At 39.8% G+C, this 72089-nt stretch overlaps 1 protein-coding gene across 5 annotated transcripts; it reads right to left on the bottom strand.

Moving 5' to 3' along the window:
* Nucleotides 1-28793: 28793 nt before the first annotated feature.
* On the bottom strand, nucleotides 28794-62317 carry SLC35B3 (solute carrier family 35 member B3). Of its 5 annotated transcripts, none has more exons than XM_084620310.1 (10): nucleotides 62218-62317; nucleotides 52715-52996; nucleotides 50605-50726; nucleotides 48076-48230; nucleotides 46168-46275; nucleotides 40145-40242; nucleotides 35644-35736; nucleotides 35127-35238; nucleotides 30168-30237; nucleotides 28794-29429 (listed from the first exon to the last, which is right to left on the bottom strand). In XM_084620310.1, the coding sequence occupies exons 2-10, from the start codon at nucleotides 52913-52915 to the stop codon at nucleotides 29279-29281; spliced, it is 1110 nt and encodes a 369-aa protein (XP_084476436.1). In that variant the 5' UTR covers nucleotides 52916-52996; nucleotides 62218-62317; the 3' UTR covers nucleotides 28794-29278. The 5 variants fall into 5 exon arrangements, 4 of the variants coding, with proteins under 4 accessions (XP_084476436.1, XP_084476437.1, XP_084476438.1 ...); XM_084620311.1 differs by lacking the exon at nucleotides 62218-62317 and adding an exon at nucleotides 62121-62202; XM_084620312.1 differs by lacking the exon at nucleotides 62218-62317 and adding an exon at nucleotides 61907-62038.
* Between the last annotated feature and the right edge of the window lie 9772 nt (nucleotides 62318-72089).

The raw sequence follows: 72089 nt of genomic DNA, 5'->3' as shown, positions 1-72089 counted from the left end.
AGGGCTATTTGTTCTACTGAGATAACACGAAAGGGCCTTAAGACTGCCCTAAATGCCCCCTCCCCATACCACAGAGCATAGGGATTTGACTTGGGAGTGCTATACTTTGGCTTTCCTTGCAGGTGTTAATGGGCTACTGGGGGAAGAGGGCTGTCCCAAACCAGGGCATTTACAGAGCCTTAGGGCTGGCTGCTTTAATTGGCAACAGGGGCTGAAGCAGCCCCTGGCTGCCTTGCTTGCTTGGTTGAGCACAAAGCTGGCTTAACAGGGACTTTTTCTTCTCTCACCCCATCGCCCAGTGGAAGCTCTGGCACAATTGCGGATCGGGACCATTATGTGTGTGCAATAACTGTCATTAAGGAGAGGGAAAATAAGGGAATTACATGTGGAAATATTGGCTGGAAGTTCTTAGGGGCAGAAATTTGTCAATGGGTGTAGATTGTCATCGCTTCGGTCACTGTAGCTCGTATAATTTACACCAGCTAAGGATCAACCCCTTTGGCTTAAAAACAACCTTTTATAGAGAGTGTGGTGAGGTGTAAGCTTCACACAAGTGAACAAAGGGTTAACTGGAGTCTGAGTGCTGATTTAGCCCAATGGCCTGCACTGGGAGAGTGAATCAGGCTTGATTTGTTATCATGCTCAGCTGGGGAGAAACTGGGTGTTCTTCAGAAAGGAAGGAAGTGAAAGCTATAAGGTCAGAGAGACAGAGAGAGATCTCTTCCTCCCTCCCCCCTAGGGTCAAGCAAGTTGTGGGAGAGGGGCTACTAGTCCTTGTAGCAGGCCCTGAAAAAGGGGCTAGGCTCTAGGGAAGTAGCTTCATGGCTTGGTGTTCTGCAACAGAAACCCAAGGAGAACCCAGTGGGACTGAAAGGTAAAGCCTGGATGGGTGGAGGTTGTTTTGGTTGGATTTTTTGTCTGTTGGGGAGAAACCTGGGAATCGTCTACTCTGAGAGAGGAGTGGGGCTGCAGAGGAGCTCTGGTGGAGCAGAAGATGCTGTGTTGATAACTAGTTGTATTGGACACTGGTCACCCAGAAGGGGTGAGACTTCAAAGTGACCTGGCTGGAGGGCTAAGTTAAGAGATGCTGACCACTAGAGTACTGGAGTGCCTGTTAGTGGGGGACATCAGATGAGGAGAGCCTGTTATGTCATATGCAGCTATGAGAGAGTGCATCACCGGTGAGTCCGTTCTTCTGCAGATAGCACTTGATTTTGTTCAGATTCAAGCTAAAACAATGGGTAAGGGGAGACAGGATAGCTGCCTGCATGCGTAGGAAGGATGTAAATGTGAAAGTAGAAGAAGAATTTCTTGCAACCCAAAGGCCATAACTATTAAAAAAACTGAGCAAAGGAAAATGAACAAAATCCTAACACAGCAGTGTGTGGTGTAATCTCCTTAGGGAGAATGGTGGAACTGCCCCCCATCCCCTTCTTTCCAAAAGCTTAAGATATTGAAAAATCCTGAATAGGGTATGGACTGGATTTGATGCAACAGGCCACTTCCATCTCCAATTTGAATGATATATTGGTTCTGGTTGTCCTCCTTCCCCTTTTTCTCTAATAAGAAATAGAAGTGAAAGTGACAAAGCAGTGCAATACAGCATAGCAAAGATCTAGTAAAATGGGAACCTCAAAGGAGGCTTTTAAAGCCTTATTTAGGCTCCTGAACAGTGACCTGTCTTTCAAAAGTGCTGAGTAAAGTAGTTTCTATTCAGTTCTGTGGGAGCTGCTGTGTGGACAACACTCTTGAAAATCAGATCTCTTGTGTAGGTGCATAAATGTGGCAGTCTGTGGAATGTAAGATTGGACCTCAAAATAACTGGAAACAATATAAAAATTGGTTTGATAGGTAAAAATTGGTTTGATAGGTTACAGGCCTCTGCAAGTATAATATAAACTATATTTTCCTTTCAAAGCAAAAATAGTATATCACTGTAGAAATGTTCAGTCTCAGGCCAAGCTTCTCAAATGTTTAAACCTCTTCTTTACTGTCTTGGGCATTTAGTTGGGGAGAAATCCAATTATAGATAACAAGCAGGAAATGTATTGATCTGGATGCTCTCAAGAGCTGAGGCCTGATTATTTCTTACACTAGTGTGAAGCAAGATGAACTCCATTCAAATCAATGGAATGATGCCTGTATAAATTGGGAGAAGTGACAAGAAATTAGGCTGTTTTCTATCACCGCAAAAGATGCGGGTGACTAAGGCCTCGTCCACTCTTTGGCTTTGTCTAGTCTAGGGAAATTTTGGTGTGTTAACTACTGTTTGCCCCCCCCCCTTCCCCAGTACACTGGTAATACCCAATGTGTCCTAACACAAAATTGCTCCTACCAATGCACACAGGTGATCACATACACATTTTGGTTAGGCTTGCCTTTAAGCAAAGGTAACCACTATGTGATTCTCCACTACCTACTGGTGCACAGTCCACATGGACAAATCACTTGCTTAGTGATCCTAACAGTGCAAACAGTCCTCTCACAATGCACCACTCGCTACTTAGGTGGTCTTTCTGGTTTATTTTCTGAACTCTAGTGCTCAAGGGTCAAGCAGGCTGGGCGTCATTTACATTCTTCAGGTGTCTCATTCCTTTGCAAGAGGAAATCAGAATCCCAAGGAGATGCACTTTCTGGACCTGTGAAGCAATAGTTCTGTTGGTTTGCAACTGCAGAAGGTCTGCCTGTTTGTGTATAGTAAAGCTGAATCTTGAAAAATGTATCTGTATAACTAGCACATCAGTTATACTGTTCTTTAATATGATTAAAACAACAATTCACACTGTAAACTACTTCACTATGACTAATCCAAATCAATTATTAACTGGGAGAAAGAGACGCACGAGATCATCAAATGTATAATCTCTGCATTACAAAACACACAAAGGAGCACTTTAGCAGTTGATGCCATAATAATTCTAGCCTCATCAAAACAAGATACACCCTAATAAAGATCTTATTGAACACCCGGCAGCACCAAATGACTCCTAATTAATTAAATAATGGCAACAGTTCACTGCTCCATCTCCCATTCCCTCCATCACTTTGAATGTGTGTGCACAGAAAATTTCTAATTTGGGAGGTAGGTTGACAGCCCCTCCTAATAGCAGCATCAGGTACAAAAGCCTCGCATTGTGTAACCGCGGTGCCTACATTGCTGGAAGTCCCACTGTGTTCTCATGTTATGCTCACCTTAGCTCTCAGATACTAAACATGCAACCTGTCGTCCCTGCTGAACTCTGCTACTGCCACAGCACATGCCACTGCCTGGCTGCAGCTACCTCAGAAACCTTACTACGGCTTTTCAAAAGCTCCAGCAGAAACCTTGCTTGCCAAGCAAGAAATGAGAGCTGAGCATTCCTCCTGGCGTCCGTTTTCAGCAGCGGCCTTGGAAATTGCACTGGTACCTGGGCAAACTGGGGAATTTCCAGAGTGGATTGCCGGAGTTTGAGCTCCTCTTCTTAGGCTTACCCTGGTTCTCCTCAAAGGCCTTTCAGAATCTCCTAGAAGCCATTCCTCCAGAGAGCTGTTGGGAGCAGTGCTGATAATCAGAGGGAGTGTAATGGTGCTGCCCAGCACAACTGTTTAATGTGGGGCTAAACTGCAACCCAAGCAGGACTTGTTAGTGCGGGAACGGCTGCCCTACTGGTGCCTACACAGGTGCTGTCCCACCCATTCACTTACTAACACTTCAGTTCTCTAATATAGACACAGCCTGAAGCAGAAGGAAATGATAAAAGAGCATCAGCATAGTATTGAACTCATTTGCATCTGTCTCTGCCCATGTTTTCGGGCACCGAAGAACTGACTCACTGTATATGTAATAAAAAAGGCAGAGAGCTGAGTGCCTCGTAGGAGGTACTCATCAGTTCAGAGGACCGGAACCAACCTATTGATACCAACTGATGCCTAGCAAGAGTCTCGCCCCAATAATCTGACTTCCCTGCATGCCTTTTTATTTTAATAACTAATATAGTGTTAAAAGAAAAGGACTTGTGGCACCTTAGAGACTAACACATTTATTTAGTCTCTAAGGTGCCACACGTCCTCCTTTTCTTTTTGTGGATACATACTAACACAGCTGCTATTCTGAAACCTAATATAGTGTTAAATGCTTTGGCAAAGTGTTCTCTTAATAGGGTTCCCTGACTGACCTATTAAATACATGGCCTGCAGTGTGGTGTGGTTACACAGTTTGGATATTCTGTTAGAACATTGTGTAGCCAATACACATTGTCTTGTACAGAAATAAAGGGTTGTAAGAGTAAAGTAAGTGAGACTGGAGCCTTCAATACCTATATGTTAATGCTAAAGTAGCATGCTAAAATGTGATACTTTCATTCCATCTCTTGCCTCTATAGTAGGCTGACCCAAGTGCTGTCTTCATCTAAGTGGTGTGAAGTTTTGAAAGACTTGCTGGTTAATAGACATATTTTAAATATTTACTTTTTATAATTAAGTGTAAATAAATTAAATTGAAGGAGAAACTTCTCTAAGGCCCCCCTTTAATATCAGGTAATCGGCACATTCACCGCCTTTTTGATCAAGGGGACTGTAAGAAGGCATGGATAGCAGAGCAAATCACTGGGAGTGTTTTGAAGAGTAAGGTCTAAAACACAAATGACAGGGAAATAAAGGAAGTATTTTTTTTTAAGGAAGAGGGACTAATTCATAGGAATATTAAAAATTCTGCACTCAAACTACCTTCGTTCTTAGTGAAATATGATTTCCTAACTTAGGGTCTGACCCAAAGCCCACTGAAGTTAAGGAGAGGTTTCCCACTGACTTCACTGGGATCCGTAAGCACAACTTCCCTCTAATTGTGCTATTTTGAATAGAGTCAGGAATGTAATTTTTCTCTTCTCCTGTATACAACACAGACTCCTGGCTTTGATATGATGTCTGTCCTGTGGCCAGAATTTTCAGCAGGACCCAGCCCCCACTCTTATGGTCAGATTTTCAAAACTGCTCAGCTACTTTAGGGACTGAGGGCAGATCCTCAGTGGATGTACATTGTCATAGTTCTATTGCAAAACTACTTCAACCCACAACAGCTGAGGATCTGCCTCCAAATGTTTAGATGTGATCAGCACATGGAGAGTTGAGTTCTTTTGAAAATCTGCCCATTGGTACTATAAAGGGAGCTGCTGGGTGTTGGGAACTTTTGGAAGCCTGGCTTTATTTTGGTGCCTAAATGGGCACTGAGCACTAGGAAATTTGGTCCTGAACTTTTTTTTAAATGTAGCCCTGTGTCTGTATGTGAAATGTGTTCCATACAAATACTATTATAACATTTCCTCCTGTCTGGACAGACAGTACAGCCTAATATCTGAGTATCCATAATTCCTTAAATGGTGTTAATACATATATTTCACAATGATCTAATTCCATAATATATACATAACTCTTAATACCACTTGTGTACATATATCACACAAGAATATTAATGATCAGTGAGTTATATTTTTTCAAATGAAACATCACAAGGCATATTTATTGTAATAATCTTTGTACAAAGTATGCAGGGTGTGAATACAGGCATGCTTAGTATCACAACTATACTAATGGCCAGATTATAGTGCACCCATATTTGGTACCCTGAAGGGTGAATTTGTGTAAGCCAACTCCTTGATCTTATCTCTTGTAACAATCTTAATCTTACCTGAGTGATACATTTTATTATTGCATTTTTTAAAGTGCTGACCAAACCCTGTATTTCTCTAGAGCACGTAGGGGCCACTACTGTGAATTTGTCATTAACATGCTAAAGAGTTATGCTCCAAGAATAGTGTGACCTATTTGTCTGCATTTTAATAGAACTCTCATCTAGAAAGATTTGAAAGCGGTCTTCGTCAGACACAGGCCATGTTCATTAGAACAATGAAAGGGTTTCATTTGAAATAATAACAATATATACTTCTACAGTGCATTCCATTCAAGCAACTCAAAGCACTCTGCAAATTAATTGTGCCTCACTGCACTCCTGTGAAGTCAGTATTAGCCCCTATCTGTCTAACATCTTGTAGGACGTAGTGTCTAGATGCCTGAACGCGGAAACTGTGGTAGAGTGATTAGCCCTAAACCTCACTTTGAGTCAGTTGGAGAGCTGGGGAAGGAACCCAGGAGTCCTGATTCTCTCATCTTCCTGAACTACTACTAGAAAACATAGCTACACCTGCAACACAAATATACATAGACAGTACTGACGATTGGGAAAAGAATTGATTGATTAAATGTTCATATAGGGCACAATTTTAAAAATCTGATTTAAATGTGAATGCATAAATATCAATTTAAGTGGCCTTATTTTCAAAGATACTGAGCACATGGAACTAGAAATCAGGCCACTTGTATTTATGTGCCTAAATATGGATTTAGTTAGCACATAACTCTAAACATCCACTTTGAAAATGCTGATCTTTTGTCAGAGCAGAAGAAAAGTTGGACTGTTGGGTGTTACAGGCTTTTTGTCACTTACCAGTTTGAGACCTCTTCACACCAAGGCTATGGGGCAATATAAATAGGTCAGGAGTTTTCACAGGAGCACATGCAAGGATTGTACTTCTGAAAAGAAAAGGCCTGTGCCTACAGAAGGGAGCTTAAACACGCTAGTAGCTGTGGACCATAGCTGGCTGGCAACATATTTATCCGTGACATTTTCTACCCTTTCCATAGTGGACCCTATCTTCTGCTGATGTAAAATTGGTGTGGCTCCATTGAAGTCAAGGGCATATTGCACAGTTGCAATGAGGAGAACTTGCCCCTAAAATCCACACTGTAGCAGGCAATCATCTGCCTAATGTTGAGGAGGTGTTTTAGTAGGAGGGTGGCAGAAAACATTGGGACTGCTGCCGAGAATGAGTGCCAGCATCCCTCTGATGATCCTTTGCATGTATTTCCCATGTTCCCTAATGCCCTGCTACTTGGTTCCTGTGCCAGCTGACTCCTCTTAGGGGTTTAGTGCATAGCAGGTAAAACAAACATTCTTACCGTACCCATTGCAGAATTTAAATGTATAAAACTTCAATTACGCCCTCTTACCCGTTCTATTAAAGAAGCCATGCACTTGAGGGAAATAAATCCAAAAAGTCTCTGCTGGAAAGAATGGAAAAAGGTTTTTCTCCCTTTCTATTTGTAGTTCATCTAGGCAGGGTTATGAAAAAGCAATTGCCTTTCATCTTTGGGACCACAGTTAAAATACGCATCCAAAGAAAAACTGTGAGCTGTGCTCTCCCAGCTCACTCCATATTCTTGACAGCTTTTCATATCACATTAACAGCGTAAATGGGCTCAATTAAATTTATTAGGTCAGAACAGCACAGGGAAGTTTATCCAGCAGCTTTTTTTTTACTGTCTGGTTAAGTAGTAATTGGTAACTTTAAACCCTTTTGTCCGCCGTCTATATGAGTGGATTAGTGAGTGATACTGTGAATTATCTATACCTGTTCTCTAGAAACGGTTATATCTTGAGATAGGGAGACCCTGTGGTCCATCTATGCTTATTTGTGTATATGTTCTGCACTACTGAACTACGCAGAGCTACACAGAACATGGAGTAAGCAAGACACCTGCCTTGAGGAGGTTATAATCTGAGACATGAGAAACAACAAATCAGATGCATAGTTACCTTTTTATATGAATATTAGTACTGCTCAAGGTGGTGGATTAAGACTAACTAGCTTCAGGACAGTGTGTTTGAGGAGGAATTTGTGGGAAGGTGGGTGGGAGTCTATCTTGCCAGAGTATGGTGGATGATAGACAGACATAGCATTGAGGAAGAGGCAGAGACTGGAGTTACAAAAGGAGTGACTTTAGTAGTCAAATCCTTCTATGCTAATGTTGTCACATTAGGATCTATTAGAGGTCAAATAGAAGAGCTATCACCTTCTAGAATACATAACATTTTCTCATTGACAGGCCTCTCAGGAAGGTGCTGGTGTCCTCTCAGGGTTTCAATGTTTGTTCAAATTCACTGTGTTCTTTTGATCACTGACTTTATCTGGACTGTATTTTCTTAGGGCTTGTTTCCACTTACAGTCGATTGATGCTGCGGCAATTGAGCTACCGGGGTCGATTTAGCGGGTCTAGTGAAGACCCGCTAAATCGACCGCCGATTGGTCTTCTGCCGGTACTCCACTGGAACGAGAAGCATAAGGTAAGTAGATGGGGGAGTTTCTCCCGTCGACCCAGTGCAGTGTAGACACTGTAATAAGTCAACCTAAGGTACATCGACTCAGCTTCGTTATTCATGTAGCTGGAGTTGCGTAACTTAGGTCAATGTAACCCCATAGTGTAGACCTGCCCTTAGAGTGAGTGCCAGTAGTGGGCAGTGTATGATAAACAGATGAGCAAGTTTGATTGAAACTGAAAGAGCATAAAACAGCATATACAACTGCTACATACTCTAGACTTGTTAGTGTAGTCATTTAGAGCCCTCCTCTAAATAAATAATTTTGTCCTGTTTGCAACTTTGCCTTGAAATTTTTCCAGTTTCCTTCCTGAGGTTAATTTGACTTTTCAGCTGAATCACTCCATATTTTTTTCTGCCTTTTTTGTCCAACATAGAAAGTCTTATCACAGAAACGATTCCATACGGTACAGTCAAAGAAAGGTGGGTGGTATTTTTCTGAAATGTCTCCTGACTGAGCCTTATGTATTCTTCTACATCAGCTGTCATCATACTATGCTGAGATGTAACAGTTCAAATAAAAATCCAATATTTCTCAGTTGTAGACTTGATAACCTTTGAATTTGGGGTTGTCTGCCAACTAACAAGTAGGGTAGATATGGTTAAATAAGTGTGCTTATAAGAATGAGGATACTGCCACTTTTTTATGATGGAGTGCCCAGAAATATCACCTGTTGAAATAACCAGTGAGTGTCTTTTTTTAAAGAAACAAACAAATTGGCTTATTTTCCTCTGCTCCTTTTATGCTTGAGTCAACAGGTTAGATCCCATATGCATCTTTAAAAGTAAAACATAACAAAGTTTTCCAGGCTGTAGCGTTTGGAACACATAACATGTCTGGCAGGAGAATTAATGCAGATTTGTACAGCAGAAGGAACAGAAATAAGTTTAGAACAGCCAGGAGGTATGATGGAGAAAGGAAGTGTGAAAAAAGTAGAGGGAAAGAGGGAGCTGAGCATTATAAAATGGATTTTAAGTCAATATCTCTGGTTTTTCAGTTAATGTTGTCTCAGCCATATCAGTGTTTGGGGGAGGGGGTGGCACAATTTAGACACAGTGAGCAGTTGTCACCATCTGCTTTGTAACCTTGTGTGTCTCACAATGCTTTGCCATTGTAACTCACAACCAGCCTACCAATATACTTGGTTTACACATGCATTACAGCCATAATTCCAGCATGTATTCATAACTCTTAATACACATTTGCATCCATATATCATGCAAGAATATTAATGATCCGTGAGTTATTAGTTTTCAAATGATACCTCACAAGGCCTATTTTGTACAAAGACTATTACAATAGTGTGTAGGGTGTGAATACGGGGTACTTAGTGTCACCCTCAAATGTGTTTGGTACCTTGATCTGTATTGTTTGTGATCATAAGGTCACATGCTTGAATACAAACTCCAGATTGAGTGATCATGGTAATTTACTGCTTTGTCATGTGACTGCTTTAGGCTTTTGCAATCCAGGATATTTTTAAAGCCCATTTTCCCAATGAAGATCAGTTTCCCATTAGGATAAAGAGAGATTGTTTGTTTACTGTACATTCTTCAACCTAGTGGCAAAACTGTGAATAAACTTCAATGGGCAACCCCATGTCACTAAGAGCAGTAAATCGTGAGGTGCAACAATCCAATTTAAAAGTGATGAATCAGTTGAGTAAAAATTGTCATTAGCCCATGTCAACGCTTGTGAGATGCTTCTCAGGAGGTGAAAGGACATTTTGGTAACAGAATTAAGATACCTTATAAAGAAAGAGTTGGGAGTTAAAAATGGATCTCTGTTAGCAAGAAGGAATATCAGTAAAGTTCAGAAAGGTTAATATTGTTGCATCTAGTGTAAAACTGCTCCTTTATGTATTTATATTTTTCTGAAATATAAATACCTATTTACATTATTAAAAGAGGATGTAATTAAGTAGCAAGGTTCTTTTCTACTTCACAGGAAAAATCCTGCCAGTATTGTGGCAGTAGGCCCAGGGGGCTGCATAAGAGCACAGTAAGTGGAAGAGAGAGGGAGGAAACAGAGAATGTTTAACATTCAGAATTTGTCCACAGCCGATAATTTATTGGAACTCATCTGTAACAAGGCCTGGCACTGATTTATAAGTTGATTTGAAAAATAAATAAAAGTGATAGAAACCTGCATTCGGTTTTAATGATAGACTGTTGCAGCGTGAAAAGTAAGGATATGAAACATTGCAAGGAAATTAGATATTATGCCCTGAAGACAACAGCAGCTACCAGCCCATTAATTGTTAGATATTTATTATTAAAAATTTCTTTTCATGAGTGACTGCAGAATATTTGCTCTGTTAAAGTTGTTGAGTTCTGACATGAATGAAGTGTATGGAGCTAATTTTTCTGTCGCTCTGTGCGAGTATGTGTATTTGTGTGTGTGGCCGACAAGGCAACTGAACCGAATAGGTGATGAATGTTTACGGCACAAACACACAAGTGCTGCCTCTAAATTGACACAGAATAGGGCAAAGGAATGCTGGGAAGTTTGCTGCTGCTCTGTACTTTAACAATGGAGGGCTAGATTATAACCTGAAATAAAGGGTCTGCTCCTGCTCCCAGTGAAGTTGATGGCAAAACTTGGATAGACCTTCAGCTGGTGTAAATTGTCACAGCTCAATAACAATTTATACCAGCTGAGGATCTGTCTTGCACTTTGCCAGAAGTTAGTGTACTGCATGATCACTTCTGTGCAAAAAACACCATGGAGCAGGGTGTTCATAACAGCCTGGAAGAGGGAAAAGGAAGGTAGGTGTACGTTTAAAAACTGGTCCTGAGTGGCATGTTATCTCAGCAAACTAGATGCTGTATTTTTGTCACTCTTGGTAAAGTTATTTTTTTTAAATAAAATTTAGCACTAATGAAGGATCCACAAAAATGAGACCATCAAACGTTTCCCTCCTAATCTTTCTCATGCTGCTAATCTGCCACTAAAAATGACCCTTTAAAAATGCAATATGATTGGGGGAAAGATAGAGATCATGCACATTTATTGAGATGGGACTGATGCTTCCTTAAGGCACTGGTCCAGCAGTTCGGTGACTTATTCCAAATTTTACCACTGATCCGCTCTGGGATTTTGGGTAGGTTCATTTCATTTTTCCGTGCCTCTGTTTCCCCATTTGTAAAATGTGTACAAACACTTACATTGTTTTGTAAAGCATTTTGAGGTCTACAGATGAAAAGTACTGAGGGGGAGAGGGGTGTGTGTGTGTGTGTGTGTGTGAGAGAAATATTTGCTATTTGTATTGCACCTAGTGGCTACGGCCCCATTTTACTGGCACTGTAACAGAGATAGTCCCTACCCTACAGATCTTATGTTCTAACTAAAAGACTTTGATTATTTTCATTATTAATCCAGCAGTATTGTATTAGAAAGAGAGAAGTAAGATAAAGCAGGGCAGGAAATGTTTTCCTGTCCTGCTAGAATTTTTGAGATTGAAACACGTTCTGATATCAAATTTTGGGATGAAAATCTCCATGAATTGACTATGTGGGGGAAAAAAATCATATTGGGTCAATCAAAATGTTATGATGATTTCGAAAGGTTTCATTTCAGTTCTGACCCTTTTTTTAAAACTACAAATTCAAAGCTTTTAAAAATGTTGAAATGGGATGTTTTGAAAATTTCAAATTTTGTTCTCCCAATTTGAAAAAAAAATGATGGAAATCTGTCAAAACCGCAAACTATTTTGGTTTTGATGAATCGGCATTTTCTGATGGAAAAACGTTTCATTACAAATTTTTCGACCAGCTGTGTAAGAGAGACTAGGTCTATTTTAAGTCTGTTTGTTACTTAAACCATAAGCCAGGGGTAGTCAGTTACTTTTTGTCAAGGTCCAAAAATCTTGGTCAAGGTATAGTCAAGGTCCAGACTCCCAGAGAAATATTTTTCATACTGCAATGATGATGATCAAATAAAAAGATTTCATGGTCTGTTCAAAAACATCTGGTGGTTTGGATTTGGCCCGCGATCTGTCTATTCACTACCCCTGACATAGACTGTTTGGGGCAGTGACCACCTTTCCATCATGTGTACAGCACCCAGCACAATGGGGCCCCAATCATGTTTGGGACCTCTTAGCTGTATCAGAATAAAAACGTAAGTAATTATTTTTGCCTCCATTTTTTCCTACTGACTAACACACTGTAACTAACCCCATGTTTCTATTGCCATTTATCATGGCCCATTAGACCAGTTGTATTTTACTGGGGGATTTTCAAAGGCATGAGGGGAGATTAGGTGCACAGTTCTCCCACTGAAAGCCAATGCGAGTTGGGGGCCTAAACAGTCCTTTGTGTTTTGAAACTCTCCCCTTACATAATCAAACATAATTTACAGTTTGAAGCGAATGTCTGTATTCGTGTTATGTTTACAAGCCTTTTTAATGACAATGAAGTCTGTGAGGCCACGAACTTTGTTTTTCAAAATATGGATTTAAAAAGGGAACTTGGTTATGTTTTATGCAGCACAAGGAAGACAGGCAGCTATTAAAGAAGATTCACGGTTATAGGCACATATTAGTGTTGAGATTCTCTCTTGAAATGAGAAGTTGTAACATGAATTTGCATAATCCCACATTAAAATAAATTATTCCCTCCCTCAAGGCCCCACATCACAGCTAGAGCTAGGCAAATAATTAGTAACATTTTTTTGATCAATTTCACCTCTTTTTCTGTTTGTGAATTGTAAACAAATGCAACATAATTTTCTTAAATGTATTTACTCAAAATTATTTGCCCAAATATCTGAAGAATTCATGGTCTGAAGCTCATTTGCAAGTGGTTAGGTGCAAGTATTAGGTGGTCTAGATGTTTTGAGTGGGTGCATAGGTCATATGATACATTTTTGTTCCCTGACTGGATGAGTGGAACTTGTAGAATCAGCATTACTTTGAATATACGGGATTAGAACTCTGAAACTTGCTTTCTATAAAATATAAAATCCATTGTTTCCATGACCATTCTAACCCATAACTCATTCACGAGGGCATGGATTCTCAGCCTAGAGGTCATGACCGTTGGAGTAGTCACTACCCAAGCCAGAATTTATCCATGCATTTTTCTTTAAAAAGTAATTGCTCAGTTCTTGTCACAGCCACCCTTCTGCCTGCTGCGGAAGAGCGCATGGGACTCCACTCAGTACACGTGGCAGCTGGGGGACTGAAAGGCTGTGAAATGAATTGGGGTCTCTGGCATGGCCATTCAGAGCACTATTTCTGGGCCACCAGGGCAGCCCTGGAAGGTATTTTTAAATTACATTTTTCATTTTAAATCACCTAGACCCAGAGTGGTTATCAAGCTAATGAAATTCTCACATCCCTCTTTCTGCTGATGGGAATAAAGCATGCAGTACTGTGTCCTAAAACTATAGCATAAAAGAGCGAACTAAATGACACCACAATATAAGAGTAAAGAAGAAGAGGAAGGGCAGTCATGTTAAGGTGCCAGACTGGGTCTGGGGAGTTCAGGACCCAATTCCCAGCTCTGCCACAGATTTCCTGTGTGACCTTGGGCAACATTTTAGCTCTATGCCTCATCTGTAAAATACGGATAATATTTCCTTCTCTTCCACCCTTCATTTGTGTCTGTTTATTTACATTATAAGCATTTCTGGCTTTTACTGTGGGGTTGTATAGGGACTACCACATGGAGGCTGCTCGGCACTTCTGTAATAAGTATTGCAGTTGTTGCTGTTAAAGGATTTCCATGCAACTTAAAATTAAGGGTATATATTATCCCAATACTAAGCATTATAAACCTAGGAAATGCAGAATGTTTGCATTTGAATGAAATTAAAGTAAAACATGTAGTTAAGGCACCCAAACAACCTTACCTCTGCCCTGTAGTGATGTGTTGATTTGCTATACTGGTGAATCTGTCTTGAAAAGATAGCTATAACTACACAAATATGATGAAAGCATTTTAGTATTTAAGTCCCAGATTAGATTAAACTGATTTTTTTAAGGAGAGATTTTTTTTCATATTTTCCGTTCCTCCCTCATTCACTAGAGGGCAGAGTTAAGGTTATTGGAGTTTGTAGTGCTTTGTTTTGGGATACCTACAATATCCCTGTAACATTCTGTAACTCCTAAATTCCAAAATATCAAGCGTAATCTCAACCTTACTTCCATTTTAACTAGTTTTTTGCCTGGCAATTTCCTTAGGTATATTAAATTATTAAACGTTTCATAAACACTCAACAAGAAACCCAAAGAGAATGCTATCATGTAATATTTCTAACTATTTGAAGATCTACTCTATCAATCTTAAGTCATTTAAAAAAATTCTAACTTTTCAGGACAAATTCACAAGACCGCCAGTAGCACAGGCAAGACAGTGCACAGCAGCCAGTTAAATTGGGGTTACACCTGGTTTGCATTGCAAGAGCAATGCACATCAGGCAAAATGGGCTGAATTTGACTCTTTAATTTGCAGTTGACTTACTGGTACAGTGGGCTGTACTAGTCTGGTGCTATGTAAAGTGAGAGCCCAGTCCCGAAATCTCAATGTCTTTGTGCTTTTAAGGGCTTCCCCAGAGCTCCTGACTCAGTTCCCCTGGCAGTGCTGCACTGAACTAGAGGTGGCAGTGCCATGGGTTGTCTATCAAATACTGAAACCCACGCTGGTATGAAGCCACGGAACCTCTAAAGAAATAAACTAACGGGGTTCTTTATAAATTCTCAAAAAAAAAAATCAAATTGTATTAGAAAGTGCTGTAAAACTGGGGAGGATACACTGTCTTTTTCATACAAAGCAAAGATGCAGAATCCCTGCTTTAAATTCAAAACAGAATTCAACCTTACTTATGGAGAAGCGACCAGTGCCTCCACAATAACCTGTACCATTTTTGTTTTTCAATAATTTCCATGGGCCTCAATTTATATCCAAAATGTTTCTCTTTAAAAGTGATGGTTGATTCTGCTGCATAAAAAGATTGTTGTCTGCATATTAAACATATGAGCTGGTAATAGGACTCCTGTACTTCATCTACTAAGAGAAGTATTTTAATTATTTTACTTTTCTTTAGGACAGATGTTCTTCCTGGGCTGCATAATAATACCAGCTCTTTCCTTTCAACAGGAAATCACAAAGATAGGGGGTTGGGTGGTGTAACTTGTAATTCCTCCTTACGTTGAAAGGAAAATAGAAGTCTTAGAATACCAATCTTCAATGCAATGAAATGAACAGACTTGCATTGCATGCTACTTACCTGTGTCAATGGGTTTTATGTTAGTTTGGGAAGCATGCTATTTCTGATTAAATCTGCAAAGATTTGCCATCACTGAGCTCCTTGCAAATCTGCAAGCTACATTTGTATGTACATGCTAGAAGTGTATGGAAACATCAGATTGAATGGAATTTAATGGTCATGGGTGAAATCTGTGAGTAGGATGAGGGAGAAGTTCCACTCCTCACACTGACTTCAGTTCCCTCCCTTAATGGTTGACTGGTTCCCATGCTGTGGTCCCTCCCCATTGCTAATCAGAGTAGCATATACCAAGACAAACCAAAGCTGGCTGACTGCCTGTCCTCTGCAGAAAGACATGATTACATGTTATATAGGACTATTTGAAAATTTCCCATAAATACTTTTTTTTACATAAAGCAGGTTTTGACTAAACTAAAATTTTTGAGGAAAGTGCTTGTGCTTTTAAGAAATGTCAGTATTTTGTCAGAAAACAAATTTTTTTCACTTAGATGACCATTTTTCAGGTTTCAGTGTTTTGAAGAGAAGCTGAAATTTTCCATGGGGGAAAAAAACCATTTTCCAACCAGCTCTAATATTATCAAATCCTTTATCTGAGTTGTCATAAATATAAAGGTAAGGGTAAACACCTTTAAAATCCCTCCTGGGCAGAGGAAAAACCCTTTTACCTGTAAAGGGTTAAGAAGCTAGGATAACCTCACTGGCACCTGACCAAAATGACCAATGAGGAGACAAGATACTTTCAAAGCTGGAGGGGGGAGAAACAAAGGTTTTCTCTGTCTGTGTGATTCTTTTGCCAGGAACAGAAAAGGAATGGAGTCTTAGAATTTAGTAAGTAATCTAGCTAGATATGAGTGAGATTCTGTTTTGTTTAAATGTCTGATAAAATAAGCTGTGCTGGATGGAATGTATATTCCTGTTTTTGTGTCTTTTTGTACCTTAAGGTTTTGCCTAGAGGGATTCTCTGTTTTGAATCTGATTACCCTGTAAGGTATTTACCATCCTGATTTTACAGAGGTGTTTCTTTTACTTTTACTTCAATTAAAATTCTTCTTTTAAGAACCTGATTGTTTTTTCATTGTTCTTAAGATCCAAGGGTTTGGGTCTGTGTTCACCTATGCAAAGTGGTGAGGATTTTTATCAAGCCTTCCCCACGAAAGGGGGTGTAGGGTTTGAGAGGATTTTGGGGGGAAAAGAAGTTTCCAAGCAGGCTCTTTCCCCGTTATATATTTGTTAGACACTTGGTGGTGGCAGCAATAAAGTCCAAGGGCAAAAGGTAAAATAGTTTGTACCTTGGAGAAGTTTTAACCTAAGCTGGTAAAAATAAGCTGTGGGGACCTGCATGAAAAACCCCCTATCTCTACCCTAGAGTTCAGGGGAGGAAGGAACTTGACATGAGTACTGCATTCCTAGCACCGCAGGGTGCTGGAACAATTTTTATAGTGGAGGTGCTGAGAGCCACTGAACAAAACTGTAAACCCTGGATATGATAGAAACCACTTCAAAGCACCCCTAGTTCCAGCACCTATGTACCATGCTTACTACAGGGTATCAAAGCTATAGATACAAGTGTTCTCTGAAACAGAATTTAAAAAATGACATGGACTTGGGAAACAAAACCAGTTGACTTAGCTGAACCAATCACAACAGCATCAACTGTTCAGAACTATTAGTAATCAATCCATAGTTTAAAAACAATCTGTAAGAGGTGTAATTAAAATATTTCTGAATAAGAAATTCTAGTAAACCATAATTTGCCTTTGGATACCAGTACTCCGTGGGCAAACAGGCAAAATTCAGTTAAAATAATTTATCAAGTACTTGCTCAACTCTAGTTATTCCACATATTACAAAGAAAGCATCAGCAAGGGCATTATGTCTACACACAATTGATTCCTATTCATCTAGAGACGGAAAAATGTAGATGGGTTTAATATGTGAACCATAATGGAATCACATTCGCTAGAACTGGTCAGCGAGATGAATTGTATTGATCCATCATTAGGGTAATGTATATAAAAAGTTGCACATTGCTCTGACTAAGCAAGGGCGTATCTTATTTCTAGAATACTGGTTAATATGAGATGCAACTTGTCAGTATATTGGTCTTTTGATAGTTCAGTATTAATAGCTTGAAAAGAACCAGTGAGAACTTGCCTGTGTTAGCACAGGAGCTAGATTATACCACCCTTATACAAATAGCTCCTTACCCCTTGTGGAAAGATGCTTTTGTAGTTTTTAGACCGGACTAGTACTCAAGAGAGATGGATTCAATTCCTTGCTTTGCCTTAGACTTCCTAAAGCATCTTGGCCAAGTCACTTAATCTCAATGCTTTAGTTTTCCATCTGTATAATGGTATAACACTTCCCTATCTCACATGAATGTTCTGGGAATAATTCTATTAATAGTCCAGGTGGTGTCCAGCTAGTTAGTTACCCTAATTAGTTCTTTACCTGACAAGTGGGGTGGCTACTCATGCATTCCCAGAATACTGGGATCAGTGCACGAGGTCATGGCGGCAGGGTATGGGATGATCTTCAAAATGGCATTTCTCCATCCGATATCAGACAAAACCACACCTGTTTTTGTCTCGGTACTGAAAGGGGGACAAATCTTAGACAAGCAGGAGTCTCTGGATTAAAACTAGATGAATGGCCTGTCTACTGACAAGTGGTCTCTCTGGTCCAGATTGTAAAGGTATTTGCAGTGCTGACCACAGCATCGTCTAATGTGTAACTGATTTAGGATCCAAAATCTCTTTTTAGTTGCAGCCTCATCATATCAGAGGACAAAAATAAAGCTTTTTGCCTCAAATAACTTAGGTAATGGATGGACTGCCAGCCCTCCCTGCTGTGGCAATTTTGAGCAGATGTTATATACCACCCTATTTGCTGTTGTGATGAGGCTTTAGACATCTGCCATTATTTATTACAGAAGGCTGAGGAAATAACAGGTCACCACTCCAGCTGAAGTGAGAGATTAATAGAAGGGAGAAAATGGAGGAAGATAAGCAGAGAACACTTTATAAGTGCATCTCAACAATACACCAAGAAGAGGATAAAAGGCTAATAACTACAGATTTACTAAGAATCCTGGTCTGCACAAATCCCAATTAGTTTAAAAAAAATTGTGAATGAAAGTGGCAGTGATTAGATTTTTAAAGTGTGGCTTTAAAGCATTGCCAAAATGAACCGAGCATTGGAAGACGTGAGATTTGAGTTGAATCGGAGTGGGAAGGCTGAAGAAACTGACCCACTTCCTGCTGCTTCATGCAAAAGGGCAAAAACTCTTCCTTATTGCCCCACATACTCAAAGCATCAGTGATGAAATGCTGACTCATCCTTCTAATGTGTGCATGCCAAAGGCATAACGTTGTATCCTCCTGCAGTGAGGATAAGCTGAAAGAGGCCAAGAATCCACCACTTGCTGCCCTTAGCTTGGAAAGGGGATTGTACTGAACTAGCTATAGCTGTAGTAGCTATAGCTGTATAAACGTGACCCTAATCCTCTTATTTTTGTAATACTTCATGGTTCTTCTGTTACTACTTCCTCTCCTTCCCCTAAATATAGTCAAGGATTATTTGTATGCACCATCACAGCTTTCCCCAGGGAAGCCTGTGTGCCTAGAACAGAAGGATCCAACTCATTCAGGGCCAAATTCCATTTTTAACTGTGGGCCTCTGTCCATAGTGGAGCTCCCACTGATGTCAGTAGCAGAACCACAAAAATACATCAAGTGGGCTGGAAATTTGACACCATTGGCCTGGAATCTTCATTCTCCCACCAAAGCTCTAGGTACCTCTATATATGAATGTTAAATAAAGGGATCAGGCTTGTAAGCTTGACTGAAAAGTTTTTTTTAAAAAGGGATTTGGAGAAGTGCCTTTACAACTGTACTATTACTTATGGAGAAACTACATTCTTTCCAACATATGCAGCAAAAAAGGACTCTGGTACAAGATGTTCTGCTGTATCTTTCTGATACAAAACGGAGTGGCAGATGTGTATAATTTTAACCCATAGGTATAAAGAGCTAATGTTTTCTCTATTTACTAATAGCACTGCTATTTAGAAACAACATTTGTGCAGAGTACATTTTCCAAGTTATTAAAAAATCTGCAAAGAAACAGCTGATGTTAGGATTGTTTCTGCAGTGCAAGATTAACTCTCTCAGACTTTGTTAATCCAGCTCTGCTTTACCCATATGCCTGGAGAGCCAAAAGTACTAAGTAATAGCTATTCTCACCACAAGCAGGCATGTCTGATTTGTTAATTTGAGGTTGTTTTAATCCCAGGAAAAATGGAGTTTGATTATTGAGCTGGTATAGCTAGGACTCACTCATTTATTAAGGGTGTGGATTGTGGGACAGGAGGAGGACTGGGTATGATTCATAACAGGGATTAGCTGCCTTTGAAATCACCTATTCCCTAGGTATTTAGCTCTCAAAGGTGAGGATTTTTATCATGAATGGTGATGCAGCACAACAGCAAAGTTACACTTCCTCCCACGAAGAAGCATGAACACTTACATCCAAATTTTGCCCTTGATTACACCTGCACAATGGGGCTATACAGATGTGACTGAGGGCAGAATTTCTGTCTATCCAGGAGCTAATTTTGAATTGTGTATTAAGGCATCCAGAGCATTCCTCAACTATAACTTCCCATTTTCAAAATATGAAAAAATTTCTATGTAAAAATGATCCAGATTTGGTGTCTTACTAGGAGGTCGAAGGAGGAAAACACAGTGCCTTTTGATATATTTTTGGATTGTATATTTCTTGGAGCAAGAACTGGAGTCCTCTATGGACTCAATCAGGTGAGTAAAGGCTAGATTTTCAAAGGTAATTAGCACCTAAAGCTGCATAGTGAGGATTTATTTTTTCAGAAGAGCCTAACATGCTTATGTGCTTTTGAAAATCCTGCTAGTCCCTATCTGCATCTTTAGCTTTAATATAACTTACTTGTGTACCATCCATGTGCTGTACAAAAATATGGCTTAGTCCTGAAAGCTTCCTATGAGGCTCTAAGGGTCAGATTTCCTAGGTTATTTAGGGACCAAAAAGTTCTGTGCTTTCTCCTGTGACAGCCAGTATCCCACCCTCTTCTTTTTGTTTCCATAGTGTTAAAAGAAATAAAACCTGTATGTGTATGGGGGGGGGGGGGGAAGAAACTAAAAATTGAGGCAGTTATTCCATGTTGAACTCAAAAGTTGCATGTAATTTAGAAATCCTTTTAATATCTAGATCCAATAGGATTGAGCTAACGATGTCCAAATCTCTCCAAGGCCAATCTTTAAGTTGTCATAGGAATGGGGAGTCATGTATTAGTTCTAGTCCCAGTTCACCATAAAACAGGCAACTTTGGGCAAGTCACAACCTCTCTGCCTCCTCAGCAGTAAAATAAAGGTTTATTTCTGCCTCACCATGATACTGAGAGACTAAAAATGATGGTAAACCACTTGGGTAGTCAAGTAGAAGGAACTATATAAATATTAAAATTAACATATAGTATTAGGAAAATGAGTCTAAGTCTTTCATCTAACAAACTGAGCAATTACCTACACTATAAGAACCACTTCATTTAATTTCTGCCCCAACTAGTAAAGTTTGGCTTTATTTTTCCAGCTCCCCAGGCTGTACAAATATAAACATGGTCATGGCTAAGGAAAAAAAATGCCATGTCTAAATAAGGAATGGTCAAACACACAGCATGGTTTGTGCATGGGAGCAAAGGAAGAAGGAAACAAACAACACCGATCAGTGAGGCAGGCACTCATCTCTATGGGTACTCCTACCTTTCTGTCTCAGGCAAAATGGCAGAAGTGAGATTTTATGGAAAGACTGCATGAGACTAAGGACATGGATTGGTGAACAGGTTTGGGGAGGGCATTCAAGCATGAAGGAAAACATGAAATTACTTTATTTACACAAATTAGATGTCTTCAAGTCACCATGGCCTGATGAAATGCATCCTAGAATTCTCAAGCTGACTGAGGAGATATCAGAGCCATTCGCGATTATCTTTGAAAAGTCATGGAAGGCAGGAGAGATTAAAAGGGGCAAATATAGTGCCACTCTATAAAAAGGGAAATAAGGACAACTCAGGGAATTACAGACCAGTCACTTTAACTTCTGTATCCAGAAAGATAATGGAGCAAATAATTAAGCAATTAAGTTGCAAACATCTAGAAGATAAAAGGTGATAAATAATAGTCTCAAGGTCCCTTCCAGTCCTATGATTCTATGAAAGAGAGCATTGAAACACTTGTGAGAAAAGTGAATGAAAGGGACATCAAAGCTGTTGTCACTGACACAGACTAGACTTGGTGTCCTTACACATTTTCAAAGTTAGAGGCAGGGGCTGTGTGATTATGTAGGGTCTAAGACAAGTAGTAGTAGTTAAAACTTGGAGCCCAATGGCAGAGTGATTTAAGAGGACATGGCATCACTGAAGTGATGGGAGATGATGCAACAATCAGAGAAGTGTGTATCCCTAAATTTTACATTAAAACTAGCCACTGACTGTCACCACCTACTATGTTACCTAGACTAAATCTATGATGTCACAAAATGCTGAATGTGTGATATTTTGAAAGTTAATTTTTATAGGTTCATACACACACACACACAAACAAATGTTAGAATAATACCTTGGCAGAACTGACATAGGAAGATGACTAAAGAAACGAGTTAATGGTTATCAGTTACTTTAATACCTTTGGCATACGAAGGTGCCCAGGAAATGCAATAATGCAACTTCACAGGGGAAAGCCATAGCAGATGTAATCTCTTTTCAGAGAATTGGGCCCCAGTCCTGCAGTAGTGTCTGAGTGGACCTGTGTGCCTGGGCTGTGCGCAATCCTATCAGATCTGATTGCAGAACCCAGGCCACCTGAGGTTTAGAATTCACTTTCATCGCATTTTATCTAGATGTTTTTTAGGATTAGTCCACGCATCTCAGACCTCTTCAGGGAAGGAAGTTCTGTGGGGAGAAGGTGGGAAATAGTTTCACTCATTTAATGCTTAGATTGTCAGCTTTGTCAGATAGGGGCCATCTCTTTGTTCTGTTTGTACAGTGCTGAACCCAATGGGGTTCTGGACCTTGACTGAGGCGGGTAGGTGCTAATGCAATACAAATAATCAGCTTTACTGACCTGATATAAAATACCATTTTATGAATAGCATGCATATAGGAGGGAATGTTCCAAAAAATAAGCCTTAAATAAAGAACACTTGAAGGTGTGTACATTTCTCTTATCCACGTGCATTATAAAGCTCATTATAAAATAGTAATTCACTGAAGTGAATATTCTCTTAATGTCACTACACCATAGTATAAGTAGCATTCTGACTACAAGCCATGAAATTGAAACAGACCACGACTGGTGGCAAATTATAGGCTTTTCTCACTTTTGTGAAGTTTGCCCTTGCATAACTCAGTTATAATACAGAGGATTAGTGAGTATTAAAATTCACACCTATGAAAATACCAGCTCCCCGCCCCACAAAAACCCAACCCTTTAACTTGCTCTAGCAACTCTAAACCCACAACAAGATTAGTTTGAGAATGTATTGCAAATTCCAGAACATCTATAATCTAAAGCAAGCAATTATTTAAAAAACTATACATTTTCTAATGTGCAGTCCACTAGCTCAATCTTGTATGAAATAAAGAAAGTTATTCAGTTTAATTCCACTAACACTACAAACCATTACCAAATGGTGAAATTTCAGACAAAATGCTGATAACATTAGTCGCTGCAATCTGTATCTTTTAATTTCAGCCAGAAATTGTGATTGGACTGATTTAAAATATATGGATGTACCAAGGATACAATTAATACTTGTATAGTAATTTTCATTTGAAGACTCTACTGACCTTTGTTAAAATTTCTTTATTCACATTTTACAGATGGAAAAATTGAGGCACAGATACAGAATCCAGTAAATCAGTAACACTAACCACCAGATTATAATGAGGCAGAGAACATTGCAGTTAAGATTCCAATACCCTGGTTTCACTTGCTCAAAAATTCCTGAGAAATTCCTTTGGGACTCACCTCTTCCATTCTTGGTCTCCAGCCAAAGGTTAAACCTTTACATCAAAGGTTGCAACAAATCTGAGAGGAATCCATTCACCTGTTCTTGAATTAAGGAAGACTGAAAATTCTTTTTTTTTCAGAATTGGTAAAAAATTAAATACCTGGAAACTTCCCCCCCTCCCTTGCAAACTTGGCATGTGACTTGCCCTCATTGGGAAATAGCTGCTTAAGGAACAAGAGCTGTGATTGGTGAAAAAAATACATCTGAACTTATTTCAAATTATCTGATTGGCTCTTAATCACTATTCCATCAAATTTAAGATTGTCACCATCTTCAGGCTCCTCTCTGTCCCACCCTGCTTATCCCTTGTCAATTTTCATGTTGCCTTCTACTCTCTCCTCTCTGCCACTGTTTGAGTCTCATTCACTTGTTTGTCAGCCCCTCAGGGCTTGTCTACATAATCACTTAGTTTGAGGCAAGCTAGGCTGTAAATCAAATCAAAGCACACTAAGGAACCATTAGTGTGCAGCAGCAGGGTCCACACGGACACTTAGTGCCTGGAACATTTACATCACAGCTTGCCACAAACTAAGTGACTATGTAGACAAGCCCTCATACAGTCACCTCCATACCTTCTTTCATCCAGCCCCCTATGTATGGCATAACCAGTTAATGTTGTGAGTCCAGTAGCTGGGAGTTTAAGAGAAATCTTCTTACTATATGTTCCATTCTATGCATCTGATGAAGTGGGCTGTAGCTCTTAAAAGCTTATACTCAAATAAATTTGTTAGTCTCTCAGGTGCCACAAGTACTCCTGTTCTTTTTATCAAATATTGTGAGACTCTCAATAAAATTGAGAATTAGCAACGTGATACACTTGAATTCTTTGAGAGTGTTTACAAGCACGTAGACAAGGTTGATCCAGTTAATGTGGTGTAGACTTTCAGAAAGCCTTTGACAAGGTTGCACACCAAAGACTCTTATTAAACCTAAGCAGTCACGGGATAAGAGGGGAGGTCCTTTCGTGGATCAGTAACTGATTAAAAGGTAAGTGTAGGAATAAACTGTCAGTTTTCATAATGGAAAGAGGTAAATAGCGGAGTCCCTCAAGGATCTGTACAGGGACCTATGCTCTTCAACATATTCATAAATGATCTGAGAAAGGGGATGAACACAGGGCAAAGGTTGCAAATTATATAAAATTACTCAAGGTAGCTAAGTCTAAAGCCGACTGTGAAGAGTTACAATGGGACCTCAACCTAGGTGGACCAGCATGGCCTCCAAGATCACCCAATGGTACCTTGCCCCTAGAAGGTCTCTCACTGCATCAAAAAAAACAAAACAAAACAAAAAAAACCCACCCAGACAGAACTCATCCACAGAAGGACCAGCGTAGTTCCAGAAACTCCCATGCAAGACCACATCTCTAAAAGGGCCAGTACTGGTGCCTCCAAAACTGTCCTTCCTAAAAAGACCAGTGCTGCCCTAAAACCTGTAAGGGAAGACACTGTCGTCATACCAGAGATCCTGCCTCAAGATTGGTCAAAAGGAACTCTCAACACCGGGAGGAAATGAGGCAACAGGCTAATTCCACAGCAATTTTCCAGCATGAGCCTGCAGAGACTGAGCAGCCAGAGGAGCAACAGCCTTCAGCAAGAGCTGCCACACCATGGCAAGCCACTTGGATGGAGGAGTTGGCAAGGACAGCCTCCTTTGACTTAGACCTCCTTGTAGACGGACTCACTAAAGACCTGTCTGCAGAAATTGTATCTATGAGAAAGGGAACTCAAGAGAACACACCGACTGCTCACAGAACTCCTGTGTTGGGCCATATCATCATCATCAGAGAAGCCAGGAGAAGGAACATCAGTTGCTGCTACGATCAAGCAGCAGGATCCAGAAGCTCTACCGGTCAAACTGCCCTAAGGCTATGAGAGAGAAACTTGAGATGGGTCCTCATCCTGCTGCGCAATCCCATCCGAGAGACTATTCTCTTACTTCAAGGGTGTGTTTGAGCCTGTAGCTCAGAACGAAGTGCAGCGTCCAGGGTGCCTTCATCCTCTACCTCGGGTTGACTACGCAGGGGACCTGGAACAAGACTTTACATCATGGGAAGTAATGACCAGACTTACAAAGACCAAAAACACATACCTAGGAAAAGATGGCATTCAATATTACTTCCTGAAAAAATGAGACCGCGGTTGCCTGGTATTAAATGCCATTTTCAACAAATGCAAACCGTTCCGCTGTACTTCCAGCTCCTGGAAGAAGTTTATGATGGAGCTCATCTACAACAAAGGTGAGCAAGACAACCCCAGCAACTGGAGACTCATCTCTCTCTGTTCCACCATGTACAAACTGTACGCCAGCTGCCTCGCAGCTAGGATCACAGACTGGTCAGTGAATGAAGGAGCCATCAGCTCCATCCAGAAAGGCTTCATCTCAAGCGAAGGCTGTTATGAACACAATTTTGTCCTTCAAACTGCCATTCACATGGCCAGGAGGGCACGGGAGCAATGTGCCACAGCGTGGCTCAACCTGGCTAATGCTTTCGGATTGATGCCCCATCAGCACACTTTTGCCACACTGCGAGAGTTCGGGATGCCCTGAAAATTTTCACCAACCGGTCCGGGAACTTTATGATGGCTGCATCACCACCATTCGCTCCATGGAAGTAGAGACACCTGAAATTCCTATCTATAGTGGAGTGAAGCAAGGCTGTCCCCTCAGCCCCATCGTTTTCAACTTAGCCATGGAGCCGCTCATTAGAGCCATCTCCTGCGGTCTAGGTGGTTTCATTGAGTGAATATCCTGGCCTATGCAGACAATCCTGAGAGTCTCCAACAAATGCGCGATGTCATGGGCCAGGCTGCCAACTGGATGACACTCTGCTTCAATGCCAGGAAGTGTGCATTTCTGAATATTGATGGCAGTGGAAGGGACTTGGTCTAGACAACACAGTTTCAGATCTAAGGTGAACCCATGATCTTCCTCAAGGATGGGCAAGCATACCAACATCTCAGCATGCCCATGGGTTTCCGCATCCAGCAGACACCTAAGGATACCATTGCAGAGATCCTACGAGATGTAGAAAGGATGGACTCCTCCCTGCTACCACCATGGCAGAAGACCAATACCTTGAACACCTTCCTGATCCCCCGTATTTCATTCGTCTTAAGGGGATCTGCCATGGCGAAGCTACCTCTTAAAGCAGACAACACAGACAGCTAGTGAAGACGTGGATATTTCTTCCTCAGAGGACCAGAAATGAACTGGTGTACATCTTGCACAGGCAGGGTGGTCCCTCATACGGGTGATCTGTGACATTGCAATGATCACTCATGCCTTCTGACGTGCCCAGACGCCACAGTTAGGAACATCGTGGAAAGTTCTATGCAGGATGCCATCAAGAAGTGAATTGAAGGACCCTCTCCAAGCAAGATGTTGCTATCCTGAATGGCTCCCTGGAAGGCAAATTTGAAAGGGGGGGGAAAGACTTTTTGCTTCGTTCTGGATTCATGCCCACAATGCTACTGGAGAAGTGTATCGGCTGCCCCTGGATGTGGTGTGAGGAACACCACGAGCTGAGAATCCTGGTGCCACTGGCACAGATGAAGAACATGGAGCGCACAATGATCACTCCAAGAGCTAGAACCATGCTGGGGAGGACCTTGAAAGATTCCCTCCACTTGCAGTACATAGAAAATCTGAAATGGAAGCCAGACTACAGGAAGGCCTTTTGAGGTGACGTGCAAGTGGGACACGAGCAACCACTTTTTCTCCCTGGGGGCAGCTTCACCCGATTTGCTGATTGGTGGTTCATCCACAGGGTCTGGCTCAACTGCATTCCGCCGAATGGACTTCCGCCAAGGGAATTGGAACAAGCAATGCAGGAAGTGCAGCTATGCCAAAGAGACACTACCCCATGTCCGGTGTAGCGGCAAGCCCCATTCCAGAGCCTGGCAGCTGTGCCACAATGCCATCCAAGATTGCCTGGTCAGTCATCCCGCCACCTGTAGGGAAAGTCGCTGTGAATGTTGCCATCCCTTGAATGGACAGACAACTGTGACCGGACATCATCATCACCAACGAGGACTGGAAGAAGATCATGGTGGATGTCAGAGTTCCCTCTGAAAACAGGACTACTGCCTTCTGCGACACCCAATCTCGAAAGCTGGAAATATAGGCTCCTCTGGCCAACACCTTGGGAGCTAGGGGCTATGAGGTTCAAACTCACATGCTGATCATCGGAGCTCTGAGCGCATGGGACCCCAGCAAGGAGTCAGTGTTGAGAAACTGGAATTGGTCAACACTAAGCTCAGCTGACGGGGCAACTCATGATGTCGGATGCCATCAGGTGGTCAAGAGACATCTATCTAGAACATATCACCGGACATTGGTAATAACAGGAGGGATGAGTTGAAGCGCTGATAAGAAGCACAGTCAGGAAAGTAACTCGTACTTCCCTGGTGGACTGTATTTTCTAGTCCATGGTGAGAACTAATGTACAACAATGATTGCCATTTCATTATGTACTAATGCTTAGATCACAAACCCAAAAGATTTTGGAATAGTTCAATCTCTGCCCACTTTTTTTTTTTTTTCCATCCAATGTTTTCCCATCACAAATTGAGAGTAGCCAGTGCTGAGCAAGAGCATGCTTAACTGCTGAAAAGACTTTCCAGACAGCAAGGGGATGGCCAGCTCCTGGGAGAGGGGTGAGAGAGTATTCAGAAGTGAGCTGAATTATTGGTTTTATGGTGGGATCTTTTAACTCCACACTGCACCCAATTAAATACCTGCTATGAGAGAGAGTATGGGCAGATAAAATGGAGAGGGGTGTTGTTAGTTAAGTTTGTTGCTTGCCCCTTGAATCCATCCCTGTGTCTCTCATTTACCCACACTTCCTGATCAATATGACCCTGTGTGTGCACTCTGTCCATTGGAAGAGAAATCTCACTGTCATCTACTTATGTTTGGAGTTAAAGCTTTAATTTGAGGACAGTGAAGAGAAATGATGTTTAATATATTAACTTGTGTGCTGTTAGAGAATTTTCACTCACTGTTTTATACCAGTACAGTAACAGCAGACAACTCCTCTGATAGTGAGAAAGTACTGCAAGCAGACAGAGATCTTGGTACTCTTTTTTTCTACACTGGGATTAACAGTAATGTCTATGTGCACTCTTTAATAATTTTTAAAAGCTGAAGGGGGGGAATGGAAAAAAAATCACGATTCTTTCAATCTCAAATTTAAACCATTAATCAGATTTTGATTTCAATAGAAATGCCAATTATATTAACAAATGTAAAATGTTGAGAATCTCATCAAGAACTTAAACTGAATTTTTATTTAAAATGAAAAATCATGACATACCGTATTCTACCTCTTCCAACTTTAAAATTTCAATTTGGTCAATCCGTTGCTGATGAGCGTCCATTAAGTGTTAATACAGTATTACTTTTAAATAATCCCAGCCCAACAATAAAAACAAAGAACCACTAATCTCAAATCAGCCACATCTGATATGATAAAAATGCCCAAATTAATGTGCTACTGTCCCCCATTTGGAACACAGTATTTCAGCAGTCTGCCAGGCGTTGCTTTCCTTCATTGGCTTGATAATGCCTTCTGACAATGGTATATAACACCTATGATGAATTCAAGTGCTCTGAAGAGAAGGCTCACATAAAACTGTTCATTTCAGCCTTCAGCTCTTTTGGTTTTAATAATGTTCCCTTTGGAAAGTGAACCAGTTGAAGACTGTTCCAATAAAATAAGTCAGATTCAAGACATGGCATAAAACCATTGTCTACACAGTTTGTGACAACGTCCTTGTCTGTCTCTCTTCCACAGTTTTGTTGCAAAGACCTCGTAGTGAAGGCAGCTTGATTTTATCCATATTTTTACTGTAAACATTCAGAAATATACCCAGGACAACTAATAAACCTGACCACACGTACCTGAAGGGTGAAAAAGAGGAAAATAATTATAGTATTAACAGTTTATTTGTAATGTGCCAATGATGTACCTCACATTCTACAAGACAAAAATAAAGTCTCTGCCCCAAGAAGCTGACAATCTAAAAGATGGTCTCCAATAAGAGAAAAGCAAGTGGTAGGACCCAGTCAAGGTGTTAGCTTAAATCTTTAATTTTTATTATCCTTTCTCCTTCCTCTTAGGTAAGTAGGCTGGAGAAGGGAATTTATTTGACATAACCTGTCCGCATTTACTAAGCTATAATTAATTGTAATGGTTCTTACCTATATGAATAAAATACCTTCAATCCGCAATACATTCCCATGTTTATAGGAGCTATATTTTATGACTACTGCTCCTACATAGGGCTCTTTTCTCCATCATTATCTTGGATTGCCTGACTTCAGCACCTTTTTACATAAGATTTTCTTAAACTACCAAAAAAAACCCCCAGCCCCTCAAAAACCCATCACCTTCCACCCACCCCCAATATGTACAATGGATTTGTCTTCTAATGTTTTTGGGGAAAAATGAAATTATTCTCTGACATAATGAACAAACTAGCCAATATTTACAACCCATTTCTATTACAAATGTTTGAAAGTTGAAGAAAATCCTATTCAAACATTTTGATGGTTAACTGGTAATGTTATTCAATTTCAGTGATCAAGAACCTGATTTTATGAAATACACAAGCCATAAAAGGACAATTTGATACTTACTGGAATGTGAATGGCTTTGAAAAGAACAAAAAAGAAAGCACAATGGTCATTGCCTTTCTTCCTGTTGTTACTGCAGAAGAAAAACAATGGTTAACTATAATTTAGATCTAGTTATAATCCAACTAAAGCTGTTATTAGGAGGTATTAATAAACTAGGTAATTAAGGGCCTATCTATAGCAGGGATATTTATATTGGTGAGCTTCACTGGTGCAAACTGGTAGATGACTCGACCAGTGTCAAATAGGGGGTGTGTCTTCTCCTGGTTTGAAACTGGTGCAGCACATCCAAAGTGAGGTTTGCATCAATATAGCAAAACCAGTAAAGATATTCCTACTACAGAGACTCCCAAAGTAACCAGACTCATTTATCCCAATGCTCACTTTACTCACCAGATCACAGGTATCATGGGAATGTGATAAACCATCTTTGAAACCACTACCAGTTGGAAATTGTGAACTAGATTGTGTACATTTTTTAAAACAAAACTAAGAGTTTAAAAATGTTAAGGACTCGGATATACTGTAATACTTACTATTACAATCTTTCTTTTGGTCAGAATCTACCGGCATAGATCCTTGCTTTTGGTTTTATTTTGAAGGGGATAGGTATTTGCATCTTAACTGTTTTGAAACTATTTACATAACAGCAGGCCTCAGTGCAGAGAAATAACTCTGGTGAGGACACTGAACATGACAATGGATTTCAGAAGGCCACATTGTACTATTTCACTAATCTTTGCCTACCTGTGATCTTGTCACTAAAGAAGATCTGAATTGTAGTTTATGAGGACATAATCCTATTAACAGATTTAGGTAAAACTATAACCTGCTGGGTTACACCAAAATTAAACACAACTTCCATATATTGCATTGAAATATCATATGAATTATCTAGTCTACATGGCCATGTTCTGACTTCATAACTGTTTATATAGTAGTCAAATATGAAACTGCTCAACAACAACACTCATAGATGGTAAGGTGAATCTTAAACTTTTCCAGAAGTGTTCTCTTAAAACTAGGATTAAAATGGACAGAAGTATTCTCTTGTACCTTTGCTTTATCTTCACCTGATCTCAACTTTTTTTGGTAATTATCTTTACATTTTAAGAAGTTTATGCACATCAAATAATGATTTTCAATTACATGAAAAATGAAGGGAATAAAAAAAATTGAGTTTTAATTAGAAAAGAGTTTAGATGAATAATTAAAAAAATGGTTAAATTACATGAGTTTTTCTAAGTACTATTATTTCTGTTCTTTCACCAAATCAGTTATTAATTAAAATATTTATGTAACCACTTCCTTCTAAATTAAGTGATTTCTCTTTTCCCAATTAAGTCTAATTTCTCATTCTGCTAATAGAAATACAATTTTCATTAAACTCTTTTCCCCTTCTTGCCCAATAAGGGGAAAGATAGGGTAGTCAGGGGGCAGTAATGAATGGGATGCTCTTCCACGGCATGGTAAACTTTTCCCCATTGCTACAAGCAAAGTAGAAAGGAATAGAGTGCCAAGACTGTCAAGGTCAGGCACAAGAATTCCTGGGAAGGTTTTGCTATTCCAGCATTCTTTGACACAGTAAAATACACTTTTTAAAAACTGTTTTAAGGCATGAAACAACTTCTCTCATCCATGCTCATTTGAAATCAATGCATACAGTGAACTTGGTTAAAAAAGCAAAACTCAAACTATGAGAGTGGCAAACTTGATTAAAATCCTGTATAATAAATTAGACAATTAATATTTTAAGTCAAAACTGTCCATATTCTCCCTTCCACTACAGTAAATGAAGAACATTACCTTACACAAACCAGCTTTGGGGGCAGAGGGAAGGGAAGTAAGTTCCCTGGTATCCTCCTGCTCCCCCCCCACACCCCAATCCCTCGTGACTGATGTTTGTCGTTATAAAAAGGGGTAACTTGAGGTAGAAATAGCCTGACGTAACTGTTTTTGACACACAGCTATTACATCTATATAAACTACAGGGGGATCAGGCACACAATTTAGTCTTGTGAAATATATCCAAATGAAATCTTACGCTCTCAAACTCTAACAATTCCATTGTTTTAAACAGCTCTGGGTATGACTGTGTGTCATAGTTGATTATGACAAGGAGCGTTAATTTTACAAGGATTTTGGAAATAGGCATATAGAAAGAAAAAACCCAAATCTCTCCTGACTTTTTGTGTTGGAGACAACTTGATAAAGTCATTTCGAGACATCCTAATAAGGTCCTTTCTCCCCCTTCCGATTCAAAACCAGAGACAACTTTGATATGCAAGCAGCTTCTATGATTGCTGACTTGTAAGGTCACGATCGTACAGGATAATAATGTTCACTTAGAGATGTAATTTTGCTGTAGAGAGTTATACTACATTAAAGTAACACTATGTGCTAAAATATTATGACCAGCTCAATGATGAAGGCTGAGTGAACACAGATGTAAGCCACAGTAAATTAGTACAGATAACCCCTAAATCGTGGTTTGTCATACTTTCTATTCTGGTAATACATTTGATTTTAGAAACTATGTAAAGCTTAAACAAATTATTGATAAGTAAACATATTACTCCTGACAGTGGAATCATCCTCCATTAAGTATGTTAGGCAGACAAAACATTAATAGACCAAATCAGTGGTTTTCAATCTTTTTTTACATTTGCCGATGCCTAAAAAAATTTCAAATGGAGGTAAGGACCCCTTTGGAAATCTTTAGACATACTCTGTGGACCATAGGTTGAAAATCACTGGACTAAATTAATACTTCCCTGTTGGAAAAAGTACTGGTGTCCAGCGTTTCATGTAGGATCTGTTTAGCACTGATCATTTTTCATTATTTTAAACTGCAGTTCCTCTTCTCCGAGCAAGGGGAGGAAAAAAATTCATTGTTAGCACATTCCGTATGTCGGTTCCAACACTGAGTGAAGACTGAACTATTTTTAGTGTGCACATCACCCCGCTGAACTGCGAAGTTCATGCATAAGCAAGTAAGGTTCCTTGCTGCTGTGGCACTAAGGGCTTAGTAACTTCAACATTTATGTAGATGGCAAATCTTCTGAGTTGGCTCAAGATTTTCATGCTCACCACACAACTATCCCAGATGACTGACTACTCAGCATATGTAGCTGGGCATATTCTTGATATACTACTTGGGATGGAATCAGTGGTTTGGAGACTGAAATTTCTATCTAGGTCATGGATGTCTCATTGCCACAGATCGCCTTGATACTTGTCAATCTGGGTACTGACCTGCACATGGATACAGACTGCATGGGTGGTGCTGGCATATCCTCTCCTGCCAATGAGTGGAAGTCAAGTGTCCATGCCATCTGTAGACGATACTATCAATAGTACTGATCCTGAGACTAGTGATACTGTTGATGCTACATGTCATAAGATTTGCCTTTGTACCCAGACAGGACAAGGGGACCCTAGGGTGGCTTTTTTCCTTTCTTGTGGAACATTCCCAGAGAATGGTATTGGGTATCTTCTTTCCTTAGAACACTCTCTTGAGTCCCACAGGATTCCATCTTGTCACCTCTCTTGTTCTTTACATATATGTTGCTCTTAAAAGCATTAATAATTACTTAAGTACTTTCAGTATATTGATGACACAGCATAGTATAACTATGTCTTCTGACGTACCTAATGCAGTCATGTGCCATACTAAGCATCTGGCAGAAAATGGAGCATATATAAGGACTATCTGGAACAAGATCGGAGTAACACTGCAAGGTTGGGCAAAGCATCTGGAAGATTAAACAAAGAGTTTATCTGCATCTTTGATAGAAGGTGTTGTCTGATACCTCCCAGCACAGGTTGCATTCCAGATATACAGTAAGATTTCCATCTGCTATTAAGAAATCAAATAGCAACTTCCTTGGTTTGGAAGAGAGAGAGAGCTGGTGGCAGGGTATTCAGCTTTGGAATTCACACACTCCCTTGGTTTAAAATAGCTTTTATCTGTTGACCAGCAGGGCATGCTACAAAGCCCATCTGTTTACAAAGGCTTTTGTGATGGATGTAGTAAAATGGAACTGGTGAAGGTTGAAAGGTGAGTTGGTGTTGTGGGGAGGGAAGAGTATTCTGACTTTTTTGCTTCTACTTGACTGGTTGTTGTTTAAACTTCTGAATGAAGGAGATGGACTGTTGGACTTATATTTATAGATGGTATTTTTAATGGCTGTCAAGGATGCCTAGCGCACAGGACTGGCACTTATTTTGTGTATATATATATTACAAAAAAAAAGCTACAAATCCAAAACTAATATAAGTCAGATAGGATAAGATGCCCTGTATCTCTAAGTCCTGACATGTACAATTCAACATATTTTGTTATCCTAGGCAAATGAACAAGCAAGAGTGCAGGGGTTGAAAAGACAATTTGCTGCTCTTGATTTGTTTTTGCACCAAACCTGCAATGTACATTTACTATTGCCTTAACAGCATCTAACTATAAAAGTCTGAAGGTTCAAGGCCTTAAACAGAGTGCACTACATTAATCTATTGAGAATATATGTAGAAACGCTTCCTGGAATTTCTGAGGCTGTGATTTTATGTTTGGGAAGCATGATACTGCCTCTTGCACATCTGTGCCCCATTTTATTTTAACATTTTTTCCTCCCTGTCCCAAATAAGTCTTACCTTTTTGCTTATATTTTGGTGTGTATTTCTGATTCCACAGATCTGTCAAGTGTATTGTTTATGTATCTAGCAGGGCTCCTGGTGTTCATATATTTGTGCACAAAGCCCTTCTAGGTGAAGGCACTGGGTTAGAAAGAACCTTGGTTTCCAAATATACTGCAATAGAGAAGTCATGCTACATGAACTCAGGTAAATCAGCTCAGAGTAGAAGCAAGAGAAAGCAATAACAATTCTCACAAGCTTTGTCCTAAATGGGAAAATAGGAGTAGATTCTTTTTATATTAAAATACTAAATATGTAATTTGTTCATACCTGTTACAGCTAGAAGGGCACCGAAGATTTTAATCAACGCTAGAACAAAGGATATTCCAAAATATCCAGTCAGGGAAAAAAAGAATGCATAACCATAGGTCTGAACTGGATGCTGCAAAAACAACAAAAAACCAGTTAGGAAAATGCAAAACAAACTCTGAGGTGTTGCAAAATGAAATAAAACTATAGACTTTAATCAACTGCGTGAGCAATAATAAGATGTTCAACAATGCATTCATGCAAAGGTTCTTATTTCATTTTCATTAAATAATGGAAAAATAAAATTATGAACTCTGCTATGGGACTTTTTTTAATTCACCTACTCTATTGATCAAGGACTAAAAAAAGGATTAATTTGTAAGTTGGACAAGTTTACCTGTACTCCAGATCAGAAAATTATGTTAAGAGAACAGCAAGACTTGTCACACTATATTAACAATAATCTTTACCGTGAGGAGTCCTCTGTACACAGAACTATTTAATCTTTTTAAAATAAAAATATTTAATCTGTGTTTACCTTTGAACAAAATGTTACTGCAGGGCTTAATCCACTACTGCATGTCAATCCCAATAAAATGTACACAAAACCTATTGAATAGGAATACAGAACCTGGAACAGTTAAAATAAAAATATTAGCTAGTTCTACTAAACAATTAAAGTAGTAAATTAAATGCTGAGTTAATATACTCAATTTTAAATGTAGCACATAACATCCTCAAACAGTAGTATTCAAGTAACTATATGAAAAGTTAGAGTGAGTAATAGGATCATGATCTTCCATTTTACCATCACCCCACAGAAAATAAAATCTTTCTTATGCAGGAAGTCAGTTACTAATATCCTCAGGCCAGAACTAAAAGAGAAAGCAGTTACTTCGAATTCAGGATTTTGTTGTTTAAGTAAAACTTCAAACAATTATAAATACATGCAGTTGTTTTAACTATTTTTAATTTACAAAACTCCAAGTAAATACACTTATAAATTACACAGACAAAACTACATTGTTAACAAAGCCAAGCATTCATAAATTTGGAAATGCCTGAATTAAGGTTGCCTGTGCAACCTTAATTCAGTCCGCTTGAGCATGTGCATCATGACAGTCTTTAATTTACATGACCACATATTTTTTCCACAGAACCCCTGCCTCATTTAGTGAGAAGGATAGCCAGTGTAAATGGCTAGCTATTTAACATTTCATTTTATCTTCATCATTTGGTGTGTAACCCTGTGTATTTACTGCACATCATCCGAACACTGCACTAAATACAGAATTAATTTCCTCATGGGCTTTTCTACTATAATCTCATAGTATCTCGGTTATTTACTGCCATAAATGAGTTATCTTCACAATACCCCTGTGAGGTGAGATGGCATTTTCCCCCAATTGTCCAGATCAGGAAATGAGACACAGAGACTAGACCAAAATTATCAGAAGTGTCCACTAATTTTGTGAGATAGATTTCAGACATCAAGGTCTTGATTTTTTAGAGTACTTAATACTTTATGCATTTATAGCATAGCTCCTACTTCTGTTATAGTTGTGAGCGCTCAAGCACTCCTTCAGATCTGGCCCTACATGTCTCCTGCTGGGCATTGAGAAAACATGTAACACACAATTAGTGGCCATTGTGAATAGTTTGATTTAAGCAACTTGCCCAGCTTAGGAACCATTTGGTAGAACTGGCGGCGGGAGTGGGAGGTTAGTATCTCCACAATGTATCTCTTCAATAAACTCATGTACGTGTGTGAGGGCAGAGGCAACAGCAGGAACTGGAGGGGCTGAGGAGTAGGTAGGAACTGTTAGCACCCATCTTCTCAACCTGTAGCCTGCTCATTCACTGTCCTACCGTGCCCCCGCCCACCAGGTGACAGAAGCAGGGACAGAATCCAATTCTCCAGGGCAGCATTAATCTGTTTTGACCATGAGACAGTCCCTTCTCTTCCCACAATAATCCCCTGCCTCACTCACTAAACACTTACCAACTTTGTCAACAAATGAGGCAAAGGTCCTAAGGACAACAAATTCATACATTACACAATCTCGAACAATTCCCAAAGCATTGTCCAGTGTGTGCACAGAACAAGGCAGATGTCCTGTGAAAAAAACAATATGCAATCAAAAAGATTTTATTATAATGCATATGTACAAAGGGGTCAGGTAAACTTAATTCTTGCATTTCCTAATTTTTGAGTGCTTGACTTTGCAACCTTAATGTTCTTTTAACATCTTTACGGATGCCTCTTCCTGAATTCTTTAAAAACTTAAAAAATTAGAAAAACAAATTTCATCATCATGTACAACCATATTGACCATTCCGCCCCAGTAAGACATCACACAATACTCTACCACTGTAGTTAATGGAGTAACTGGTGTAAGTAGAAGGCTGTTATTTTGTATGTGGAATTGCCACTACAGGCATCTATAGACATATATTTTGCCAGTGGGTTTCACAGCTATTTGTTCGACAGCAAAGCAATGTGGAGACTATATGGAATAATAGCTTCTATTCCAGGCTTTGTAGGGGAGTGTTCTCTCGTAATTAGACCCTTCTGCCACTGTTCCTATGACAAAGTATTAGGGAATCTTAACTATAGGAATCATTATCTTCACTGAATACAATTTGAAAAAGCAAATGTAATTGAAGAAAAAATGTTGTGTTATAAAATATGTACTGAAATATACTATTGAAGTAAACTGATAATTAAAATTGTGACTTTGGCATTGTAATTATCAGTTTGAATAAAATCCAGCAATAGCAATATTTTTTAATTAGGTTAACTCCAAAAAATGTGTCCACTTACTCTGGCCTTGTTGTCTACTATGAAAATTGTATTAATTCCACTAAGGGAAGAAAGCCCACAGAGTTCTCAGAACCATATTTAACATTTTCATTTTGACTAACAGATTAAGGGATTGGCTATTAATGTGTATTTATTCCAACGAACATCAACTCTTTTTTTGAGCTCACGGGCATTGAAGTTACTTCACACTTTCACTTCATTAGTACTAGACATTTGTTGTTTTGATTAGCTGCAGGTTCTTTTACTTGGTAGAACTTGTTCATATCCCTGGTGGTTTTATTTTTCCCTTTCTGCTATGGTCTTCAACAAGACAGTAAGTGTATATAATGGTAAAATTACCAAAATTGTTTAATCTTTACCAATGTTTTGAATTGCGAATCATTCTTTCCTCAAATCTTGTTGGCACTTAGGAGGACAAGGATTTTAAAAAGAGCTGATTACTGCTTCAAAAAGTGATGAAGAGCTTCTGGGCTTCAGAAGAATTTCAAAATCCCATACTGCTCATTATTATAAAGGCACTTAATTTTCAAGCTCTGATTATTTTCTAAAGTAATTTCTAATGGGGTTAGTCATAGTGCCTCTGTTCTGTACTGAGGATAGATTACTAAACTCTGATGAGGTAAAGTTTTAATGGATGTGCCTCTATTGATATCTATATATAATGTAAATTTTATCAAAATTCAGAGGAGTTCTCCAATCATTTTAAACTTTTCAGCCACATCTGCTGGTTCTTTTATTCTAAGCTTTATGCATCACATTTTGTATCTTTTGGAACTAAATAACATTTGTCAAGTCAATCTGAAGATTTTGTCACTGCTCTTTAGAAAATTAACTATTTCAGAAGTTGTTTTTTTTTTTTTTAAATAAAAAGGGTGTCGGTACCGTTGTGGTTTCACTTTAACAGCAGTCAGTCACTCTTGATGTTTAGTCTGTTTTATTACACTGCTTATGGAAAAGGTAGTTTAACTCCAAGTTCTGGATTTTTTTTTTTTAAATCAGTTACAATGTTAAGTCCATTAGGATTCTATCAGTTTTTTCAGCAGTTCTGGACAATCTTGACTACAGCAGGTGTTAGAAACTGCATATGTATATATGCAATACAAATATTAAATGTTGGACTACTTTCCCATATTATCTGGGGCAATTATGCAGTAGTGTCAACTCACTGCCCAGTGTTTTTTGGGGTTTGATATCCCCTGTCTACTTGCTCTCCCCTATAAATGTAATTTGCCAATACAATTTCAGATTTCACTGTTATGCTACTAGTCCCACAGTTGTTTTTCTTAGTTACATCTACAGCACTATAATATGGATGGTTGCTAATGGCGCCAGATTTTTAGAAGTATTTAGGTGCTGAGTGGGATTTTTAAAAACATTGAAATCAATGGACAAAATACAAAATAATTCAAACTAAGGAAACATATTATATTTTTATTAAACCTGGAGTACATTAATTATATGGAACACCCTCCATTGATTTCAGTTATACAGGAAGGATGCATAAACAAAGATTATACAAAAATAGGAAGTATATCCTTTGTATAGACAGGAGAGATTATTGCAACTTCAAAACTTGTTTCATTTAATAATGTACACACATGTGTACCTTTTGACGGTAAAAAATGAGTAGAGCAGCACAAGCACTTTCTTTTTATATGCATGATAAATAGATTAAGTTTTGGTTTGCCATTACATGATCGGTATATCTTGACTTTATGTAGAATATCTCTTAAAAACATGAGAGAATTCCAACTCCATATGTATTGGTATAGTCTGTCAGTGATTCTCAACCGGGGTAAGTATCTCTGAGGGTACGCAGAGGTCTTCCGGGGGTACATCAACTCATCTAGATATCTGCCTAGTTTTACAACAGGCTACATAAAAAGCACTAAAGAAGTCAGTACAAACTAAAATTTCATATGACTAGTTTATACTGCTCTATATACTATACACTGAAAAGTGCAATATTTATATTCTAATTGATTTATACTATAATTATATGGTAAAATGAGGAAGTAAGCAATTTTTCAGTAATAGTGTCCTGAGATACCTTTGTATTTTTCTCACATTTTGTAAACAAGCACTTTTTAAGTAAGGTGACACTTGGGGGATAAACAAGACAAATCAGACTCCTGAAAGGGGTACTGTAGTCTGGGAAAGTTGAGAGCCACTGGTCTGTGTGACAGAACACTAGATTAAAGAGTCAGGTATTTACCATTTCTGAATTGGAACCATTGTGCAACTTCATAGCTTTTTCCTGCACGTTTCCTATAACAGCATCTGCACAGAGAGCAAGGGATATAAGGACCACACCTGCAAAGAAAAGGGGGAAAAACAGTATTAATTAATAAGACAAATGCCACTCTCCACTCGCCCTGTAGCGATAGGTGTAGTGTAAGATGCTAACTCAAACAATTTTCACTGTGCTTATACTGGTTTAGACCTTAAGTTCTAGAAGGCAGGAATTGTCTTATTTTACACAGATCAGCACCATAGTGCACCAAATCCTGATATAGGCATCTGGGCTCTCATGCACTACAAATAAGTAATAATGATTAAACTTTAAGATCAAATTAATGCTGAATATTATTTATATAAAATAGGTATGTCCTGTTGGAAAGAAAATAAAAAGCAAAAGCAGTATATTTAACAAACACAAAAAAGGAAAAACACAGAAATACTGACAAAACGACAAAACAACAAAAGCAAGAGGAATCACAGTGAAAAGTTTTCAGTTTTCTGAACTACTTTATTTGCCTAGATGCTGTTCAGGTACAAGATGAATGTACGCCTTTATGTATATGCTGCACTACTTGGCCACAATAAACTCACTGCATGGCAGGTAATGTTATCAGCTTAACAATAACAAAAATGAATAACTCTTTATCCATCACAAGTCAATTAATTTCTAAACTTTGATTCTTTCACTATTTTACCAACCAGTATCTCTGCCATTCCAAGAGTTAGGATTAATGCTGAATACTGTATGAAAACATGTTGGAATCCCAGCTTTGATAAAAGTATAACATTAAATTAATTAGCAGCACACAAGATGTCAAAAGTTAGTAATGTCCATTTTCTATTTTGTTTCTTATACCATGACCACCATAATTGAATGGTGAGAGCAAAAACAGGAAATAAGTAGGTTAATCAGCATGACATTACTTAAGATTTCATATTTCACTGGTAGAGATTTTGTTGGACTAGTACAAATACTTTAAGGAAGGAATAAATTTTTCCTATCAGAAAGAGAAATGATTGATCCTTGGGACTGTTTGAATTGGAGAACCTTTTAAGTCCCTAATTTCCTTAAATTTAGTTATAAAGTTGCCTCCATGCTACAATTTTGGGCCTATTCCATTTTCTAACCACCAGGAAGCAAGCAGAGGGGGAAGAATCTATAATCTATTCAATCAGGTATCTAGGGGCACTGTTACAACAATGGCATTGTATATGCCAAAAAAGACTTCATATTCTGCAGCAGAAGCCAGAACAGGAGTAATAAGCCTGTAGAAACACCTGATGCCTGAGTGAAATGCATTGATGGAAAAACAGGCCCTATGGGACTTCATTAGTGTGTTTATAACTTGTGGGGGTGAGGGTGTGTGTGTGGGGGGGTGAGGGTGTGTGTGTATTTTTTTTGTTTTTGTTTTTTTTAAATAAAAAGCACTCTTTTCTCCCTTAGTGAGAGGAGCACATAGTAGCTGCTCAAGGAAGTTTTGAGTCAGTTGTATTTCCTACATTTTTACATCACACCCATTATATGACTTTTAAACTATACTTTTTCACATACTGTATCAATCTGTAGCTTGAATCCATTACAATGCCAATATGGGTGTACCAGTATAAAATAAGATAATGCACATAAACCAGTTTAATCTCATAATTTGATAGTTTTATTTAAAGGCACAAAAATCCAATCCATACTACTGACAGAATCTGAAAAAAGTTTTCTTAAAAAACACCAAACCCAAAACAACACAAAGGGCCTGATTTTGATTTCACTTTACATCAATATAAATCAGCAATAACTCCACTGAAATCAATGATGGTAAACGGTAAGATCTGAACCTGGTCCAAAGGCTTAAGACCTAGCAGGGCAAACATAATTTGAATCAAATGGACCATTTCCTTTGTACTTCACAGATTCGGGGGGCCAGGGGAGATTTTGCACACACCATTTTAAAAAAAATTCTTTGCTATATTAAGATAGTGCAAAGTTTTAGTCCACACAAAGTTTCTAAACCACACACCTTGCATTTAAGAAAAAACACACTTGCTTCCAAAATGGGTTATTTAAAGTTAATGAATAACTAACAAAATTACCTTCAAATTCAAATGCTTTATAATGTATTTTAAAAGTCCACACTACAGGTGATTAGCAGAACACACTAAAGTTACTCAGCCAAACACCATTAATTAAGCTCTGGGCTAAACTGTGTCTCCCATTGCAGATGTAGGCTTGAGGGGATGCGTGTGCAGGAAATTTGTATCCCATATTCCTTCCATGCAGGGACCAACCATGATAAGGTTCCCATCACTGGAGAGTGGATAGATAGTACTGCCAGTAGAGTGGCCAGAGGAGGAAGAGTTTGTTGCACAGACGTATCATGATGTGCCGCTTCCATGCATCCTCCCAGCCAGTCACTCTAGATATTAGGCCTTTAAAAGGCATGATACTTCCAAGCGCTACTCAGTCAGACAATGCCAAAGCCATTACTGAGCCCTAAATATGAATTCTACTTTTAAAAAATATTTCCTTCCTTGGTACAAGACTGCACTGGGAAAAGTAAACGTCTGTTTCCTTTGCCAACATCTTTAGTACACGAATGGAACACTGCGTGAGGTATGTTTCATTAAGTCTATTTGCTGCTTTTGTACAGCAATGCTGATCCTGGACTCCACTGCTATTCAAGAGCCTTAAATCTAATTTACAAAATTCTGATGGCACAATACGGGCAAAATTGTTCATCCAGCTGATGCTTTAAATCCACTCAGGTTTTATGTTTGTAACATTCATATCAGACAGCAAAGATTACTTGTTCCGTTTAACCTCTCAGCATAGTTTTGCTTCCTTAGGCAAAACTGTGACATGTAAATAGATTTGCCCTTGACAATGTGCACGTTTAAAGAATTTTGATTAAATCATGAATGTAAAAAGAAAAGCTCCAGATCAAAATCATACTAGTTTGTGTGTAAATGCTTCTAAAAAATGCATTATTATAAACCACTATAAAGGAGGAAATGTGACATTATTTAGTGACTAGCAACTTGGTGAAGTGATAAGACAATGAATTCTTAGGAATTTGTCATTTTAAAGTTACACTGTAGAGTAAAAAGTTAACATTGTTTTGAGAAAAGAAAAAGAGTACTTGTGGCACCTGAGAGACTAACCAATTTATTTGAGCATAAGCTTTCGTGAGCTACAGCTCACTTCATGAAAGCTTATGCTCAAATAAATTGGTTAGTCTCTAAGGTGCCACAAGTACTCTTTCTTTTTGCGAATACAGACTAACACGGCTGTTACTCTGAAACCTGTCATTGTTTTGAATGCCTCAAGAAGCTTAAGTCTATAGTTCACTTTTCTTTTCACTCTGATCTGCATACACTTCAGATGTCAATATATATTCTGTTTCATAGAGGCACCATTACTATGCTTTTCTTCTGTTTGCTGTCCCTTTGCAGAGAAAAAAATTACATAAAATTATTAAAGGACAAGGTACATCAAACTACATAGTGAGAAAATTCTTAGGTTAATTCCACTGGCTTCAGTCGAGTTACTCTTGATTTATACTGGTGTAATGTCAGAAGTAAGCCCACTTTTTAGGAAATATACTAAGCTGCCTCCTACCGCCATCATTCAGCTAAAATAAAATAAAATATCCAGCTTCTAAACTGCAGAAGCCCCAATTCAGACTAGATTCTATGACCTGGACAGATACAGAATGGGAGGAAGGTGCAGAGAGGTAACTTGCTCAACTTACACAGCAGGTAAACAATAGAGCAGGAAAGAACTCCGACCCAGTCTTCTGAAAGAAGACTCTCTTTTGAGCCCCAGTCCTGTGCCCTAACCCTTCAAACCTGTCTTTCTTTATCCTTTTGTATCTTATGTGTCAAGATAGATCTTTGGTTGAAATGGGTCCTAAATGCCTTAAAAAGGAAAAAAGCAGTGCTGTTTGTTGTCCTATATAGATAATACTCAGACTACATACAGAAGATGTACTTGCATCAAATTACTGAAGGTGTTAGGACCAACATGGTCCTCAGTCCTTCAGTTTGTAGAAAGATATTTTCACACAAATTTAAAAATAAAAATCTGACATTTTAAAATCTGATTTTAAAGAACGTCATTTAAAAATAGCTTTTAACCATTAAAAACCTCAGTAAGAACGTATGCCTAGATGTGTTTTTCCTGGGATATACTTATTTGGTGGGTGCCAAAAAGAACATACCCACATGTTGTACTCCAAATACATGTCTCTTTGTTCAACTACACATCTAGTCTCTTGTTCCACTATGTACATGTATACAGTAGATCCTATAATTTAGATAGGTAGCAAGTCATTTTTTCCAGTTGTAATACCACTAAAGTGACAAGCATTATAAAGCCAACATAGCAAAACAATGACAAGACTAAATAAACATCTGAGTTTAGACATCACTACTATTTGAGCACCACTCAACACTAGATGGATAACATTTCTGAAAAGGAAAGGTTTCTTCCCTAAAAAAGGGCTCATTTTGTTTAAGGATCAATCAAAGCTAGAATGAATGAAGGTCCCACAATGAATTGACAAACAATTACTATGTCTCATCTGAATCTCTTGAAATAAAAACAGCTTCAATATGGACAGCTCTAAATTTCTACATTGTACATACATGTTACTATTACATTAACTCCAGTGCCTTATTATATAGCACATAATTCATGGTTACTGCATGAAACAACTTGAAATTGCACGATGTGGGCATTAAGTATGTGTAACACCAAACAATCTTGCACTAAAATTGTTTTAATGTCACTGGTAAATTAGTAAAATATGAAGCAGTGTGTTTACATAACCCTAAGAACATATGTGCAGTTCCACTGTGAGGTATGCTTTCCAGAGGTGTACTCTTTAGAAAGCATATACAGTTTTAAAGTAGCAGCATGTAGAGTAACAGAAAGGCTGACAGACTTGCTGGCCTCAAGGGATTTGAATGGTGATGGATATCAAAGTCTATAGTCCATTCCACTTTAAGATGGAATCTGAAGAGGCCCTACCTTTCTGTTGGAGTTTGCTAATGCTGATTTCAAAGTCTGAAGCCCTGTAATACACCAAGTGCAAACTGAGATGACTGCTTATTCAAATATATACATTCAAGATATTGTAGATGAAGCACTGAATTAAAGTTGACTGTTTCCAGTTAAAGAGCCTTTTTCAGTCACTTATAACTTTATTCAACTTTCAGGTGACATTTTTCCAGTTTGAGTGTCAGTGCAAAAATGGTTAAGCCATTTCTGAGTAAGAACGTAATGAAAATAAGTAAATTTGTCTTTATTTAAAAAAACTGGCTTTTTTGGACAGTTCTAGTACCTCTGGGGAAAGAGGCAGAAACTTGAAATTAGTCCCAAGGTTAGATCTGTTGTACTTTTTGGTGGGCCAGTGAAAGTTCCTTTTGATTTCACTAATTTATAAAAAATGAATGCATAGTGATCTTTTTCCTTTTTAATTTTAGATAGGAATTTATGAAGTATCACATCAGTTAAAATATCTTCTGCTATTTCTAACTTACATGAAGAAATTGTATGTCAAGAACACTAGTTCTCACTGAGGACTAATTCTATAGCAAATATGAGGTAAAGAAAAAAGTTAGTTACCAGCTGCAAGAAATAAGTCTGAAAAAGTTAAAACAAAAAACAAAAAACCACCACTTTTTATTCTATTTAAAGTATTTCAAATGGAATTTTATGAAACATCTCAAGATATATTTACTTTTGCACTGAGATCCACCAGAGATATTTCAGCTCCAAGGGTAATATCTGGGGAAGTTTTAAGTGCTTGAGAACTAAAGCTTAGAATGATAGTGTCTCTTTTATTATAACTGTAGTGCTGCTGGTAAAATGATATAACAAAATTTACCTTTTTACTATGACATTCCAAGGCAGTACCACCAAAGGCTCCCGCTTTTATGCAATGCTCATTCTAGGCAACATAAGAATGATTAAACCATAAAGTAAAATAAATGCTGCTTTACCTGTCAAGTTGAAATTTGGTGCGATTGTGCTGTCAGCTAAAGTAAACCATATTAGGCCAAGACTCATACACATTGCAGCAGACACGTCTGCAATATTATAACGTTTTCCTATACAAAAATACAAACAAAAAAATAAGGCCATGTAATAGTCTTAATTTTAACTCCCCTTTATTAAGGAGGGAATGGCAGACAAAGGAAAAAAAACTCCCATTCAGTACGCCACCAAAACATATGGACCTAATGTTCTCCCTCCCAATATTTGAGTAGAAGGCCCGGCTGCAACTCTCCACAATAGCAGTTCTCAAAAACTTTTTCATAGTACATACCACATCTCCACAGAGAAATCTTGTGAGCAATAGCTGTTACCATTCACAATGGTACAGGCCACATCTCCTCCCCTAAAGTGACTATACACCTCTTTGGCAACTACAGCAATTATTTACACGGAAAAGTAGATTTACATTAAAGATAACTAAAATACATCTGTAACATCACAGAGGAAACAAGGAGAGCCAGTACCATTTAGTCAGCCAGTTATCTGTAGAACATCAGTGAAGGCTCAGCAGACCAGTTTGGGAACTGTTGGTCTAGAACTTAGCAATGTAGCCAGCTGTATTTTGGGGGGTCCTGAGAATGTGATTTGAATAACATATTCCATTGCTTCCCAAGGAGTTGTGTGCACCATATAAGCGGCCAGAAATAACTGTTTAACACGTACATTTTAAACTATGTTCTCAGCTTTCAAGAACCTAGCACTATATAATCCAAAGGCACTATACAAATATTACCTACAGAGACCTGAAAGCTCCAAATTTAAATGACAAGAGGATTTAATTGTGAGACAGACCTGAGTTGTTAGTTGCACACACATTTACTTTTTAGTATAAATTTGCATATTTGATTTTCTTCTTTAAACTGGCTTCTTATTGCTTCAGTCTCAATACTGAAAAGTGTAATATTCCACTGTAACTACAAGACAGAACTACAGTAATAGGAATACTACATTCTGGGCTCAGTTCTGTAGTCCTTTGCCATGTGGAGAATCTTAGGGTACGTTTACACTGTGAGTGCCAGCAAATGTCAGGGCCTGGGTCGACAGATTCGGGTTCGCATAACAGCATTAAAAATAGCCATGCAGAAACTCTCCCCCGTTCTCCCAAGGCTTCAGAGCCTGAGCCACAACATCTACACAGTTCTTTCAGTGCCACAGTGTGAGCCCGAATCTGTTTGACTCAGGCTCACTGGCGCTTGCTGTACAGATGTACCCTTACTGACTTTGAGTAGCAACAAATCTACAGGTACAAGTGAGAATTTTTCATAATATATATTATAAGGATTATCAAAATATTGAAATATGCTATGTATTTTATTTACATGCTCAGAGTTATGAGCTTCAGTCAGATTCACCATCCCTCTTCTGGTATATCAAGCATTAAATACAATTTTAGAGGTAATCCTGTATTCTCTGAGCAACCCAAACCAGAGCTGGTTGGGAATTTCATTTTTTGGGAGGTCAAAATTGTTGATTTGTTGAAACCGAAACTTTCTGTGGGAAAAGTTCTCTTTTGACAAATTTCCCATTTCAAATGATTTTTTTAAATTTGTCAAAATATCCTATTTAGGCATTTTCAACATGAGAAGTTCTGGGTTTTTTGGGTTCAAAATTACATTGTTTAGAAACTTAAGTTAATTTATAGTAAAACCTTTTGTTTAAAAAGGTCAATACTGAAAAAAACAGTTTTGATACAAGCTACATTTTATGGGCAGTTTCTGCCCTGCCCCGCCTCTACCCAAACTGTTTCCTGGCCAGCTCTACCCAAAACTTCCATTAAGTCAATGGAATACAGGATTTGGCCCTTATGTGGTTATCTTCTAATAAGAACATTTAATAGTAAGAACAGTGCATACCTTGTATAAAGACTCCTCCTATCATAACGGGAATCAGTTTACAGCACTTAAAGATGACTTGAGTAGGATAATTCAGATATCCTAGGGAGGTATTTGATAAACCCATAGTCCCTACAGTTAGAAAGGCTATTATCATGTAGGTTTTCCCTGGGATTCTGCAAAATATAAATGTATGAATCTTGGTATTATAAGCATATTGTATTTTTAATAGGTGAGACTTTCATACTGGGAGAAGCTAGAAGAAAGTGTACACTAATAATAGAACTGGTTGAAAAAATGGGTCAAACTTTCACTAAAATTTCATCTCCAACAGTTTTTATAGTAATTGTTAATTTCAGTGAAATTTTCCATTTTCAACTGGGTCTAATGAATAATGCTTTAGTCTTTTATAGTGCCTTCTATTTAAGGATTACAAAGCATATCACAACTGTTACAGGACTTAACTCAACATTACCCATCAAGAATTATCCCTATTTCACAGAAAGGAAATAGTCACAAAGGAGTTAAGTGACTTATAAAAGAACACACCGGAAGCTGGGAACAATACCATATCTCCTGAATCTGTTTGTTCTTAACCACCTTTCTCTCATGACTGTATAACAGTTCTTCTTGCAGCCACCTCCATTTTTAGTTGTTTGTAACTTTTTGAAATCTGTTTGACTATGAATTTCTTTGTGAAGTTTAAACTAAACACTTTCCCATTTCTGTATGTGCAGAAAATGGGGGAAAAATACATATCCTCTGTTTACAAAGTAATTCTGGTGCCTTTTTATAACTCTGGAGAAATGGATGAAGACAAAGTTGAGATTTGGCCTTGAAATACCCTAACTGAGAAGTGCCTTTGAGTATCGTGGTGAATACTGCTTTTGATGTGGCGCGTTATCACCTGCTGACAATTACACTTTGCACATGTACATTTTAAACCATTATAGCACTAAGTTTGAAGTGAGCACCAAAGGCCATGCTGCACAAACACATGCAGCTAACTTTACTGAATTTTTTGTATGCAGCTACGGGGAGCAGTGAATAAAGAGTGGTCTTGCTGGAACCCTTGCCTTATTCACAATACATTCTGTACCATAGTTATAAGAATATTTCACCAGTTTTTACAGGTGGTTACTTTTTTGTCAAAGATATTGTCTCTTTAAAAATAAGCTTAACAAATTAACAGTTCTGTGTAACCTGATAAATCTGACTTCATTTTAGAAATAGATTTTCTATAATTTAGAATGTCAGCATGTAAAATATAATGCATGTTTAACTGAAAAGTATACCATGAACACAAATTTAATATATTGGATCTCAGCTGAGGATCACTATTGGTGGGAAAAATTGGGGAGGAAAATAACTCCTGTTTAATTTTAAAAGTCAAAAAGCGGACTGTTCTGAGATGTGAGAGAGAGTGTGTGTGTAAGTGAGAAATATATGGAGACTCTGGTTGTATACTACAGAACCCAAAGAATTCTGAAGGGGGAAAAAAGAGCAAAATTTGGAAGAGGATTTATTTTTAAATATTCTCTTTAAAAAAAAAGTTAGTAAATATTTTCCTAAACAACTATAAAGAAAATACAATTGTCCTAATAAAGAGTTATTGTGCCAAATTTGGATACTCAGTTCAGCCAGAAAAGTGTGAAACAGATTTCAGTCCTGCTTTAAGTGCAAATCTGAACATAACTAACTATGGAGTCACTATCAATACTTCCATAAATTATATTTAATAAATTATTGTAAGTGTGTGTAATGCACTTCTGAAAAAAATGAAATGAATCTGAAAAGTACAATAAAAAAAAAGGTAAGCTAAGTGAAAGGGACTAGCCTAAACAGCTGCATCTCCAACCAACTTCAAAATTCCCAAGATCCTGATCCCATAGAAACTTACGCATCTGCTTAGCTTTAAGCACTGTGTGTTCTCCCACTGACTTCAATAGGAATACTTACAGTTCTTTAAATTAAGCATGTGCATGTCCATACTTTCTTGCAGCATCAAGGCCTAAACCTGAAACACTAGCCTTCTGCTTACATAGTACAGTGCATACAATATAATACTAGTGTACTTGTTCTGCAACCTCTGAAATAAATGTATGTAGCACAATAATATAGTATATTAACGTGGACACTTAAATATGTAGCATCATATCCTGATAGTCATTAACATGGGAGTGTCAATTTAAAAGGTACCTAACAAAGCATCAAGAATACCTAAAACTTTTCAACTTGTGTGTGTATATATATAATTTTTTTAAGTCAACCACTGGTGCTAGCGTTCCATTTCACTATTACAACAGAAGTCAGGCATAATAAACAGGAACAAAGGACACAAGTATATGGTTGAAAACAAACAGTGATGTATATCTTCAATTGCAAATCCACTCATCAAATCATACTACATTTTATCTTATCACTATCCATACAAATCTACTCAATTATCTGTGAAATAACAGCAATATTCATACACAAATTATGGAAGTCAGATTTATCAAACTGATTGCCTCATGCTAGGTTAAATGTGTAAAAGGATATATCACTTACCGTCTCCTTTTATCCTGAATAAGCTGCAGTTCTATTAGTCCAAAAATGGAATAAAACCCAAATTGCACTAAAGTAAGGTACCAACCAAAGGGCTTAAAGCCCTCCACTGAAAATATCAGTTCCTATAAAAACAAAAAACACACACATACCAACTGTTAAATCAAAACTTAATTAGCAGACCTATTTTCTCAATGTGAAAATGCAATTCTCATGCTTTTAAGTTGCAAAGCAATAAGTAGAGAGTACACGCAGTATACATAACTTAGAAGTATTAGAGAGGCAGCATTTAAAGACTGAAAAAAGAAGGCCACATTTATTGCTGGTGTAATTCCTCTGAATTAAAGTGATTCATCAGTGATTGGCATTTGGCCCATAAACATTCATCTCAAATTAGAGAGGGCTTTGTGTCTGCTTTTAACTTGGTTTTCAATTAATTTTACTCATTTTACTTCATTTGACTGTTTCTAGACAGCACTCTCAAATGACCCATAAAAGATTAAGTACAAATTGTTAACATTAACTTATTTAAAAGACAAATTTACTGGTAATTCTAATTTCTTAGGAATCTACAGGCATTTAAAACAAGGGAGTCATTTGTTATGGAAAAACATACACACTGTCTAAAGAATTATGCAGATGTATCCATTTTAGCCAGAGCTGGCAGCAAGACTGATACCTTCCATTATAAGGCCCTGTTTTCAATTACTAATAACTTCGCCAAATTTAACTATTTGGGCTGCAACTTTCCATGTCAGGTGTTTCTTCAGACCATTTAAGTTTCAGCAGACGTTCTCCCATTATCTATGAGAATAAGGTTGGGAAAAATGTTTTGCCAATGTTTTAAAAAAAATAAAAAATTCTACTGTTATTTTGGTGAGAAGCTCTAGCACCTTCACACTTTGGAGCAGGAATTAAAAATATGCAGTCAGAGTTTAAAGCCAGGAGGAACCACTAGATCATCAGTCTGACCTAGAGTATATCACAGGCCATCTACACCATCCCCAGCACCCGCACACTAAATCCAACAACTGAAATGAGACCAAACTATTATAGCCTATAAAAGGCTAGACTACTATGTGCCACAGACAGAAAACAGGAGGGCAAAGGAGCACAAGTGCTTGAGAACCCCATAATGGCAGGGAAATTAAGTAAGCTATAGGAGATAATCCTGGCAAGTAACCCAAACCCCCACACTGCAAGGGACAGCAAGAGACCCCTAAAGTCACTGCCAATCTGACCTGGGGAAAAATTCCTTCCCAACCCCACATATGGCAACCAGTTAGACCCTGAGCATATGAACAAGAACCAGCCAGGCAAGCACTTGAGAGAGAATGGTTGGTGTCACCTCAGAGCCCAGTCTCAGCTTGCCCAATGTCCTATCTCCAGCTGTAGCCATTCCTGATGCTTCAGAGGAAGGAGATTTAAAAAACAAACAAAACCCCTCCTCCCAGGAGTCAGGTTGGCAGATGGAAGACAGGAGCAGAAAGGTATGTAACCACTAGAGAACATTCACCTACAGAAGCGGGAACAAAACCCAGGATACAGGAGTCCTAAAATTCCTCTGCCGTTTAGAAAACAGCTGTGAAGCCCACTAGCACACCATGCATCTCATCCCCCTCTAGTGAATGTGCAGAAAGGATAACAGCCTACTAATAGTTAGCTGAAGTGGCAGAAGTCCATACTGTAGACCTAAAGATTTCAACCCTGATGATGACACATGTGGTCATTATGGTCCCATACAATGTAACTTTTGTTTTTTCAGTTTGTTTTTGTAAAAACTTAGAAAAATCACATACAACTGTTAAGAAAATTAAAGATGCAAAGTCATGCACTCAAAAGATAAGTAAAGAAAATAATTAAGGTAGCACAAGCATCCTTAATTAGGTCCTCTTCTGTAGATGCATTATGATTATAGTTTTTAATTATATGGTCATGTACTATTTTTTCCCTAACTTCAGTGTTAGACTTTGATCTTAATGTTCTTTTAATGTAGTTTTTTTAAAAGGTATAGATTAGGACAGATTTTTAGACCAATCAAGCTACACATTGCTGAATATTGTTCAACAAAAGAAACAGAGGTACTAGCATAAAACATAAATACAGAATTTACCTGTAAATATCCATAGATTAGATAAAACATAAAAACTCCAGAAACACAAATAAAAAACTGAGTGGGTTTGTTAAATTTGCTGAGATTCATGCCAAGAACGATTATGTCATCTACTGATTTGATATGAGGTGACATGGCTTGCGATTTGGAAGGTACGCTGATCGAAATATATTTCCTTGAGGAGTTGAATTTCAGATCCATGTTTCCTAGTTTGCTGCATTCAGTGTCAATGGAATCTTCTCCTTTTTCTTCCTCTCTCTTTTTGTGTCCTTTGTTTGGAAGCTGAAAGAAATCAAAAAAGTGAGAGAGGCCACTTGAGTATGGAATTCCAAAATTAAAACAAAAAGAAAAGGAGTACTTATGGCACCTTAGAGGCTAACACATTTATTTGAGCATAAGTTTTCGTGAGCTACAGCTCACTTCATCGGATGCATTCAATTTCCACTGAATGCATCCAACGAAGTGAGCTGTAGCTCACGAAAGCTTATGCTCAAATAAATGTGTTAGCCTCTAAGGTGCCACAAGTACTCCTTTTCTTTTTGCGAATACAGACTAACATGGCTGCTACTCTGAAACCCAAAATTAAAACAGTATACAAATATGAAACTTAATGAAATTGCTTCAGACAAAAAATTGCACATGGAAACATTTTACAACTCAATTTCAAAACTTAATGGGAATTCCTAAAAATCACAATAGTGCAGTACATGTGTCTCCCCTATGATACTACTGCCTGCATAACAGATCTAATGCAAGAGGTAGAATCAATGATAACATTATGGCACTAGTGCTAAGAATTAGTGCATGAGTACTTTATACAGAGGCTTGGTCTACACTTACAAATGCTGTTGGCACACCCCTGACCAATGTAGCTATGCTGACACAGCTGTGCCTACACTGGGGATTATGTTGACGGAAGAATGCTTCCCTTGACCTAGCTACTGTCGTTTGGGGAGGTGGTGTTTCAGCACTGACAAAAAAACCCTTTTGTCACTGTAGGTTGTGTCTCCACTATGGGGCTTTGTTAGTATAGCCTTCATAGTTCAGACATACACAGAGATGGAAAATCTGATCTGGACAAATATTAAGCCTGACTTTTTATTAGTATATTTTACTTTTCTGAAACATATAAAAAGTTAAATACCCTTTAAAATCCTTCAAAAATAGTTTGCTTAAAGTGGGGATCAATCCTTCTACTGCAGGGGTGGACAAACTTTTCAGCCCAAGGGCCACATGTGGGTGGGGAAATTGCATGCACGACCATGAATGTAGGGCTGGGACAGGAAGCAGGGTGTGGGAGTGGGGTGCAGTGTGCAGGAAGGGGCTCAGGGCAAGGGGTTGGGGTTCAGGGTGTACAAGGGGTCTCAGGGCAGGAGGTTGGGGTGGGGTGCGGGAGGGGGTGGGGTGTGGCAGGGGGTTCGGTGCAGGAGGGGTTCGGGGTGTGGGCTCCAGCCTGGAGCCGCTTACCTGGAGTGGCTCCGGGGTGGCAGCGGCATGCAGCGGGGCTAAGACAGGCTCCCTGCCTGCCCTGACCCTGCGCTCCGCTGCTCCTGGAAGTGGCCCTGCAGCGCCGGGGGAGGACAGGGCAGAGGGTTCCCTGTGCTGCCCTCGCTTGCGGGTTCCTCCCCTGAAGCTCCCCTTGGCCACAGTTCCCCGTTCCCGGCCAATGGGAGCTGCGGGGGGTGGTGCTTGCAGGCAAGTGCAGCGCGTGGAGCCCTCTGCCCCTGCCTCCCACAGGGGCTGCAGGGACATGGTGCCAGCCGCTTCTAGTGGCGGCGCGGGGCCTTCGACTCCACGGGGTGGCAAGCCCCATGGGCCGGATCCAAAGCCCTGACGGGCCGGATCCGGCCCATGGGCTGTAGTTTGCCCACCCCTGTTCTACTGCCTACAGAAAGCAATGCTGCACAAATCTGTCACATCAGTGTCACAGTGCTATGGTTAAGCAGTCAGCACAGGGCCAAACCCAGCCCTCTTATACCAATGTTCACAGGCATGAAAACAGAATATGCTGTCATGGGATGATCCCATTACTGTGATCACACTGAAAGTACTGGTGCAGAGGTACTATGATTATGGCCAGCCTACTTTATTTGCATGGCAAGGTGCACCACACTCAATACATCCATTTCTATATGCAGAGCCTAACTGTGAAACTGGAAAGAATCTTCCCCTCTACCCTTTGCTTCCAACTCTCACTTTTGCTTGAGATTACCTGTTAATGTTCAGGAAAAAGGGTGTGCAGACTAGGAAAAAAAACCTTAGTGACTGTCCAGGAACAATCAAGGTCTCAAATATGGTCACATGACAAGAATATGGTGGTCCCAAAGTTTTATAACCACTATCAGTCACATGCATTCATCTCCAATTGTAGGATGAGGCATAACTGGATGAGTACAGCCAAAGAGAAGGAATTTAGCAGAATATGGGCGTGGGCAGGCAAATCATCCATTTCTTCACTTCAGTGAAATATGTGATAACTGATGTTTGAGGCTAATTTTGCATTTTTTGGTCTCAAGCTAACTCCACTGGTCAATTGCTGCTCCTAGTCAATTGCTGTACTTTTTAAGTGCAGGTCAACAGCTAGTTCAGCCCAGGGTCAGTAATTACATTTTTATTGATCTAAACTGGTGTTTTGGTTATTCCAGCCCAACGGTATTTTTTCTCACCAGAGTATCTACCAAAACTCATCTTCCCAGTGCTCCTTTATGGCAATCATTTATCCTGCTAAAGGAAACTGAATGAGACTCCCCCCAGGAGTCAGTCAATGCTGCTCATTTAACTACACAGACCAATAATTAAAGAGTTATGAGAGGTACTACCTTCACCAGAAGAGGAATAGTGTGCTATATAGTAGTACTCAGTCTAAACTTCATGCCCAGGCAGCAATTTAATGTGAAGGCATTTATAAACTAATATTCACTGCCACTGTCTTTGTTAGCCTCTTTTTGTCAATCTCTCTTGCTTCCCACTCCCTCCCCCATGACACCAGTACAGTATAACAAGCCTTGTGGATAAGGGGAAAGTGGTAGATGTTGTAGTCTAAGGCCTTTCTGCAGTAAGGAGCAGCGGCCATTAGCTAAAAGTAAGGAGTCATGTTCCCTCTAAATGACACCAAAACAATGTAATATCAGGTTGTTAAGAAAGAGTTCTAGCCCTAGGGAAGTATAGCAGAAACAGTGACCAGATAAACAGAAAGACATTACGATGTTTAAAGGAAAACTTTGCAAGATAACACTGTCTGGCAGAACCTCTTATCAGCAGTTTCAGTTGGGAAATCTATACTTCCCTTTTGTTTGACCTTTAATTGGTTCTGTCCTTTGTTTGTTGCATAACTGATTTAGCAAAATTTAAATTGACTCTAGTATGTAAAAGGTAGTGTATTAAGACTAGTGAAGAACATTATTTCGTAATACTTTAGTTTAAATGATAGGTCCTGTTTATCTATACCTCAACCAAAGTTTGACTATATAAACTGGGCTCCAAGAAGAAATTCTTTGGAACCTAATTCCAGGACACAGCCCAAGATCAAAGCTGCCAAAACTCAATACCCTGCACAACCATTCTGTGCAAGTTGGAGCCACAGACTATCCGATTCCGACTGACCAGCAGGAAGAGATCGCCTGCTTTATCAGGAGCGGTGACCATTGTATGCTTGGTGTGTGTGTTCTGTTGATCAAGTGCTAATAAATTCAAGTTAAGAATTTACTGTGTAAAGGCTCTTTTAGCTGAGAAAAGGTCCGGCCAACCTGAAGACGGTTATGCCCTGAGCCCACGGAAGGGTAGGAGTGGGTGCCCTAGATTGTGCGGGTAACAATGTGAGATATCTCAACTTTAGTATGGCTTATGATACTGTCTCATATGACCTTATAAACAAACTAGGGAAATATAGCCTAGATGAATCTATTATCAGGTGGGTACACAAATGCTTGGAAAACTATTCAGAGTAGTTATTAATGGTTCAGTCAAGCTGGAAGGGCATATTGAGTGGGGTCCTGCAGGGATCAGTCCTCTGTCTGGTTCTATGCAATATCTTCACAAATGATTTGGATTATAGCAGAGAGTACACGTATAAAATCTGCAGATGATACCAAGTGGTGAGGGGATGCAAGCACTTCAGGGGACAGGATTAGAATTCAAAATGATCTTGACAAACTGGAGAAATGGTCTGAAATATATAGGATGAAATTCAATAAGGACAAATGCAAAATACTACACTTAAGAAGGAATACTCATTTACAAAATGGGAAATGATTGCCTAGGAAGGAGCACTGCAGAAAAGGATCTTGGGGATTAAAGTGGATCACAAACTGAATGAGTCACCAATGTAATACCATTAAGCTAAAACAAACAAACAAACAACATTCTGGGATGCATTAGCAGGAATTCTGTAAGAAAGACATAAGCAGTAATTCTTCCACTCTACTCAGCATTGATAACTGGAGTATTGGGTCCAGTTCTGGGCAACACTCTTCAGGAAAGATGTGGATGAATTGGAGGAAGTCCAGAGGGGAGCAATAAGAATGATTCAAAGTCAAGAAAACGTGACCTACAAGAAAATATTGAAAAATTGGGTTTTAGTCTGGAAACAAGAATACTGAGGTGGGAGGTAACAGTCTTCAAGTATGTACAAGGTTATTATAAACAGGAGGGTAACTATTATTCTTATCCATGAAGGACAGGAAAAGAAGTAATGGGCTTAAATTGAAAAAAAGGAGATTTAGGTTAGACATTAGGAAAAACTTCTTAACTGTAAGGGTAGTTAAGCATTGGAACAAATTACAAAGAGCAGGGGTTCTCAAACTGTGGGTTGGGACCCCAAAGCGGGTCACAACCCTGTTTTAATGGGGTCACCAGGGCTGGTGTGAGACTTGCTGGGGCCCGGGGCCAAAGCCCGAGCCCTACCACCTGGGGCTGAAGCCAAGCCAAGGGCTTCAGCCCTGGGCGGTGGGGCTCAGGTTACAGGCCCCCTGCTTGGGCTGAAGACCTGAGCTTCGGCTTTATCCCCCCAGCCCCTGCATAGGGTGGTGAGGCTTGAGCTTTAGCCCCCTCCACCCAGGGTGGCAGTGCTCATGCGGGCTGAGGCATCGGTCTCGCCTCCTGGGGTTGTACAGTAATTTTTGTTGTCAGAAGGGAGTCGCAGTGCAATGATGTTTGACAACTGCTGACCTAGAGGTTGTGGAACCTCTGTCACTTGAGGTCTTTACAAACAGGTTAGACAAACACCTGTTAGGGATGGTTTAGATAATAATTAGTCCTACCTCAGTGTATGAACTGGACTAGATGACCTATTGAGATCTCTTCCAGTCCTACATTTCTATAGATTCCATACGTGTACATTGCTCTTTCCCAGCAAGAGCAGCAGCTGCCAAACTAATCCCACCTAGTTTCATTTCCCTGCCCAAACTGGACCACAGAGGATGTGATATGTCCAGACAGAGCCAGGATACTAGACTAGTTCAAGGAGTCCAATTTTCAATTTGTCTCTTTTCCTTAAGTCTCTCAGCGAACAGTAGTGGACTGCATAAATGTCTACTTTTGTACAGAAAGCTTCCTGTCTGGCCCAATCCAAACAGAGTTATGACTAATCACACTTACTGCTGCTATTCTGCACGATGTTAAAGAGTACCAGAACAAGCATGATTTTGCCTTAAAGAATTTCAGAGGTGCAGGGGACCATAAGAAAGACTATTTTCTGCAAATCTCATGCTAGCTATGATGTTTCTAACAATACAGAAACTACATCCTTTACTGCTTTAGATATTAACAGCAATTGCACTAGCAGAGAAACAGAACCCTGAAATTAGGTCACAAAAAGGAAATAGAAGAGGAGCTGTTTTTAAAATATTTTATTTTCTAATAATTTAAGGCAATATGTATTCTGTTACTGAGTTTTGGATTTAAAGATTAAAATACTACTTTAAAAGAACAAACTTTCACGAAGGATACCAGAGTTACAGTGAAAAAGCGTTTGTTCCACTCACATACAGTATTTAAAAGAAGATTGTGTAAAATTCCCTTTTCTGTGTTAAATTATTTGCTTGAGAACATGTTATCATAAAGGAATATTCTACAGTGCCTAACACTAAAATGAGAAACAGTAAATGCAGTAAATATTTGAAACAAATTCTCTACCAAATACTATTATTATAGACAACGGGACTCTTCTGAAATATATTTCTCTAAAAACATGCACAGCAACTGTTTTTCTAAGCAAAATATCAGAGGTGTCATTCTTCATCATTTACTCAAAATACTCAAAGTAACTGATCCACCTTATGTACTAATGAGCAACAGAACTGCAACTTTACAAATGCCACTTATAAACTTAAGAGGTGCTTACTTCTGGGGGAAATCTGCACCACTGCGTGCATGCAGAATTTATGTCCCCGGCAGAATTCTTTGCTTCTCTACAGAAAAATGACTTCTGACAGGGAAGCAAAGGAAAGCCCCAAGAACAATCATGCACCCCTCCTCAGCAGCACAGGAGTGTTGTTTTGGACGCCTAGCACAGGTGATGGAGAAGTAAATCACTGCAGGGGGAGGGGGAGGGCGAGAGGAGGCCCCCAGATGGGGATGCCACGGCTGCTGGCTTTTACCCTGTGCTAGGCTCAGCTGCTAGTCCCAACTGCACTGGGAAGGATGGGACTTCCTCTTCCCCTGCAAGGATTGGTCGGGGCCAGGAGAAACCTCTCCCTGCTGAAGAAAGCTCTGTTCCCCACCCCTACTTTCTGCCCCCATTGCTCCTCAGCTGCGGAGGGAAGGGTCACTGTACAGGGAGCTGCTCCCCCCTGCCCACTCCCTGTGCATCCGGACTCCCACCCCATCAAGTCTCACCCCCTCCCCCTGAATCCTGACCCCCATGCCAGCACCCAGACCACTAAGCCTCCTGCACCCAGATACCCCCACCCCACTGAGCCTCAACCAGCTGCACCCAGACCCTCACACCCTGACCCTCCTTACTGAGCCCAAACCACCTTCACCTGGACCCCCTCACAGAGTCCCATTCCTGCTGCACCTGGAACCTGCAACAAGCCCCTGAGCATCCAGATCCCCCCCATAGATCTACCCCCACCCCTCACACCCAGATTGTCCCACACAGAACCCTCCCATCCCACACCTGTATTTTCCCCCATCGCCTCCACACTTAGATCCTGCCAGGCTGAGCCTGCTTGCCCCACACCTGGATCAGGGCTAGACACGCATGTGAGACTGTGTTCCTCTCTTTCACTATCTTGGTGCACCCGGCCCAGAGGGGCAGGACCAACCCTTGGGCTGTGTCAGGGTCTGGTGCAGCCACACCATTAAGTCCGTGTCCTGGGAGTGGAGGGTGGTCTCCTACCTCTGTGGAGGCCTGTGTTCCCTATTGCCATGCTGGAGCCTCCACATTTATTGTAAAATAAAATACGCAGAATTTTAAAATACTGTCCGCAGAATTTTTATTTTTTTGGCACAGAATTCTCTCCGGAGTAAAAGCTTTCCCAAACTACATGTTTAACATTTCATTTTTTTACTCTTAATTTTATTTAACAGGTTTCAGAGTAACAGCCGTGTTAGTCTGTATTCGCAAAAAGAAAAGGAGTACTTGTGGCACCTTAGAGACTAACCAATTTATCTGAGCATAAGCTTTCGTGAGCTACAGCTCACCTTGATTATCATACACATTGTAAGGAGAGTGATCACTTTAGGTAAGCTATTACCAGCAGGAGAGTGGGCTGGGGGAGAGAAAACCTTTTGTAGTGATAAACACCCATTTTTTCATGGTTTGTGTGTATAAAAACATCTTCTGTATTTTCCACAGTATGCATCCGATGAACTGAGCTGTAGCTCACAAAAGCTTATGCTCAAATAAATTAATTTTATTTAAAATGACTGAAATGCTTCCTCTTGCACAAATGGTTTGCTAAAATAAAATATCCTCAGGAAAGTTTTTGCCAGAAGCAAAGCTGAGCTAAACCTTCTAAAAATAAGAGACCTTAAACTAAGCTCCAGCGCATAATTAACATTAGCAACTGTAGTTAGAGAGAACCACATGTCTGGAGCACCTATTGAAAATAAAAATCAATATAGAAATGATGTTTCTTTTCCTATATCTATGCAGGCAGGGGGGCCAGAAGACATTTATCATCTTCTCTGTGTCTTGGTGGATCAGAGGGAGGGGCAGCATACCATTTTTGAAAGTGTCTACCTTAGAGAGACAGTAGCGACACAAGGTGGGTGAGGTAATCTCTCTTATTGGACCATCTTCTGTTTACTCTTTTGGTCCCTTCTGACCCTATGATTCTGTTGGTGAGAAAGAAAAGCTTTTAAGCCACTCAGAGCTCTTCTTCACGTCCAGGTTCAAGAGCTCCGTGTGGCTCAAAAGCTTCTCTTTCTCACCAACAGAATTCTGTCCAACACAAGACATACCTCACCCACCTTGTCTCTCTAAAATCCTGGGACCAACATGACTACAACACCATTAAAAGGACACTATCAACTTGACAGTTAGGCTATGTCTACACTACCACTTATGACGCTCAGGTGTGCGAATATACCACCCCCTTGAACAACATAAATTACATGAGCATAAATGCTAGCGTACACAGCGCTTTGTCAGCAGGTGAGCCACCCCCACGGACACAGCTACTGCTGCTCGCTGGGGGCGGATTAAGTATGTCAAGGGGGGAGCTCTCTCTCCCCCATTGGCATAGAGCAGCTACACAGGAGAGATCTTACTGTGCTCAAGCTGCATAGGTACAACTGTAAGGTCTCTAGTGTAGACATAGCTGTAGTCCAATATAGAAAAAAACCTCAAAAGCAGTTTCAATTAATATACCTGCCCCTCACTCCCCTCCTGTCTGTGTATGTTTTAAGTCACAGGTTCCTCATTCTTCAAAGTGTTCTTTTCCCTCCCTGGTTGCTATGTGAAAGATGGTTACAGCGCAGACGAAACGGCCCGACTTTACAGGGGAAACACTGAAACTCATATGCAAAGTGGAGTCAAATCCAGAAAGGACCCAAGGAAACCAAAAACACTTATTGCCTCCAATTTCTTTTAGTTCTCGGACGTGGGGGGCGGTACTTGTGGCTCACGAGTAGATGAAGCCTTTACAGAGGCGGTGCAACGCCTGGACCGAGAGACCCCCCCCCGCCAGGGCCAGCCCAGCTCAGCCCCCCCAGCAGTAAGCTCAGTAATTTGGTGGGAGGTGTCACCTGGGGACGCTGCTGCTGCGGGGACCCGACGCGGGGAGGCCCAAGGGCCCCGCCCAGGGAGACGCGCCCGCCCTCTTGGGGACCCGGAGCCGGCCACGTCTCATTGCGCAGGGGCTCGTCCCGCCCGGCGCTCCGAGGGGGCGGGGGGGGCAACTGCCCAGCGGACCCCCCCCACCCCAGGCGGGGCCGCACCCCTTCCCCAGCCGCGTCTCACCGCTCAGGGCCCCCAGCGCGCGGCTGCGGCCCACGCCACCTCCCGGGAAGCAGCCTGGCCCCGCCCACGCCCCGGTGGGGGGGGGAGGGGGCAGTACCTGCTCGCGCCCCGGCAGAGGGGGCGGGGGCGGCGGCTGCTCTCGTCTTCCTCCGCCTGCCGCCGCTCTCCCCTCGGCGCCGAAAATGGCGGGGGATGGGAATGGGGGGGGGGGTGTGCGCGCGCCGAGCGCATCGAGCCAATGAGATCCGTCTGCTCGGCGCTCTCCTGCCGGGACTGGGCCCCGTGTCATTGTCCCCGCCCCGGCCGGCGCAGGGGAGAGCAGCCCCCCCACCCCTCCCCCGCACACAGGGGGACTCTCCCCTTACGGGAAACCCTCCCGCAGAGGAGCCCCGCGCACAGGGGAGCCCCCACAGAGGAAACCCCCCTCCGGGAGAGGAGATCCCCGTCTAGGAAACCCCCCCAGGACAGGAGACCACCGCACACATACAGGGGCCCCCATATAGGAACCCCTCCAGAACAGGAGACCCCTCACCCCATCTAGGGACACCCCATCCAAGAGAGAGGACCTATATGGGAACACCCCCTAGAAGAGCAGACCCTTACACCTGGGGGGAACCCCAGACAGGAACCCCCAAGAGAGGTGACCTCACAAATGGGGGAACCCCCATATAGGAACACCCACCAGGTAAGGAGACCCCCTCCCACACGCACACACACATATGGCGGGGGAGTGCCCTAGCACTGTACCTGGACACACAGCCTCCTGTCTGGCTGTGCCGCACAGTGTTATCTGTGCATAGAGTGATCAGACAGCAAGTGTGAAAAATCGGGACAAAGGGTGGGGGGCAATAGGTGCCTATATAAGATAAAGTCCCAAATATTGGGACTGTCCCTATAAAATTGGGACACCTGGTCACCCTACCTGTGCAGGACCCTCAGACCTTTGCTCTGGCTGTGCCTCCACACGCAGGTAAGGCTCCTCCCCCCCCCCCCCTTTGTCTGGACTAGGGAGGCAAGGGGTGGTTCATTTGTTTTTCAACTGAGATCCACCTCCTTGTATAATCCCAGCACAGGTTCAGTTTAATGTAGGAGCCAAGGTGAATATATATGGTGGGAAGGCCTAGGGTTTACCGCACCCAGTTAGGTAATTGAGTTTAAAAACACCAGTCTTACAAACCACTAATTATATGAACCATTCTTCCAAACTGCAGGGGAGGATGGGGAATATCCCATAACTAGAGGCGCCGACTCCATGGGTGCTCTGGGGCTGGAGCACCCATGGGGAAAAATTAGTGGGTACTCTTCACCCACCACTAGCCAAGCTCCCCTCCTCGCCCCGCCCCACCTCAGCCTCCTCCCCGAGCGTGCCAGGTCCACGCTCGTCCGCCTACCTCCCAGCTCTTGCTGCTGCAAAACAGCTGTCTCGCGGCATAACAAGCTCCCTGAGGGAGGGAGGAGGAGCAGGAACGTGGCGCACTCGGGAGGAGATGGGGAAGAGGCAGGGCCGGGGCAGGGATTTGGGGAAGGAGTTGAATAGGGGCAGGGAGGGGGCGGAGTTGGGGTGGGGACTTTGGGGAAGGGGTTGGAATGGGGGCAGGGCAGGGCAAGAGGGGGCGGGGTCAAGCCTATGCCCATAACAAAAGCGATGTTGATGAGAAACATGTTCACACCCCTTTACCTCCTGATTCCTTCAGTACATCAGAAATTGCTTCGCAGTATTGTGCAGGATGAGAATTTTGCAAAGCTGGGTACTGTACTGCAAGTTCTGCACTGTACCTATTGTAATTTTCATTTTATGAATTTCGTGATCCCCAATTAGTTCATAAAATAAAGTAGTGGTTCTCAAAGTTTTGTACTGGTGACCCCTTTCACATAGCAAACCTCTGAGTGCGACCCCCCCTTATCAATTAAAAACACTTGTTTATATATTTAACACCATTATAAACGCTGGAGGCAAAGTGGGGTTTGGGGTGGAGACTGATAGCTTGCAAACCCTCATGCAATAACCTCGTGACCCCCTGGGTGGTCCAGACTCCCAGTTTGAGAACCCCTGAAATAGAGGGTCTGCTGTAAAACTACCATTACATCCATGTTTCCTTCTCTAGACTAGGATTTTACTATAGCTATTGTAAAACCTCCCTTTTCTGGCAAAGACATACCCCTAGCATAGGTGCAGAGTAACATCTTCAGCTCAATTCTAGCATACAAGATAAGCAGCTGTTAACCCTGCACCTATCGTAGAAAAAAGGTCTAGTTTAAGCTCAGATTTTGCTAGCACTTTAGCTAAAACCTGCCTAATTTTAGCTACTTTTCCTAGAAAGAAAAGGTGGGTGAGGTGTAATATCTTTTATTGGATCATCTTCTGCTGGTCAAAGACAAGCTTTCAAGCTCCCTGGAACTCTTCAGGTCACCAACAGAAGTTAATCCAATAAAAGATATTACCTCATCCACCTTCTCTCTCTCATATCCTGAGACCAACATGGCTACAACATTGCAGAAAAAGTCAAGACAGCCACGCTCATTAGTTGAGAGGTGTTGCTGGAGGAGGAAAGAAGCCTCAGATGTGGCTTTTTAAAGCTAATGGGGAATAGATTATATCTCCTGATTGAAATGTTGTATTAACATAAGGTATCACTAGAACAGCTAGTCAACACAGTGAACTCATCTTGTGCCACTTTTCCTCTATTTATCTGGCTTTAAACTGTGAGCTCCTGATGGTGAGAATGGGTCTTCCCTTACTGTGTGTAAATATGCTGTGGATGCCACCAGAAATAAATAATAGCTCTGAGACTCCTACAGAGCTTTGAAGGTAGGATGAGGGAAAATGTTAAGTTACTTATGACCTATCTGCCACAGGCGCTTTTCAGTAAAGTTAAAGCAGTGTTTTGTTATGATTAACTAGATTTTTTTTTCCCCCTTGAGATTTGAATACATTGAAGAGGGGCAGAGGATTCTATTACAGATAATAGATCACCAACATGAGGTTGTTTTTTACAAAAGTCACAGGATGTAATTAGCTGTTCAGAGAACATCAGACTTCTCTGCTATTACATGAAACAAAAAACAGTAAAGCAGCACAAACTTTGAAAAGCAGTTTAATGAAGGTACCAAAAGGCAAACGAATGAGCACATACATTTGAGGATACAAAAACAAAAAAAACAACTGATAAATACCTGCTTAGAAGAATTACCTTAGTCACAAAAAAGCAAAACGATATCTAGAAACACTGTCATGGGGAAATATGGATTAGATAGAATTACTTTAAAATTAATACACAAAGTAAATATTAATAATCCATATCAAGATGGGATTCTGCAGGAGGTCTGTGACAATGTGCTATTTTATCTTAAAAACAAACAAGTTTGGTTTTTACTGGCTGAAAGAAAGATGTTGCTAGTTACACAAGAGCTAGTTTAGGCTGAAGTTGTTGAGCTATGCCAAATTTAAAGGATTAGCTCCAGATGCATGCAGGGGGGAAAATGTTCTTATCATCAAGCAAGCCTGTTTTGGGCATAGATTAATAGGAACCAGGGAGTTAAGGAGAATATAAGGTAGTTTGGGTGTTGCTCACGTTAAATACATTTTAATTAATGCTGTCCCCAAGGTTATTAATGCTCCACAGGAGGGAGTCCTAAAAGTTTCATGAAGACAGTATTGGTAACCCTAAGCATTCAAAAAAACATACTAAAATTGACTTGAAAAATCATGAGATTTAAAAATAATAAATTCTGGATTTTTTTATTTGTTTGCTTGTGTTGGAGCATTTAGGGTTTACTTTTTCAAGCTTTTCTCTGCAAGCACTAGGATTTATTTATTTTAATGAAAGGTGAGATTCCCAGTTAAGCTAATTCCAGCAAACTCCCAAAAATCACAAGACTTGTGATAACTTAAGAGAGCTGTTAACATGGTAGAGAGCAAGGAATTACAAAATACATGAATAGGAAATATCCATATAAAGTTATTACTGAATTTGTGTTTAAACAGTGTTTATTAGTAATTGTTTTACAGAGGATCACATAGTCTTCTCCTTTGCCATGGAAAGCTATGCAACATTCGGGTGAAGAAACATCTTCATTTCTCTTTCATCTTAGTTGTTTTTCTGCTTTGGGATTCAAAGCTGCACAAACCCTTGCTGGCTAGCCTTAATACAACTAGAATAATCAGTTTTTTAAAAACCAATTTAATGAAAAATGAAAAAATGCAGAGAGACTAATAAGAGTTAAAAAAATCCCTGCATTTGGCAATTTTTTTATGGGATTGTCTCTCTCTCTCTCTCTCTCTCTTTTTTTTTTTTATAACCCCTTTGGAAGAAACCTGAAACACTCTCGGATCTGTGCTTTGTCCACATTGTTACTTCTTGTGTGCTGATTGCTCTATCAGTTATATGTAGGTATTCTTTGTCTACAGAGTATTTTATGACCTTTTAGCCATAATTGTAAGGTTGGGCACCAAGATGGACTCTCAGTAAGAGAGAGATGTGGACTCTGGGCAAATACTCTTGTAGCCTAGGGCAGTGCTACTCAAAGTGGTGATCTGTGGACTGGTGCTGGTCCGCGAGCCATCATCTGCCGGTCTGCGCACACATTGGGGAAAAAAAATTGCTGGTCCCGCACATCAGATAGCTTGAAAAGCACTGGCCTAGGGGAAGGTTTAGTGACTTCAGCAGTGTGAAAACAGAAGAACTTCCCAAATGCATGGAATGTCTAACAGATGTGCTGATCTGATATAATTAATTTGAGCACATGAGAACTGTTAAGGATTTGCACCAAAGTGCAAGATTGATGAAATTGGGGTATATACTGCTGGAGGTGGAAGCAAAAGCCTTATGGAGGGTTGAAGTACATTATTAAAAGCATTGTAGGTATTATGGAAGTAGAAGAGAGCGCACATGTCTTTCCCCTTTACTTACTTCTATGCTTTTCAGATATTGGGTGGATGTTGTGTGACCGGACTCAACCTAAACTGTTATTAAAGTACTATAATAGTAGTATAGAGGCTTTTGTTTGCTAGTTTAGTAGTTGCTGCAGAGTTGCATAGAATATGTCTCTGAGCTGTCAATCTACGATAGTAAACTGATTTGAGAAAGAGATTAGGTGTACATTTTCAAATGTGTGAAATTAATTTGTTTTTAGAAATTATGTAGCTAACTGCTGTACTGCTTGGAAAATATTTTTCTAATTTTTTATATTTAAAATGTTTTAAAGGCGCTTTTTCTTTTGAATCAAACAAGTCTAATAAATCAATGTGTATTTTATGTGGAACTGGTAGTGACTCTTCCCCACCCCTATAGTTAAGGTTGTCTGACACTTTGTACTATGACTCCAAAGATTTAATCTTTATTGATCATGCTTTATCCAGAGTGTGCTGGTGCAGGTGCTGAGCAGGGAGACTAGCCTATGCTCTCAATTCTCCCGCTTTTGCCACTCATGCAGCATAGGAGAGGAAACTCTCACTCAATTGGAGAGGGGACAAGAGCCAGACCTAGGATGGGTGACAGATTGGGAGAAGAAACCTGTGGGGGCAGACTGGGAGCTGGTGGAGCACGTTGTGGGGGAACTGGGAGTGGCTGGACTGGGATGAGAAGCCTTGAGGGGGCTAGAGACTGGGACTGGCTAGGCCAGGAGGCTCGGATTAGAACTAGGAGCCTGGTGCAGAAGAGGGAGACTGGGATGAGGAGGGATGCACAGGCAAGCTAAATTCTGGTATTTCCCAACTTTTCAGTGTTTGACTTTGCCATCTTAACATTCTTTTAATGTAAACTTTAGACAAAATGTACAAATTAGGCTGATTGTTCATTGTCCTATAAGAACAAACCTTCGGTGCCTTGTCTATCTTTTAGGAACATGCTGTTTTTTCACTCTGAACATTTCACCCAAACTGGAAATTGTAAGGTAAAATAGGCATATGCTGGAGGATGTTTTCTTTAAACGGAGTCCAAGTGTGAACCACAAGTAGGATGTTTGTTATTGATCTCACAGATGCTTTTGCTGTCTGCAATATGAACACAGATATAGAGTACTGATAAAGCCAGAAAGCAAATTACATTTTCTCTTATAGTTTTTTAAAACGAAGTTAGGGTTTATGAAAGTCACTGTATTCACACCTCTGGAGAGCAAAGTTCTCTTTTTATCTGTAAAATGGATATTGTACAGCACCAGCAACGGCAGTGGAAGTATTAAAGCTCTGCAAGTTCCCACACTGTCAACCAGTGTACCTCATTCTTGGCTTGGAAATGCCAACTCCAGAGATAAGTGGTTAGCTCAGTCTCTGTGCACGTTCATTTCTTGGTCTCCCTGCTGAAATTGCTAGCAGGGGTGCTAACGGAGAAGGTGGCATTAGTGATATGAATTTTTGTCCATTAGGTTAGGATAGAGAATGCCAAATTCACATGGCCTGGGCCAGATCTTAACTTGTGAATATCATTGGCTTGATATGAACATTCTGTATATGCCTATGGTTGAGAAAACCAATAATTGCTTTGCTTTAGTTAGTTTGCTACCCATTGAATACAGTGTATGCAGTTGATGGGTTCATACCATGTTATAACTGAGGGATTAGAAACAGATAAGCAATGAAAAGTGTGAGTGAATGTTTCTGAATGAAATATGTTTCTAAATTACTTGCATTTAAGGAGAGAAATTGATACCTAAAATGTAATTTACAAGGGATTAAATGACAGAGTACTGAGATTCAAAACCATTCACTCATATTTCTCATTGCTTGTGTGTTTCTAATTCCTTGGTTATAAAACGGTATAAACTCATCAACTGCACACACCCTATTCAACAGGTAGCAAATAAGGCAAAGCAAAGCTGCTATTGGTTTGTTGTAGGGCTGTCAAGCGATTAAAAAAATTAATTGCGATTAGTCGCACTGTTAAAAAATAATAGAATACAATTTATTTACATATTTTTGGATGTTTTCTACATTTTCAAATATATTGAGTTCAATTACAACACAGAATACAAAGTGTACAGTGCTCACTTTATATTTATTTTTGATTACAAGTGTGTGTGTAACCCACACACCACCTGGGTGTGGTGTTCTATCCCATCTAGCGGTATTGAGACCACTGAGAGAGAGAAATAAAATGAGTCTGCTCTACAGCCTTAACTAACAGGGAGTTGTCTTTTAGTTCATGTGGTAGAGGCTCATGCACTAAGCTCTAGAGGTCCCCGGTTCGATCCTGCCTGCGACGACTGGGGTCTGTCGGCATTACACATGCACTGTTTTAAAAAAAAATTAGTATTTTTCAATTCACCTAATACAAGTACTGTAGTGCAATATCTTTATCATGAAAGTTGAATTTACAAATGTACAATTATGTACAAAAAAACTGCATTTAAAAATAAAACAGTCCTGTCCGTCCTACTTCTTGTTAAGACAATTGCTCAGACAAACAAGTTTGTTTACCTTTGCAGGAGATAATGCTGCCCATTTCTTGTTTACAATGTCACCTGAAAGTGAGAACAGGCATTCTCATGGCACTGTTGTAGCCAGTATTGCAAGATATTTACTGGCCAGATGCGCTAAAGATTCGCATGTCCCTTCATGCTTCAACCACCATTCCAGGGGACATGTGTCCATGCTGATGACGGGTTCTGCTCCATAACAATCTGAAGCAGTGCAGACCAACACATGTTCATTATCTCAGTCAGATGCTACCAGCAGAAGGTTGATTTTCTTTTTGGTGGTTCAGGTTCTGTAGTTTCTACATTGGAGCGTTGCTCTTTTAAGACTTCTGAAAGCATGCTCCACACCTCGTCCCTCAGATTTTTGGAAGGCACTTTCAGATTCTTAAACCTTGGGTCGAGTGCTGTAGCTATCTTTAGAAATCTCACTTGGTATCTTCTTTGCGTTTTGTGAAATCTGCAGTGAAAATGTTCTTAAAATGAACAACATGTGCTGGGTTATCTTCTGAGACTGCTATAACATGAAATATATGGCAGAATGTGGGTAGAACAGACCAGGGGACATGCAATTCCCTCCCCCCCAGGAGTTCAGTCACAAATTTAATTAACACATTATTTTTTTAAACAAGCAACATCAGCATGGAAGCACGGCCTCTGGCATGGTGACTGAAGCATGATGGGGTTTACGAATGTTTAGCATATCTGGCACTCCATGTATCTGAAGAAGTGGGTTTTTTACCCACAAAAGCTTATGCCCAAATAAATCTGTTAGTCTTTAAGGTGCCACTGGACTCCTCACTATTGATTTTGTTTATCATTTTTACAGTGCAAATGTTTGTAATAAAAATAATATATACTTTGATTTCAGTTACAACACAGAATATATATAAAAATGTAGAAAAACATCCAAAATATTTAATACATTTCAATTGGTACTCTATTGTTTAACAGTGCAATTAAAACTGTGATTAATCGACAGCCCTAGTTTGTTGGTTTTGTCAACCATAGGCATATCTGAAATATTCAAAAAGGGCAAATGAATACCATTGTTTGGAAGACTATAAGTAACATGACATGCTCAGAATACAGAATAATGTCTCTGTTAAACATTAAAGGAGATAAATATCTACTCTGTGGCTGCAAAAGTTACCCATTTAATACGGGTTTTTTTCTTGTCTAATAAAAAAGTGGGTCTGCTAAAAGTAGCAACAAAGTTTTCCAACTGGTTCATCAATAATATCGTAATGCCAATCAGGGAAAAATATTTATTTTTTCTTGTCTTTCAGTATAAAGCACAAAGTAACATCACTCTAATTAGGCTGATCCTTAAACTCAATATTGTGTTTGTCAACTCTTAATATTTGTTATTTCAAAATCTACAGTGTTGGTTAAGAATTGATGTGCATAAATAAGGACGTAGACTGGGAGGCTTAATAAGTGTAAACACAATTTAATTTACCACATTATTCTCTCTAGAAGAAATTTATGGGATACAACATACTAAGTGTGCAATCTTTTTTTCATTTGTACTGTAGTTTTAGATTGAATGCAAATAGACTGGCTTTTATACAATTGTTAATATATAGGTTGATAAAAATGCTAATTTAGGTTTGATCCAGCTTCTGTTGGATTCGGTGTCAGATGGATTGAGCCCAGAAACTGGTTAGACAGCACAAGAAGGAAGTTTGCCACAAAACATAGCAGGGGAACACAGGACCGACTTTTAATATCTATGAAATAAGATCATGATGTTATAGAAGATTGTTTAATGCACTACCATTCACATTCTGTTTTTCCTACAAATTTATATTCACTAATGTTCGCATTAGAAGTGGGTACTGCAGAACTGAAAACAAAATAGGTAAAGCACATATAAAAACATGTTTGGTGACTGAATTTTTGCTAGTAATGTCTATTAAATTAGGAACTCATGCTAATGAGATATCACAGTAGTATTCAACTAAAAATAGGCTGCAAACCCCCTATTTCTTAGGCTTCTGTGGTGTATAATATATGCTTACTTTGTTTCTAACAGTTTTTTACTCTGTCCTTGAACCATTTTTCTCAGCCTATTTTTTAACATTTTAAATATGTTCCTTATAATACTGACTTTGGCTGTATTAGAAACTAAATTACAGTTTCAATAGTACAAGTAGTTACATGAGTATGTAGTATCTTGGTTAAAATGTATCCTAAAGCATTTTGAATTCAAGGAAAGGCTAATACATTTAGAACTGTAAAGTTAAATTAAAGTTCTGGCACTCAGACTTTACAAAGTACAGTAACACTGATTTTAAACTGATTTATAAACATGCAGAGAAGCACCTAGCCGGATAAGTTAGTAAATTTTGATGGATCTCCAAAATGACACCTGCATTGTTTGTATACTGTCACTTGTGCACACAAATGATAGGCCATACAAATATAAAGACCAATCTTTGTGCACAAACAGCATAGTTTTTTCACAGATTGGGATTACACATGCACATTTTGTGATTTGTGTGCAATAACTATGTGGGAAAATTTGAAGTCACAATGATTTGCATAAGTAAAATT

The sequence above is a fragment of the Lepidochelys olivacea genome (assembly GCF_965140295.1).
Source record: "Lepidochelys olivacea isolate rLepOli2 genome assembly, chromosome: 2".
Taxonomy (NCBI): Eukaryota; Metazoa; Chordata; order Testudines; family Cheloniidae; genus Lepidochelys; species Lepidochelys olivacea.
This window is presented reverse-complemented; position numbering and strand designations above follow the sequence as displayed.

Coding starts and splice junctions, on each gene's coding strand:
- SLC35B3 (XM_084620310.1), bottom strand. CDS start 52,915: ATGGATCTGAAATTCAACTCCTCAAGGAAATATATTTCGATCAGCGTA. Junction 40,243..46,167: donor ACCAAATTTCAACTTGACAG/GTAAAGCAGCAT, acceptor TTTTCTTTGCAG/GTGTGGTCCTTATATCCCTT. Junction 29,430..30,167: donor TCAAAGCCATTCACATTCCA/GTAAGTATCAAA, acceptor TTCACCCTTCAG/GTACGTGTGGTCAGGTTTAT.